This window comes from Cupressus sempervirens, chromosome 1 (assembly GCF_028749045.1).
Source record: "Cupressus sempervirens isolate cs-2001-9-10 chromosome 1, ASM2874904v1, whole genome shotgun sequence".
Classification (NCBI taxonomy): domain Eukaryota; kingdom Viridiplantae; phylum Streptophyta; class Pinopsida; order Cupressales; family Cupressaceae; genus Cupressus; species Cupressus sempervirens.
In genome coordinates, this window is record NC_143118.1 from 311,698,173 (window position 1) to 311,770,261 (window position 72,089).

A 72,089-nucleotide genomic window follows, 5' to 3' on the forward strand; every position below is an offset into this window, starting at 1 on the left:
GATAACGAAAGACCAACAATCAAGGCTATAATTATACCAAACATTAAACACTAATACATTTGTTTTCGTTTTGAATCATTAAAGAATATCACATAAGAGGCATATTTGACTTACTATTTGGTGAAAATATGGTATTATTAGATAAGAAATGTTTTAGACATAAGTGCATAGACTCTCAAATTTTGATTTAAGTCAGAGGTATATTGGTGTCTGATAGAAAATTGTTAGATATAAGAAAGATAATTTACATTATTACTATCTAAATAATACCATTAATTTTAATGATTTTGAATTATAGAATGAATTAGAGTAATGTTAAATTCTTATATAGAATATTCACAAAATGATTTGAATTAATTATATTCAAAAAAAATTAAATTCAAATAAAATAATATCTTCTTACAATACTAGATGTCAACTTTTAATTATTAATTGTATATAGAATTATCTTTTACATTCTTTTTACTTGAATGTTTCAAAAGACACTCAAGCTCTTCTTAAATATTTAGTTATCCATAACAATGTAAATGTGCCCTGGACAGGAACTAAAATTGAAAATAGAGATATCATCAAATTTAACATTGTCTGAAGTCTTGGGCATATATAACGATGATTCTTTAAACTGGGTAGCAAAATAAACTAAAGCTAAAGGGAGACAAAAATGCCTGTACCCGTTCGGAAGTTTAAAACAGTATGCCGACGGAATGAATAAATAGTAATGGCATGTTCCTTGCAAAAGACAAGGAAATCGATGTCTTCGAAGTGGAGAGAATGTAACTTTACCAGATTCGAAATCCATTCTAAATAAAAGAAACAAAAAGAACGAAGCAAATGTAAGCAAATGTTACTATCAATATGTAACTATCTCTAACAAATATCTATGGTTGGCTTTTAGTTATTCGAAGTGCAAGAGCCTAAATATGAGGAACTAATAATCATTCATGGTCTTCAATTACTCTTACAAGAGTCTAAAGCAAAAGGATGTGGTTATCCTTCCTACAAAATTGAAGAAATTTTAAAAAATAAAAAAACATTATGAATTTTTCTAAAAATGTAAGCATTGATCTTCATGATCTACATAACTTGTTGTCAAAAACAACGAAAAATTTGAAAATAAATCACTATGCTAAAAAAATTGACTTTGTTTTGTCTATAGTACTCTCTCTCTCTCTCTCTCTCTCTCTCTCTTTCTCTCTCTCTCTCTCTCTCTCGGGCAAAATGAGGCATCCATGTGTTGGCACTAGTAACATAACATTTTCATCATTGTGATCTTCAAAACATTTGGCAAGCAATTTGTGTGGCAAGTGTCATCATAGATATTAGAATTTGCTAATAATTTTAAAAATGTCCTCTTAAATAATATTTTTATATAATTTTTTAATTTTTATAAGGAAATAATTAAAATGGGGATAATAAGTGTGTAGTTTCCTGATTTTTTTCCTCAATAAGGGCTATACTTATGTTTAGTCCCTACTTTATTTTAAATCTCTTTAAAAATAGAGTAGAACTCAATTCATCCTTTACCTTAATTAAAAATTTACGTAGGAATATATCAATGTGTAAATTTATTAAGAAATTGTATACAAGATTAATTGATATAGTAAATGAAAGGTTAAACATTGATATATAATAGGCATAATTTGTGAGCCTCTCATGTGGAAGGTCTTGAAATCGAGTTGGCTTAACACAAAAATAATTAATTATAACAAATAAAAAAAGAGGTCCTATAAGACCAAATTGTTTCATCCAATCATTATTAAGAAAAATAGTTTAAGTAATAACTTAAGATATAAACTAATTTGAAAAATAATTTAAGATATAAACTAATTTTCCAAACAATAGGCTACTAGCCTATTACAAGTAGAATAACATACTTTAGTTCTATTATATTACTATCCACAAAAAACTAACTCCCTAACATATACAATAAATTATTATTCACAACAAGAGCCACTAGTGGCTAAGTAATTGCCTTTATTAAAAGTAATAGATATAATTTAAGTTTATTTAATGTGTAAGAAAAATATCATTTTAGTTTTTATTTGAAAAAATTATTATAATTTTATGTTACTGCATTTCAATCAATATTGAATAAAACATAGTTATAATATGATTGGTTTAAGAGTAACATGTTAACAATCTCTATACAAATTAGTGAGTTGAAAATGATACTTTTAATTGTATTTCTAAAATAAGATCCAAATTCTTTAAATTATTAAAATTATAAAAATCTTAAAATTAACTGACACTCATTAATGTTAATTCTATTAATTAATTTTATATTTAATATTCATATTATGTGTGTGAGAGAGAGAGTGTAGAATTACTTTTAAAATTATCCATTTAAATATAAATTATAATTAATTTAATAAATAAAATTAAAGAGTAGTTAATAATTTTAATCTTTTAATTATTTTTTATTATTTATTTTGTTAATTTTAATAATAGTAATCATTTATGTATGATGGTTATATGAAATTGGATCAAATCTAAAATAATTTGTGAGAAGAATAAGAAAAATATATTTCAAATTGGGTATAAAAAAATTTAATAAATAAGTTGGAGAAAATAGTGGTTAAGCTAGACTTACATTTGATTTTATAAATAAAAACCATATCTCAACAATAAATCTATACAAGACCCCAATTTGTTTGAGTAATTCAAACATAGAGATTAATATGCAAAAATTGAAAACTTAAAAAATTGTCATATAGCTTTATAAAATAAAATAATTATTTTTAAAAATTAAATATAATGAACTAGAATTGGTAGATTAGAGGTCATTTAATAATTGATTAATGTCAAGAATTCATAAAAGTTCACAATAGTACTTAGCCTAAGACAACTACTAACAAGTGACACTTAGTGGCATGTACTTGCCTTATAATTTTAATAGTAATAGAAAATATAATATAAATAATAAATTTTATAGTTTTTTTATACTATATATAGTAACTCAAAATATATCTAATTTTATGAAGATCATATAAAAATAGCAGTATAGTAAATAGATATTAAAGTAAAAATAAGCATTTATAAGAATAAAGTGTGTGTTTGATTTCCTACAAAGTAATATTCTTATAGTTTTATATAGATAATTTTTTAATATATATACTTTTAAAAAAATTATCAAATATTTTTTTGTGTCATTAACCTCAGAAGATGGCTCTTAGTAAAATATTCATTTAATTTTATTGTTATGTAATTATTTTAGTAAGATTGTTTTAATGTGATTATTTTATTAAGGTTTCTTTTTTCCCTCAAATATATGATATACTGTAATTATTGCAAAAGTATTACGACATGATGAAGCCTTCGAGAAAAGCACTCCTATAACACAAATCAATTTGAACCAATCATAGAATAAATAAATATTTATTTCTATTAAAAAATTAATAATTATGAATTTAAACTTTATGAAAACTATTACTATTTTTGAAACTAGAAAAATAAACGACTGTCATTGTTAGAAATTAATTGCTCAAGTGAAAATGCAAACTGAATGCAATACTACATTACCTACGAAAAGTACAATAAGACCAAAGTAGGTGTTAAAAAATGCACTTATTGATGCCCATCTTCCATTAGAACAAAAAATACCAAATGTCTTAACATTCATAAACCTAGTTTTAATTGTTGAATTAAAAATGTATAGACAATAGATATGATAAAAGGACAAACAAATGAAAAGCAAATAACTAATATCTCATTTCAAACTAGTTTCTTGTTGAATTTTGATTTTCCATTTCATTATTTTTAAAATAATAATTATGACAAAGTGTCATTTATTTTATTCAACAATTTTTTTATTTTTAAAAAATATTATCAATTTTTTAAGTAATACACACTTAAGATTGAAAGAGAGCACCTATACAAATTTACCTACAATATATAGTTTTCCATTTATATTTTATAAAACTAAGGAGGATTGTAAAAATGTATCAATGTAAAATTATAAAGGATTTTTCCTTTAATTTAAGTAGTCAACAAAATCATTAATGTTTAAAAATTTGAATTTAAACAAAATATGTTTCTATGTGATGAATTAATTTTTATTATTATGATACACTATTATCCTCATTAATAATAGGAAACTAATAAAACTAATAATATAAAATTATTAAAAACAACACCTCTAATTCATAAATATACTCATAAAATACATTATTATTCACAACAAGGGCCACTAGTGGCTAAGTACTTGTCTTTATTAAAAGTAATAAATATAATTTAAGTTTATTTAATGTGTAAGAAAAATATCATTTTTATTTTTATTTGAAAATTTTATTATAATTTTGTGTTACTGCATTTCAATCAATATTGAATAAAGCATAGTTATAATATGATTGGTTTAAGAGTAACATGTTAACAATCTCTATACAAATTAGTGAGTTCAAAATGATAATTTTAATTATATTTCTAAAATAAGATTCAAATTCTTTAAATTATTAACATTAAAAAAACTTTAAAATTAAATGACACTCAGTAATGTTAATTCTATTAATTAATTTTTATATTTAATATTAATATTATGTGTGTGTGAGAAAGAGAGTGTAGAATTACTTTTAAAATTATCCATTTGAATATAAATTATAATTAATTTAATAAATAAAACTAAAGAGTAGTTAATAGTTTTAATCTTTAAATTAGTTGTTTATTATTCATTTTGTCAATTTTAATAATAGTAATCATTTATATGTGATGGTTATATGGAATTGGATTTTTATTGGGGAGTTCCAAATCTAAAATAATTTGTGAGAAGAATAAGAAAAATATTAAAAAAAATTTTAAAATAAGTTGGAGAAAATAGTGGTTAAGCTAGACTTAAAATTATATTTTATAAATAAAAATCATATCTCAACAGTAAATCTATATAAGATCCCAATTTGTTTGAGCAATTAAAACATAGTGATTAATATGCAAAAATTGAAAACTTAAAAAATTGTCATATAGCTTTATAATATATAATAATTATTAAAAAATTAAATATAATAAACTATAATTGGTAGATTAGAGGTCATTTAATAATTGATTAATGTCAAGAATTCATTAATGTCCTAAAATTTGAATTTAAACAAAATATGTTTCTATGTGATGAACTATTTTTTTAATTATGATATGCTATTATCCTCACTAACAATACAAAATTATTTTAGAAAACCTCTCTATTCATAAATATACTCATTAAATTTTAAACATGTTAATAGATCATTTATTAATATAATATAAAATTATTTTACTTTTAATATCACTAATAAAACTAAGAATATAAGATTTTTATAAAAAAATTAATTCATTTATCTATTTCCTAGATAGTAGTAAAATATTAAACTATATGTTAATAGATTTTCTTAGTGTTTATTAAAATAATATCAAAATTATTATTCTTTTAAGATCACTACTAAAATTATGAATATATATATAAATCATCATTTCATATCTCTATTTTCTTAAATATTACAATTAAATATTAAATTATATGTTAATAGTTACCTTCCTTACATTTATTTTACTATGATATTTAAATTTTATACTTTTAAAATCAATAATAAAATGAAGAATATAAAATTATTAAAAGAAAATTGATTCATTTATCTTCTATGTTATAACATTTTTTTTGAAAATAATGGAAATATAGATATTAGTTTCAAATATCATAAATATTTACTTATTTTGCATGATTAGAATATGTATTGGATTTTTAAATCCAATTTTCTACCATCTCCTCAGTATATTTCTAGACATGTCTATTTGAATTATGAAACTAAGTAGTATAATATCATTTTTGAAGTCACTTTTTGTATTTTATAATATTTCACAAACATTCTTTTAATGTAATCATTTATGGTTTATTGGTAGATAGATAATTGACATAGTGAGCATAAAAGTACTAGCATAGGTTATACAATTTGAACTAGGTTCTAACAATAATTATATATGTATGATAGTATGACTTTATAGTTATTAATGAATGCCTATAGAAACACAAGAAATGTTCTTAAAATGCTTTGAACATCTTTAAGAGGTTGATTTGTCATTTGTACAACTATGAGACTGGTTAAATTGTTTATATTTTTGAAATGTGGATGTTTTAATTTATTTATTAGGAATAAAAACATTAATGTTGTATTGTTAGACTGAGAATTATAATTTTCTATATTTGGATTATTTTAATTGATATTAAGGCTTGGACTAAATGAGACAGGAACAATAGATTCTTTCACCATAAAACTTTACAAAACATGAGTAAAAACATAGTCAAATCTCTTAAACTGGATTATGATAAGGTGGTTACAGATGAAGCTAATATCAATATTGAAGCCATTAACTACTTTCATCAGATGGGTGGTCTTGATGATGGTGTTGAAGACCCCCATGATCTGTTGGATCATATTCTTGATTTTTTTCTCTAGAGGACAATAAGGCTTTGACAAAAAAGGTTGATAGTGGACAAGTGAAAAGTGCTTCTTTCTTCTTCCAAAGCTTCAAATCTCTAGGCCCTGATTGGTTCCCTTTAGCCCTTTTTCAAGAATTCTAGGACATTTTGGGTGATGATATTTTCAAAGACCCAATGGGAGGCATATAGTTACCGCACTATACTAGATCCCCTTCTTTTCTATCAAAATCATCAATCCTAGCACCCTCCTCTTTAGGGTCTTTGGTAACCTAAACAGAATCCCCATACTTATAACTAGTGATATTTTCATTTTTTTCTTAAGCTCTTAAAGGAGGTTGTGTTAATGGGCTTGCTATGACATTCTATAAATGTGTAGGAGTTAGTTTTTCCTTTACCATTTCATCATTAAGAGGGATCTTTCCTTCTTCTGGACCACCCTCTTCACAAACATCCTTCTAAGATGATGAAATAAGGTTTTCCATACTATCCACAAAAGAATATCCCTCTAAGTGAAGGTTATTCTCTTGAGGCTATTGGGGACCTTTGGGAGGAGCCATTTTTGAGCTTTCCCAAGATGAACTACCCATCTCAATAATACCTATTGAATCAACCTTATGTTTATCCTTTTCCTCCTTCTAGTGATTGGAAGCACAATCTAAGATGGAATGTCCATACTAAGATTATTTTAGGAACCATAGAGTAGCATTCTCATATTTGATAGCCTATGTCCATGATCACCATTTGGATTTCAAGACAACCACTTTAGGGAGAGCCTTGATAATAAGAACATTGACACAAATTTAGTGAACACTAATCTAGATCTATTCAAAGTACTATTTTTTGGTCTTATACAATGTCCAAAGGAGTGCCCAATCCTCTTAAAGATTTTCTCATCCTAGAACTACAACAGTAGCCCAAGGAGTCTAAACGGGACTAGAGCCATAAGGAGAAAGTTTGTAGTAGATTCAATCCCCATTTTTCACCTACCAAGAGCTAAGGAATTTTTCCCATAACTCCAAGAACCCATAAATTTTCTCATAACTCTAAGAACCCAACAAGATCGAGCACCTATATTCTTTTATCACAAATTTTAACAGGAAAAGAGAACCCAACATTTCCAAGAAAATAACCAAACCTTTGATCTTCTATCTTGCATCACAAGTCACTTCTTGAGCATCTGAACCATAGGCTTGAAAGAAAGGAGTAGCCTACCAAGATCAAAGTTGGACCCAAGGATATATTATGTACCAAAAAGTCTAGCAATAGATCTTTAGAAATAAGTTCAATTACAATTTGCTCACAAATAAAAAGTATGGTTACATCAGTTTCTATTTTTTCTACATTATTTGATAATAAATCAAATTAATTATATTTCATATTATCCAAGTTTTAATAAATCTGATTTATAAAAAATATTTACATTCTAATTGATTTCTTTGAAACTATAAAACTCTATATTAATCATGATATTTATTTTTCAAATATGTATTAAAATAAATATTTTCTATTTATCCCATGAATTATTACACCTCTCAACAATGTTTAATCTATAGCGTAACACTAATTATAAATTTAAAGTCAATCTAAGTTTAATTTTTAAAGTAAACAAGCTATGTGTGTGTGTGTGTGTGTGTGTGTGTGTGTGTGTGTGTGTGTGTGTGTGTGTGTGTGTGTGTGTGTGTGTTGAATCCTATTTATACAATGTATTATATCTATATCCTAAATCAAATTTGTTTGTAAGCAAGACATAACACCAAATTGAACATTTTTTTTTTGTTAGTCTAACTAAAAATCTAAGCCTAAAACTAGAGCTCATTAAAATCTAAATTTGAAGCCTAATTAAATACAAGACCAAATTAAACTAGAATCAAATATTAAACCACATCAAACCCTATTTGGAACATTAACTAAAATTAAGCTTGCTAAAATATCAATTGAGGATTATCCCAAAATGAACACTAAAAAAAATACAAGAACCACAAACCTAAATAGAATTTAACTATGAACAAAATCAACAATTACGTAAAATTGAACCATATTCCTAGCTTATAGAGATTAAATCGATATGTTATACTAGATGGAACTCCAACAATAAACTAAATTTAATTTAATTTATTACCAACAATATTAAATCAAGTTGACCCCTTTAATCATACTAGCCATATCTCAAATTCTAAACAAACTTGAAGACTATGTAGAACATCAAACCAAATTGAACCTTAATCCATTAACCAATAGAAAACTATAATTTTATCATATACAATTATCATAATTTAATTATTTTTATTTCACAGATCCTTATTCTAAATTAAAAATATCTACAAATGTAAAACATCTTGCAACTTTTGGTATTCGCCTAGGTAACTCTATATCATAATGACTTAGTATTTTTTAGATTTTTAAAATCCCTTCTCAAGGTTACAATTTCAATCTTGTAGAAAAATATATATTTCCGTTTTTTATATTTCTATATTATAAGTGTTTTATGTTAGAGAAGGAGATTAATCTAATTTCATTAATCAAATTACCTTTTCTCCTTTCCTAAGAATTCAATTTATGCACTTTTTGCATTCACATTTACTAATTATTAAATAGAATTTAGCTTTTAGGTTACCCTTTGTACCTTTTAGGTTAACCTTTTTGGATTTCAATCTTCTACTATAAGGATAGATCGTTCGCAAGTATCTTGTATCTTACTTTTCTTCTAAGAATTCATTTGCATAATTTTCAAAGCAAACCCATGCCTCTTCTTGTCTTTTTGTTCTCTATGAAAACTATTTACATATAGGTATTCAAGGGCTTTGTGGATTTGTTTTGCATTTGCTCAAATCCTTCATGATATCAAAGCTAGATCTATTGTAGCTGGTTTGGTATTTGGAGGAAAGGAGAGAACAAGTGTTTGATAGATTAGATATAAAGTTTTTCAAGTATTTTTTGTGAAAATAGGGGGTCTTTGAAATTTAAAGTACTTTGAGGACAAATCGACCTCACGGTTAGATTCAAAAGGCATCAAAACTCCCATTTTTATATAAAGTTCATCCATTTTGGACAACATTGATCTAGGAGGTAAATTTTTTTTGCATAGCACAATCGTACGACCATTGCACACAATTTGGAAAGTAGAAAAAATAGAAAAATTTAAAAAGAAAGCGATTTTGGGCCACTGTAGTTAGAAAAAATTGCTAGTAGTCACCAAATTTGCTAGTGGTTGTAGTAGCCACTAACAGTGACTACTACTAGTGTTGTAGACTGTTGTAGCTCAGTGACTACTGTAGCTCCTCCACCACCTCCTGCAAGTAGCTCTATCATTGTCCACTTGCGCTCTGTCATTGCCTCCGCTTAGCTACACCATAGCCCTATTGGTGCTGGTGGCTCTGCTCTAGAGCCACCACTGCTTCTCCACCAGTGGCTTCATCGCCCTCCTACCACCGAGTGACCACCACTGCTCAGCTCGGAGGGGGGTTGAGATTTTTTTATTACTTTAAAATTTTTAAAAAAATTCTTTTTATTGCTCAAATGCGGGGCCCTCTCATTTTTTCGTGATATCTTGAGCATAGACATGTCTTGTTTCGTTTCAAAAAAAGTGTTGAAAAGATGGTTCTGAGACGAAGAAAATGGCACATGCTTTTTTTTGGGTTTTGATGTAGTTTAGTTTCCTATTTGGGTAGTTAAGGATGGGTGTTCTTTTTCACTCTAGAGGGTATATCTTGAGTATCCCAACTCCATTTTTTAAAAGCACTATATTTATGGAAAGTACATTCAGTGATCTTTCGAAAAATGCTAGTTTCTCTTTCAAATTGTTCTCTAAGCTCTTTCTAGTATTTTTTTTTCTTTATTATACTATGGTGGATATCTTGGGTGTTTCAGATTTGGGGATCATTTTTGTGGCATGGGATTTCTTCTTTTGTCTTGTACTATCTATTGTAATAGCTCTTTGCCCTTTTTTAATATTGCTAATACCATTTGTAGGCACATTTATGTCAACGCATTGCGATAAAATGTCACTCCTTGCATTTTTGGGATCTTGCTCATCATTGTGACTTATTATACTCACACTACATCTAAAATGGCATGGAGGGGATAGTTGTTTTTCTTTTAGTGTCATCTTCCTTTGTTGAGTGAGTGTCCCTTCCATGACATTAGCCCCATGATGTGTCGATGACATGTATCTTTATATGTGTCTGTACTTCTTCCTCACTCTCGATGTTCTTTGTTCTTTTTTTTTTGCAGGAGTTATTGGCCCACTTTCTTAGTTGCCTATCACCTCACCCTTGTCTACATTAGGGAGGGTTCTTTTGCTATTTCTCATGCTTCCTTCGTTCAATTGATCAAGTGTTCAGGATTTGGTATTTCATACCATCTATATGTTCAAGCTTAGTTGTTTGCCTTTGTGCACCTCATGATTTCATGTAGATTATATAGTCTTCCCTATCTGGTTAGGTTTTATTTTAGAGGAGATCCTATAGATTAGAAGTTTCTTTTTGATAGAGTTGCAACTTCTTCATGCTTCACTAATGTTTCTTCATGATCGTTGTTTGTTCGTATTTTCTAGAACATTCCTTTAGTTGGAGGCTTATGCATTCCTTCACTAGGTTTTCAACTATTTCTTTTTGGAGTAGAGTTTTTCCACTGGGTTCTCTCCATTTCTCTGTTTCATAGAGATTTGGTTGTGATTGGGTACTTCTTAAGACCTTGTTGCTAGAACCCAAGTTTTCTTTCAGCATTGCATTTTAGTTTCCTTGCTCTTTCTACATTGTTTGTGACTGCATTGTTCCTCATCTTAAGAGAGGGTGTTGGAGAAAAAAGGTTAATTTAATTTTATTAATTGAATTACTTTTTCCTCCCTTCTTAACATTTTTTTTAATGCACATTTTACATTCACATCTAATAATTATTTAGTAATTATTAAATAGAATTTACCTTTTAGGTTACCCTTTGTACCTTTTAGGTTACCCTTTTCGGGTTTCAATCTCTTACTATAAGGATAGATTGTTTGTAAGTATTTTGTATCTTTTCTTTTTCTTAGAATAAATTTGCATAATTTTCAAAGCAAACATTTGCCTCTTCTTGTCTTTTTCTTCTCTATGATAGTTTTTTACATGCAAGTATTCAAGGGCTTCTTGGATATGTTTTGCATATTTCTCAAATTCATCATTTTATATGTAAATCTATGAGGTGAATAAAAAGTTCAGATTCCATTGTTTCCCATCAAAATGAGTTTAAAAAAAAAAAATTAATTAACATGAAAATTAACCAACTCTTCATTGTCTGGGATAATTTAGATTTTTGAGGTACTTGATTTACTATACAATGAGTCAATAACTATTCTATTAAATCTACTATTGTCACTTGGGTATATATGTTTGCCAATAAGATTCCAAAAAAAAAAAACTGTAATACATCTTAATGTTTGGCTTAAATTTGGTGAAAATAAGATATTATTAGATTGCAAATGTTTTAGACATAGGTGTATAGGCTCTCAAATTTTGATTTAAGTTAGAGGTATATTGATGTCTAACAGAAGATTGTTAGATATAAGAAAGATAATTTACATTATTAATATCTAAATCATACCATTAATTTTAATGATTCTCAATTATAGAATGAATTAGAGTAATGTTAAATTCTTTTATAGAATATTAACAAAATGATTTGAATCAATTATATTTGAAAAAATTAAATTTAAATAAAATAATATCTACTTACAATACTAGATGTCAACTTTTAATTATTAATGGTATATACAATTATCTTTTACATTCTTTTTACTTGAATGTTTCGAAAGGCACTCAAGCTCTTCTTAAATATTTAATTATCGATAGCAAATTAAATGTGGTCCTGGACAGGAACTAAAATAAAAAATAGAGATATCATCAAATTTAGCTATATATTGCTTTGTGTTCTGGATGGACAGTCTCTAAAGTCTTGGGCAGATATACCGATGATTCTTTAAACTGGGTAGCATGATAAACTAAAGCTAAAGGGAGACAAAAATGCTTCTACCCATTCAGAAGTTTAAAACAGTATGACGAAATTATACATATTTTCTCATAATAAAAGTTGATGTGTGGACAGTATTTTTCCGTGTGCCAACAGAATGAATAAATAGTAATGACATGTTCCTTGCAAAAGAAAAGGAAAAGCAATGTCTTCGAAGTGGAGAGAATGTAACTTTACCAGATTCGCATTCTAAATAAAAGAAACAAAAAGAACGAAGCAAATGAAAGCAAATGTTACTGTTACCACATTTTGTTTGCCTCGCCAAATTTCAAAATTTCAATGTTACCCCGCCCAACGGTCACCTCCTCCATTACTAATATTTTAATACCCATGGAGTTATTAAAATTACCTAAGTTCTGAACCTTATGATATTTTTTGCGCCTCACAAGTTCTCTGCCGTCAGATCAAGGCCGATCGATGGTTGTCGTCATGTTGCCATGGTGAAGTTGCACGATCTTTACGATGGCGACATAGTGTCTGGTCAACTCATGTCCGATGGGTCCAGCTTGCGGGGCAGAGGATGGCGCGGGTTGGAAACATTTTATCGCGGGCCAGAAAGTGGGAAAAAGTGGCAAGGCGCCATGGTGCCAACAGAAAACTCACGAGTTTTTCGTTGGTGACATAGCGCCCAAACAAAAAGTCCATCAACGGCGAGTACTTCAGGCAAGCGGTTGGGTCACATCAGGTACCTCGTCTACATAGTTGGCAAAATTCGGTGTCACGGCAGCAAATCAGAGGGAGCCACGTGCAAGAGAAGAATATGTTGTCAGTTGGGCGCTATGGTGCTATGGGAATTTGATGTCAATTTTCCCATAGCGACATGGCGCCAAGTCGACACATGGCCACTCTGTGCGGTCAGGTTTGGAGTCTGCCAGGTGGTGCTTCGTCAGGCCAATAGGTAACCACCATGTGCGCTAGGTCAGAATACAGTTAGCACAGCCAACACAGTCAAGGGTTAGGATCTCCACCGTTGGATCTATAGAGATCAACGACAGGCGCCATCGCGCTATGGATAAGTTGCGTGAGTTTTATGTTGATCACACAGCGCTTATGGGGCACATGTCCAGTGGGTCCAGGTTAGAGGCGCAGGAAATGTAGGCAGCGATATGTGGCCAACCTCTATTGATCGATGCCCTAGGGAGTAGTATCTATTTCTTGTTGTCAGATCAATGTAGATCGGCGGATGTCGCCATGGTGAAGTTGTGCGATCTTTACCATAGCGACATGGCACCCTTTCACCATGTGTCAATAGGGCCAGGTCTTGCCAAGGTGCGGTCGCTGAGGTGTCACCAGGTGTCGTTTGGGCATAGGGCGATTGCCAAGGTGGTGCTAGATATGATGGGCCCGGGGTAAGGACAGCACAGAGTAGTACAAGGTGGTTTTGATCGTCAGATCGAGACAGATCAAAGGTGGGTGCCATCGCGCTATGAAGAACTGCTCAGGAAATAGTGTTAGCAACAACACACCTGGATGACACGTGTCTCACTGGCCCGGTCAAGATGGACGATCGGTGGCTAGTAGTTAGTGTAACCGTCACAGTTAGTGATAACAGTTCAAAGGTGGTGCTGTTAGTTTGATGATGGAAGGTCAACCACGGAAGACTTTGGAGAGATAGCGAGATAAAGAAAGGCGATTGGCCTGCGTGGCCCAGTTGGCTGTAAGACTAGTTTGACTCGGCTGACTCATGAAATAAAAAATGAAGATAATCAATTTTGTCGAGCGATCTAATCTTCATGATCAATCCTGACCTACCAGAGATAAATACGAAACATAAAGGAAACACTCCACCATCTCAGTCAATTCGTCTACCGAGTCAGAGCGCAGTTATGGTGTCGTCTTCAGTCTTCTCAGGACATTATTGGCAAAAGAGATCAGATTTTCTTGAGATTTTTTCCATGATTGTCTTCCACAGGACTTAATGGCAGGTAGTTGCAGGGTCATTTCAGCAGCAAAAGATATCAGTTATGCCAGAACTATAAAGACAATTTTTGTAAAGTTTTAAAGGGGGGACCTTCTCTCTGATTTTCCTCTGCTTTTGCTCTGCAATTCTAGTGTGAATTCCCCTGTGCCTCCAAACTATCTGATTCTATACTTATCTCCTTCAGCCATTGGTATTAAAGTGCAAGAATTCCTTGCCTGTGCCATTGTTTTGTGGAAATCTGTGATTCGCATGACTGTATCTTTGCTAGCTTGTGAGTGATATATAAGTGAACTTCTTCCTTGTGTCATTCATCTTGGTTTTCTGATCTGTATGTGGTTATTTGATTAAAGAAAGTCTGGATGCGTAATATCCTTAGTTTCATTCTGGTTCAGTAGCGCATATATGGGCAGAGAATTGGTTCGAACACTCTATTTTGGTGCATCACCTCCATAGTTTAGGTAGGGTAGAGTTGTTTTCTGCATCTCCTTCTTCCCCTTTTCCTTTTGAGAGTACATAGGTGCACCCTAATAGTAAGAGGAAGCTGGCCTTCTTCGGAGACTCAACCTCATAGTTCAAGTCTGACAGCTTGGAGGTTGTTTCCATGTTTCACTAGGTTGTCCTCGCGCATAGGCCTTGGACAAGGGTGCAAACCTAAGTGACAACAATTTTTGGCACGCTCGATGGGACTCGAACCCAAACAAAATTTTAAGTCTACTGGTGTCAAGAAAAAAAAAAGAGTTCAGAGATTAATGCTGAAGAGGTAGTGCTGGCTTCAGTATTCAAGCCTTCAAGAGGCTGATTCTTCAAAGTACTTGGCGACTCTGAACATTAACAAATCTGGTTCCAGGCCAAAGTTGTGGTGATTCATGCCCAGAGCTGAAACAAGGGAATCTTCTAGAGGTAAATTTGAATATCAAGAGCTTTCCCTTTCAAATCCTAGAAGAAGTAGGACTAGAATTTAATTATCAGCAGTTAGGGGTGGAATAACAGTTAATATACCTGTAAGGTCCGTCTCTACTCCTCCTACTGCTTGAACTCAGCCTAGATTACCATCAACACTCATCAATAGAACACTTGTTTACATGGCACAGCCAAGAGTTCATGCTTTTGCCACCTTTAATGGTGGAAGTCCTCCATTGTTAGCCCAAAGACATGATATACCAGTATCTGCACTAAAAGGTATACCTGATTTTATTGGTGAAACTTCTATCTCCCCTTTGGAGCATATCCAAGAGGTAGCAAATGTCTATAATGTTCATGGTATTATGGAGGATGATGTTGGTGTTAGACTTCTAGGCTCATCTTTAAAAGGAAAAGCATTACAATGGTATAGAGGCTTAGCTCATGGTTCTATAACTGATTGGGATGGGCTAGGAGCAGGATTATGCAAACATTTTGAGGATAAGAGTGACCATTTGTCACTTTTAGAGCAGCTGACTACTATAAAAAGAGCCCCCCACAAATATATGACTGATTTTAATTATAGATTTCAGAAGACCTGGGATAGAATACCTACTTCGGTGAAACCTACCCCTCGTAATGCCTTATTGCATTACCTTAGAGATTTTAACAGTGATATTGCCACTACAATCCAAACTATGGGAGGAGATACCTTGCCTAATTCTTACGGGACAGCCATAAGGGCTGAGAACATCTTGATACAAGGAGGAAAGTTGGCTCCAAGGAACCTTATGCCTTTCTTTCCTGATGTTCCCAACCACCAACAAGCAATGGCCCCTCTTCCTACAACTTCTACATCACAAGCCCTTACTCCAGTTCCTCAAGCTTCCACATCCTCAAATGGGATAGATGAACTCAAAGAGATGCTCCATGGTCTAGTGTTGAATACAGATAAAAGAGAGAAGACCCTGGATAAAAAAATTGCAAGAGCAGGGGAGGGAGTTGAAGGACCAAGGGAAGAGATTAGAGGATAGTTTTTCTATGATACAAAAAATGAGTAACAAGGTGGTGGCGATAGAAAGGCAACAAGCTCAAGGTGGCAAGCCTCCCCAGTTACAATATCAAGCTCCAAATGGTGGTAGGCCTCCTAATCAGTGGAATAGTTCTTTTGATCAAGGTAGGCAAAATAGTCATGCTTCTGCTTCAAGCTCAAATTAGAACAGAGCTATAGTTCCTCAAAAAAACTTGGCCCAAGATCAAGATTTCTATCCTTCCTGCAACTACTCTTATACCTATTGCATGTGCCAGAAGGCAGAATCTTATTTGGCCCTGATTGACCAAGAACCTGCAGCAAGGCAATCATACAAGGAGGATCATCCCAAGGAGGCCTCATATATTCATGGACGTGATGATTACTCTTTCATGAATCATCAAATTGGGGAGCATTGTAATGTAAACCAGGATTTCATTGCTCATAACACTAGAAGTAAGAAGAGAGCTATGGAACATGCTGCCCCTCCTTCTCTTAAGCATGCCTCAACTTCAAGTGCTACACCTCATATACAAGCAAAAAATGAACAAACAAGTACTTCACAGCAGAAAAGGCAAGATTCTAGAAAGAAAGATGCAAGTGATCCTTATGTTGCCCCATCTCAACCTCTTATAAGTGCAACTCCCAAAGCTTCTATGCGCAATGCTGTTGCTACCATACCAGTGCAGAAGAGGATGCTGTAACAAGAATTAGAGAAGATTGAACCCAAGGATCAGCCATCTACCATGGAGAGTGCCACAAATCTAGTACAACCAGTAGGAGATGTGGAGACAAATAAAAAGGTTAGACCTCCTCCATTCTATGTTTCTCTGATTATAGGAGGCAAATTAGTCCACAATTGCATGATAGATTCAGGGGCTAGTAGCTCAATAATGCCTAGGTGTGTTGTTGATGCTTTAGGAATGAAATATGAACCCATTGTTAGGGATGTGTTACAATTAGATGGTAGCACCATCAAAACTGTAGGTATCCTTAAGAATGTGGAGATGGCCCTACATGCATGCCCTGGTTGCACTGTGATTCAAGACATATCTGTTGCTAAAGTCAAGCCCTGCTTTGCTATCTGTCTTTCAAGAGACTTCACTGCCCAAATTGGTGGATTCATATCTGTTGATTGGTCATATATGTCATTTAAGACCAGATATGGAGCCAATGCCTCAATTAGAGCAGAGCCTCAAGCCCTTCATCACACTGAACCTTACATCGTCAATTCCATCAACACGAATTGCCCTATTCTAGAGAAGGATCAAAATGACATAGTAAATGAGCCTGCCACTTCCATAGTAGAAATTCCTGATTTCTTCTTAGACGAATGGGCCAGTACATATCAGTTTGAGACTATGTCAGAAACTCTTGAGACAAGCCTTAGTACATATTGCATAATAGAGAAAGATGTTAAAGTCCCTGATCTAATTGGGACTAATGATGATATAAGTGGAATGTGGAGTATGTACTTTGATGGATCAAGAAATAGAAATGGATCAGGGGTTGGTGTTATGTTGATCTCTCCTGCACAAATAAGATACTACTTCTCCTTTAGGCTCCAATTCAGTTGTACCAATAGTGTGGCCGAGTATGAATCTTTGATTCAAGGACTCTTACTTGCCCAAAAGAAAGGAATTCAAGCCTTGAAAGTATATGGAGACAGTGAGTTAGTAGTGAACCAAGTAAGAAATCAGAAAATCACCAAAAATGGCCTGCTCAAGTCTTACAAACACAGAGTCTGGGATTTTCTTGAGGGCTTCAATGCATTCAATATTCAGAGCATTCCTAGGAAAGAAAATAGACATGCTGATAGACTTGCGGCAGTGGGTGCAGCTTATGATATACCAGGGAATCTTGAGGAGAAGAAGAAGCAACAAATAAGGTTGGTAGTGAGGCCTGCCATCCTTGACAACAACACTCATTGGCATGTGTTTGATTCTGATGAGCAGATTGTGAGCTTCTTGCAGAATGAGGCAGAGTTTTCAGAGAGAAATCAATCAAGGTTGCAAGATCAGTATGGTGACCAGATTATTCATCTCAGTTCTAACAAGTTTCCCAAGGGTCTCATTACCTTGGAGAGTGTCTTTAATCCTGATGATTAGACAAGAGGCAAAGGAATGAATCTAGCTACAGAAAAGGATGATTACGCCCCTGTTACAATTGCTGATGAAATTTTTTTGAATATGGGGAAGGTATGTTCTGAAACTGAGCAAGAAAACTTCATTCATCAATGTCAAGAATTTAATGACGTATTTTATTAGACATATGATGACTTAAAAGGGTTTGACCCTAGTTTGTTTTAGCATACCATAGATTTAATTGATAAGGCCAAACCAGTAAGGCAAAAGTAGAGGCCAGTGAATCCTAAGATTGAGCCCCTAATGAGAAAAGAACTATCCAAGTTAATAGAGGCTAATATAATATTTCCTATTAAGCACTCATCATGGGTAGCCAACCTTGTCCCTGTAAGGAAGAAGAATGGAGAAATCAGATTGTGTGTGGACTTTAGAGACCTTAATCAAGCTTCTCTTAAAAATCACCATCCTCTCCCTTCCATGGAGCAAATTCTATCCAAGGTCAGTGGTTCGAGGAGATTATCTTTTCTTGATGGATTCTCACTACTAAATGGGGTACCTATGCTTATTGCAAGATGCCATTTGGATTAACAAATGCAGGTGCCACATTCTAGAAGGCAATGGAGATGGCCTTTAAAAAATTAATCGACAAGTTTGTCTTAGTATACCTTGATGATATAATTGTGTATTCAAAAAATGTAGAAGATCATTTTGATCACCTAAGACAGGTATTTCTAAGATGTAGAGAGTTTGGGGTTTCCCTTAACCCAGCCAAGTGTGTCTTTGCTACAAGCCAAGGGAAATTATTGGGACACATTCTATCTAGGGATGGGTTGACCATTGATCTAGAAAGAACAAAGGAAATACTTGCCCTTCCTCTTCCTAAACACAAGAAGGGGCTAGAAAGTTTCCTTAGTAGAATAAATTTTGTAAGAAGGTTTATTCCTAATCTTGCTACCATGGTGAAACCTCTTACAGCTATGCTTAAGAAAGGTATGGTCTTCTCATGGACCAAGGAAGGGAAGGACAGTTTTGAAGAGATCAAGGCAGCCATAGCCTCAGCCCCTACTCTCATGAATCCAAATTTTGAGAAAGATTTCATCCTCTACACTTTAGGTGGTGAGTCAAGTATCTCTGCTGTCTTGACTCAAAAAAATGACAAAGATGAGGAGCAGCCCATAGCCTTCTTTAGTGAAGGGCTTAAGGAATATGAAGATAAATACAGCTGTGTTGAGAAGCAGGCCCTTGCAGTCATCAGAGCCTTGAAGAAATTCAAGCACCTCGTATCCCGCAATAAGATCCATTTATTGGTGCCCCATGCTAGTGTAAAAGACTTCTTGTTAAGCAAAGATATTAGTGAGAAGAGAGCTGGATGGATCACTAGGGTAATGGAATATGATGTTGATATTCAGATTACCAAGCTGGTAAGAGGGAGAGGATTATGCAAAGAAATGTTATCAGACCAGGATTCAAACGAGGAGGCTGCTATGGTAATAGCAGAGCAACAGGAGGAAAGAAATGTTAATGGTCCAAGGAGCTAGATAAATGACATGAAGAATTTCTTATCAGGGAATGGATACCCTCAGGGATTGGACAGAACCAAAAGGAGACAATATAGGCTGTAGTCCATTCCCTATGTTGTGATTGATGGTATCCTATTCAAGAGGGATTTTAATGGGACCCTGTTGAGATGCATTGAAGAGGAGCAGGCTGAGAGGATGATTAAGGAACTTCATGATGGCCCTGATGGTGGCCATTTCTCTGCAAGAACAACTGCCATGAAGATCATGAGGGTTGGTTATTATTGGCCATCTCTGTTCCATGATTTTTATAGATATGTGAGAAAATGTGAGAAATGTGCTTTCTTTTCAGGCAAACAAAGGCTTGCAGCTCTCCCCCTTCATCCTATTTAGGTGGATCAACCCTTCACCCAGTGGGGGTTGGATTTTATAGGCCCTATGAATCCTCCATCTAGTGCAGGTCATAAATGGATTTTGGCTGCTACTGATTATTTCACTAGATGGATAGAGGCAGTTGCCTTGAAGGATGCCACTGAACCATCAGTTGTTGAATTCCTTGATGGGATTATGTCTCGATTTGGTGCTCCTTCTACCATCATCTCGGCCAATGCCAAGTCTTTTGTTGGAACCTAGATTTGTGTGTGGGCAATGGATCACAACATCTACCTGAGCACGTCATCAAATTACTAGATCCTTAGGGTAATGGTTTGGCTGAGTCTTCCAACAAGAATTTGATCAGAATCATGAAGAGGACAGTAGAAGACAATCAGAAGTTCTGGCATTAGAAATTAAGAACTGCTCTGTGGGCTGGTAGGATAACACCCAAGAGATCTATTGGGAATTAACCTTTTGTGCTGGTATTTGGTAGGAAGGCTAGACTCCCAATTTCATTGGAGTTCCCATCCTTGGAGTTGGCTCATCAGCTAGAATTGATTGAAGATAGTGCCATGTCAGTAAGGATGGCAAAGCTAATGGAGGTAGAAGAAAAAAGAGACAAAGCTATGAAGACCCTAGAGTTACATCAGTAACAGGTGAAAAGAAACTTTGATAAGAGGGCCAGGATCAGGACTTACAAAGAAGGGGATCTAGTTTGAAATGGGATGCTGATAGGGCGAAACCAGGAAGACATTCTAAGTTTGATGCATTGTGGAGTGGCCCTTATCTAATCTCCAGTTGCAAGCAGGCCAATGCGTTCCAACTGAGCAGGCCAAATGGTGAGATATTGCTCATTCCAATCAATGGGATCTATCTAAAGCCCTGTTTCTAAAGTTTTGTGAAACCATGTACATATCGATTTAGGTTCCTTTCTATTTTTTTCTGCTTTCAATAAGTGCACAGGCACATGGTTATCTCTGGGAGTTGCCAACCTTTCGAAGTTTTGGCAGTTTTGAGTCTTTTGTTTCTAGGTTTTAGACACTAGGGTTTCATTTTCTAGCCTTTCATGGTAGGGTTAGGGTTACATAACGCCCAGATTTTGTCTTATTTTTTGACTCTGTAGCCCAATGAATTTTACAAGCACTGGTCATGCATTGAGCAGGTGCATGTCCCTTGTGAGTTGCCAAAATGTTACCACATTTTGTTTGCCTTGCCAAATTTCAAAATTTGAATGTTACCCCGCCCAACGGTCACCTCCCCGATTACTAATATTTTAATACCCACAGAGTTATTAAAATTACCTAAGTTTCGAACCTTATGATATTTTTTGCGCCTTGCAAGTTCTCTACCGTCAGATGAAGGTCGATCGACAGTTGCCACCATGTCGCCATGGTGAAGTTGCGCAATCTTTACGATGGCAACATAGCATCCGGTCGACGCATGTCCAGTGGGTCCAGCTTGCGGGGCAGAGGATGGCACGGGTCAAAAAAAATTTATCACTGGCCAGAAAGTGGGAAAAAGCGGCAAGGCACCATGGCGCCAACAAAAAACTCGCGAGTTTTTCGTTGGTGACATAACGCCCAAACGGAAAGTCCATCAATGGTGAGAGCTTTAGGCAAGCAGTTGGGTCACATCAGGTACCTCATTTGCATAGTTGGCAAAATATGGTGTCACGAAAACAAATCAAAGGGAGCCACGTGCAAGAGAAGAACACGTCGTCAGTTGGGCACTATGGCGCTATGGGAATTTGACCTTGATTTTCCCATAGTGACATGGTGCCTAGTTGACACATGGCCAATCTGTGGGGTCAGGTCTGGAGTCTGCCAGGTGGTGCTTCGTCAGGCCAATGAGGAACCACCATGTGCGCTAGGTCAGAATATAGTCAGTGCGGCCAACATAGTCAAGGGTTAGGATCTCCACCGTCAGATCTACAGAGATCAACGACAGGTGCCATCGCGCTATGGATAACCTGCGCGAGTTTTATGTTGATGACATAGCACTTGAGGGGCACGTGTCTGGTGGGTCTAGGTCAGAGGTGCAGGAAATGCAGGTAGTGATACTTGGCCAGCCTCTACTGATCGATGCCCTAGGGAGCAGTATCTATTGCTTGCCATCAGATCAAGGCAGATCGGCGGATGTCGCCATGTTGCCATGGTGAAGTTACGTGATCTTTACCATAGCGACATGGCCCCCTTTCGCCACGTGTCAGTAGGGCCAAGTCTCACCAGGGTGCGGTTGATGAGGTGTTGCCAGGTGTCATTTGGGTGTAGGGTGGTTGCCAAGGTGGCACCAGATATGATGGGCTCGGGGTAAGGACAACACGGAGAAGTATGAGGCAGTTTTGTTCGTTGGATCGAGACAGATCAAAGGTGGGCACCATCACGCTATGAAGAACTACTCAAGAAATAGTGTTAGCGACAACGCGCCCGGATGACACGTGTCTCACTAGCCCAGTCAGGATGGATGGTCAGCAGTTGGCGGTTAGTGTAACCGTCACAGTTAGTGATAATAGTTTAAAGGTGGCGCGGTTAGTTCGATGATGGAAGGTCAACCACGGAAGACTTTGAAGAGGTGGCAAAATAAAGAAAGGTGATTAGCCCACGTGGCCCAGTTGGCTGTAAGACTAGTTTGACCCGGCTGACTCATGAACCAAAAAATGAAGATAATTGATTTTGGCGAGCGATCTGATCTTCATGATCAATCTCGACCTACCAGAGATGAATGTGAAACATAAACAAAACACTCCACCATCTCAGTCGATTCCTCTACTGGGTCAGAGAATAGTCATGGCGCTGTCTTCAATCTTCTTAGGGCATTATTGGTGAAAGAGATCAGATTTTCTTGATATTTTTTCCAGGATTGTCTTCCATAGGACTTAATGGCAGGTAGTTGTAGGGTCATTTCAGCAGCAAAAGATCTCAGTTATGCCAGAACTGTAAAGGTAGTTTTTGTAAAGTTTTAAAGGGGGGACCTTCTCTCTGATTTTCCTCTGCTTTTCCTCTGCAATTCTAGTGTGAATTCCCCTGTGCCTCCAAACTGTCTGTTTCTATACTTATCTCCTTCAGACATTGGTATTAAAGTGCAAGAATTCCTTGCCTGTGCCATTATTTTGTGGAAATCTATGATTCGCATGATTGTATCTTTTCTGGCCTATGAGTGATATATAAGTGAACTTCTTCCTTGTGTCATTCATCTTGGTTTTCTAATCTTCATGTAGTTATTTGATTAAAGCAAGTCTGGATGCGTAATATCCTTAGTTTCATTCTGGTTCAGTAGCGCATATATGGGCAGAGAATTGGTCCGAACACTCTATTTTGGTGCATCACCTCCATAGTTTAGGTAGGGTAGAGTTGTTTTATGCATCTCCTTCTTCCCCTTTTCCTTCCGAGAGTAGATAGGTGCGCCCTGATAGTAAGAGGAAGCCGGCTTTCTCTAGAGACTCAACCTCGCAGTTCAAATCCCACAGCTTGGAGGTTGTTTCTATGTTTCACTAGGTTGTCCTCGTGCATAGGCCTTGGACAAAGGTGCAAACCTAAGTGACAACAGTTGCTATCAATATGTAACTATCTCTAACAAATATCTATAGTTGGCTTTTAGTTATTCGAAGTGCAAGGGCCTAAATATGAGTAACTAATAATCATTCATGGTTTTCAATTATTCTGGGGAAGTACAAGAGTCTAAAGTAAAAGGATGTGGTTATTCTTTCTATACAGTTGACCAATTTTCAAAAAATCAAAAATAGCATGGCTTATTCTGAAAATGTTAGCATTGATCTTCATGATCTGCATAATTTGTTGTCAAAAACAACAAAAAATTTTGAAAAAAATCACTATGTTAAAAATTTTGACTTTGTTTTGTCTATGGTACATTTTCACAAGAGATTAGCCTATCCCAAAGGAAAAGGCTTCCATCATAATTATAAGATACATGGCAAAATGGGGCATCGATGTGTTGGCACTAGTAACATAACATTTTCATCATTGTGATCTTCAAAACATTTGGCAAGCAATTTGTGTCACAAGTGTCATAATAGATATTAGAATTTGCTAATAATTTTAAAATGTCCTCTAAAATAGTATTTTTATATAAATTTTTAAATTTTGGTAACAAGCTTTAAGCAAATACAAGGAAATAATTAAAATTGTAATAATAAGTGTGTAGTTTCCTCATTTTTTTCTCAATAAGAGCTATACTTATGTTTAGTCCCTACTTTATTTTAAATTTCTTTAAAAATAGACAAGAACTCAATTTATCCTTTACCTTAATTAAAAATTTACATAGGAACATCTCAATGTGTAAATTTATTAAGAAATTGTATACAAGATTAATTGATATAGTAAATGAAAGGTTAAACATAGATATATAATAGGCATAATTTGTGAGCCTCTTATGTGGAAGGTCTTGAGATTGAGTTGGCTTAACACATAAAAATAATTAATTATAACAAATTAAAAAAGAGGTCCTATAAGATCAAATCATTTCATCCAATCATTATTAAGAGAAATAATTTAAATAATAACTTAAGATATAAACAAATTTAAAAAATAATTTAAGATATAAACTAATTTGCCAAACAATAGGCTAGCCTATTGCAAGTACAATAACGTACTTTAGTTATATTATATTACTATCCACAATAAACTAACTCCCTAACATAAACAACCCAACAATAGTATCCCACTTAAAATTACATCATCTGTTATAAAACCACAATACTGTAATCTGCGTATCACAATATACCATTGCCAAAATTTCTATAGGTCCTTAGAAGGGGATAGCAGCAGCACATGGAGGAACTGAGCAGTGAAGGTTGGTTGTAAGGCGATAGCTAAACATGGTTGAAGCAGCACGAGGTCGATGAGTGGGAGTTTCTGGAGCTATCATTGCCTTTATTTGCTTTGAACAGCTTGCAGCGTCCACTAAAAATACCCTGGCAAAAGTCATCAACTGAACGATAAAGCTTGAGAAGCCCACAAAGTTCTGCTCTATACCATACATTTACAACAAAACGATCGAATGCAACAGATATGCCGCACAGGCGGTTGAATCTTGTGCGCTTCACTACAAAGTGTATGAATTGAAGGAGAAATGCGACAACACCGTACAAAGTAATGAATATGGGACTTCCCAATACTAAAGAAGAAATTAAGCCTGAAAGAGTAATAGGAATCAAGTCTTAGTGTGTGATGTTTAAGCCGTTCACCGAAGACTACCCAAGAGAAGGTCTTAACCTTAAGCACCAGCATCGCGTAGACAGCACACATAAACCCACTAGCGCTCAAGCCGAAGCTAACGCAAACCATTAAACTGATGGTACTCATGAATTCCATCTTGTCCATAATGGTAAGCTCTGAGCTCATCTCCCACATTATGCAAACGGAGAGGGATATAAAGAAGTCTATGCAGTCAAAAATAATGAAAAGCTTGAATGGAACAAGAGATATAAGGAGGAGGCTCCCTTGATCATCGTGTAGATGACTGGGGCTCCCTCCGTGTTTTCCTTGCTCAGGACTCTCCGAAACGAAACCGCCTGAAACGGTGAAGAGAGCGGCACATGTCATGGCGGCCAACAGCACTGCCACAACTAGTTCTGCTTCACGTCTCTCTTCATAGGCCTTGTTTATTGTTTCCAACGCTCTCTTGTACTTCTGATGGCTCGCCTGCGGTGAACAGTACATGAATCGCTTGGGCTCCCTTCTGGAATCTCGCAGCCTTCTTATAGTCCTGAAAGAGTCTTTGTACTCAGTGACTTCTCTTGCAATGTCAAATGCTGTCTTGTCCTCGCTGTTCACAGCATGCTTCTTCACCCCATCTACTTTCACTAACAAACTCACCATCTACACCACCAAACAAAAAAAAAGAGAACATTTCAAAATGAAAAAATATTTATGTAATAGAAAGAATAGTAAGCATAAACGTCCCAATATTCTTACGTTATGAAATTTGTTCCTCGCTGCAATGTGCAAAGGCGTGTCTCCAATCACAACAATTGGGAGGTCTTGCTGGGCATCCGTATCGGACTGCTGGACAATGTGTAAAGCCGTGTCTCCAATCACTTGCTGGGCATCCGTATCCGGAGGATTTGGTGTGGGCCGCTGGACTGCCTCATTGATATGTTTCGGAAGCACTCTATCTCTCTTCTGCTTAAGTTTATCTTTCTTTATCAAATATTCAACAAGTTCGACTTGGCTAAGCTCCACAATGCAGTGCAGAGCGTATGAAGTGTGAGAAAATAATAACTCTACGGCTTCATCGAAGCCAAAACTCACAGCCAATTTTAGTGGAGTTTCTCGTTTATTATTTGCACAGTTACACAAACTGGCATCCAAATCCACCAATATTTTCACCAAATCCAGGAGATCTTCCCTTACAGCTAAATGCAAAGCCGTGTCTCCTTTTGCATCCCTGTTTTGTATTCGGTTGATCAAATCTGTATGAATCGCCTGGTTAAGCAAGACAATCAAATAAAGCTCAGCCTTTCAATTTATTAAAATGAGTTTAAGTGGAGAATGACCCGAGTCGCGTAGCTTTGCTGCTAGCTCTCCCGAAAAATCTGCATTTTAGTAAACGAGACGTTAGTGGAAAGAGAAACAAGTGAGGAATAGGTCAGAAGTAAAAGAAGCGTGTGAAAATAATGAACCTGGGTGTCCTGATATTAAGCTTGACAGATCAAGCTGTCCAAGGCGATCTGTGGCCTTTTCTATTTGACGACTTTGAAAATCTTGAAAGAAAGCAACCATATTATCCATATCTGAAGGAATTGGAGTTAAAGCTGAATGGAGCAAAACACAGCCTTCTTAGGACTTTGCTTGACAGTGTGGAATTACATTATATCTCTGTTGGTTATTTATTTCCTAGTGCCTACTGTCCCATAAGTTCCATCTATTACTTTACTCTTACAGACTGACGTTATTTGACGTGGCTGGGAGTGACATCACCGTAGTTTCATCAAGGCATAAGTTCACGGCTATTATCTACTAAAAATTTCATATTTATTTTCACCGTGTATGTAATAATCAAAGAGCCACAGACATATCGGTCATAATCGTTGAACACGCATGTGGACATGCATAGTTTACAATGCACTCCGTACATAATACCATATAATACTGTGATGGAGGCCACCTATTTCCCAGCAAGTGATATACCTATTAAGAATATTTGAAAATGTATGTACTCGTATCACTGTTTTGAACTTTATTGTTTATGGGCAAAAATTTATAATTCTTCATTATTTCAAGTTTGTCCTCAGGTCTATTTCATCTTGTGTCAGTCTAAAGTTCCGTCCAATCAAATTGTCAAATTTCTATTTTCAAATGAGATGAAAATTTTAATAAACCCAAGAAAAGTTAGTTATTGTAAAACCCATCCAAATTGAGAAAATTCCTGAATGCTCATAGCAACATCAAATTTACAAATTTTACAGCTAGAATTGTTTTGGACAGCAAGAATTCCATTATTTGCAAAGAGTTCATATTTATGGGAAAAGAAATCGATTGCAAGTTGTTTTAGATAACCAGTCTAATAAAATGAGAAGGCATGTCAACTATAAAGACATGTATAATCCTGCATTCTGTGAATGTCCTTTAGCCACTTGATAGATTTTGTATCTTGCCACATATTTGGTGATGTCCCTCTTTATCTTGGGTCAATAATATTTATCTTTAACCAAGTGTATTGTTTTGTCCTTTCCAAAGTGTCTAGCTAGTCCACCACTGTGAAATTCCTTGTTAATATTTTCCCACATGGATCCACCCGATATACATAGTTGTTTACCCTTAAAAAGGTAGCCATCCTACATAAAATAGTCACCTTTCACATGATCCAACTTACTAGAGGATGATGCCTTTAGCTATTCTACAATTTCTTAGAGATCATCATCAATTTCATACAAGGTCTTAATAGCATCAAAACTAGCGACCTCAATTTCCATTGTGATTAATAGTGTAACACGCATAGTCAAGGCATCAACAACCTGATTCTATTTTCCAGATTTATGCTTCAAGACAAAAGTGTATCCCTATAAGAATGACACCCACTTGGCATGTTGACTATTCCACTTCTTTTGTGTGTTGAGATATTTCAGAGCAATATGATCAATAAAGAACACAAACTCATGTGGGACTAGATAATGCCACCAATGTCTTAATGCTTGAACAATTGCATAAAACTCAAAATCATGAGTAAAATAATTCTTTCTTACTTCAACCAATTTCTTGCTAGAGAATGTCATAGGCTTACCTACTTTGCTAAGAAAAACACGTATCCCAACATGTGAAGCATCACACTCTACTTCGAAAACTTTATCAAAATTTGGAAGTGCCAATAAAGGTGCTTCAATTACCTTTTTTTTCAAGAACTCAAAAACTCTCTTTAGCATTTGGTGTCCATGTGAACTCCCTTCCATTGGTAGAAACTATTATGGTTGCTAGAATAATACTAAAATTTTGGATAAACTTTCTGTAGAATGTTGCCAATCCATGAAAACTTTGTACTCCTATTATATCGGAAGGATTGGGTCATTTTCGAACTGCTCTTCCCTTTTTTGGATCCATCTCAACACCAGCTTCAGAAATGACAAAGCCTAGAAAGGTCAACCTAGTTTGCATGAACCTACACTTCTTCAAGTTCATAAAGAGCTTCTCCTTTCTTAAGACACTCAAGATGATCCTTAGATGTTGTAAGTGGTCTGCTTTGCTTCTACTATAGATTATAATATCATCAAACTAAACTACAACAAACTTACCAATGTAAAATCGCAACTCTGTATTCATCAACTGCATAAATGTGCTAGGTGCGTTCAAAAGCCCAAAATGCATAACCATCCATTTGTACAAATCATCTCTAGTCTTAAATGTTGTATTCCATTCATCTCCCTCTCGAATTCAGATCTGGTGGTAGCCGCTTTGAAGATCAATCTTGCTAAATTACTTAGCCTCCACTAACTCATGCATCATGTCCTCTATCTAAGGAATAGGAAACTAGGATTAGAAATAGATAATACTAAGAGGTGGGGGTGGGGGGGTGTGAATCAGTATTTTCAATCTTTATGCCTACAACTAGATATTACTAATTACTTTACCACATGCATAAGAATGTAAACCAATAATGTTGAATAGTATAAACAACCATGCACAAAGAGAGATCATAACACCATATTTTGGTGGGGATGAAACCCACTAGATGACTCACTATATAAAGAATCCAGTTAAGGATAGTAACCCTATTAGGAGTCTATGAAGAATGTATAGTGTCTCAAGTCCCTATTAGAGGACTAGACCTTATTAGAAGCCTCAACCTTGTTAGGAGTTGGTGGATCATGTACAAATGTGTGCAAGAAGAGCCCACTGCCCTAACATGCAACTATACAACAAGATCTTCAAGAAATAAGTATACATACAATTCTAAGATACTTATTATACTTTGCAAATCTTCTGATTGACAATTCTTCATATAAGAGTGACTGTTCATATCTTAATCTACATCATATCTAGCATAAAAATTCTTTGCATCATATATCATAAAGTCGTATTCACTTGTTACTCACATTTCACAAGATCATATCAACTTTGCAATCACTGATCACGCATCATTATCATCATCTACTCATCTCTTACTCACTTCGCAAATTAAGTTCTTTACTTATACCAAGCATATTGGTAAATTCTTCCTTAGTCGACTCATTTAACATCATTAGTGTCGGCTTATTAAGAAATAATAATTAAAACAATAAATCAAGTTGTTTAACACAATATTTTAACATGCTTTGTTCTATGTTGAATCATCACTACGTTACTAATTTCTTCATAACTTAAAATTTTTTTAATCATACAGACATGTGCACTGGTATACATCATCAGTATGATGTCTTGCATCTCTAGTTAACTGTGCAAGAGAATATTGTGTTATCATCAAAACTATTATGTTGTTGTAACACTGTCTGACACTTAGACAATTTTCTTTACAGAAGAGCAAGACTGATCTGAAAAACAAATAATTTTTCATAAATGACAACCATAACTTACCTTATTTGATTGATTGGATATATTTCCAACAATCTCCCCCTTTGGCATTGATGGGAACATTTTGGTAAAATTGGCTAAGTCCCAAACATGTTGTCATACCAATAAAAACAAATAACCATAACATAATTAAAAACATTTGTATTCATGTTATTTGATGTGGCTAGGAGTGACATCACTGTAGATTCATCAAGGCATATCAATTAAGTTCACAGCTATTATCTACTAAAAAATTCATATTTATTTTCACCATGTATGTACTAATCAAAGAGCAGACAGACCTATCAGACATATTCATTGAACACACATGTAGACATGCATATTTTATAATGGACTCCGTATATAATACCATATAATACTGTGATGGAGGCCACCTATTTCCCAGCAAGTGGTATACCTATTAAGAATATTTGAAAATGTATATATTGGTACCATTGTTTTGAACTATGTTGGTTATGGGAAAAAATTTATAATTTTTCATTATTTCAAGTTTGTCCTCAAGTCTATTTCATCTTGTGTCATTCTAAAGTTTGCTCCAATCAAATTGTTAAATTCCTATCTTCAAATGAGATGAAAACTTTAATAAATGATGCAGGAGCATCCAGAGGTATAAGGGCAATCCTGTGTCACCCAAAAAAATGTACTTAGAATTAGTTTCTATTTTATGTCTTTGCATTTTTGGATACCCATTTGGCTCAAATAAAGGTTCCAACTCTCATAGTTCAACTATCAGTGCATTTAAAAATCCCGAAAAAATAGGAGCATGCAATTTGACCATCATTTTGGTGACCTAGAAGGTGTGACTTGGCCAGATGAATGTAATCAAGATTTAGAGCATTCCAGAAAAAGAATCAGGTCAAAAGGCCCCACGGTTTGAAAGTTATTGCAATTTTTCGGGTTTTGGAGACCCCCTAAGAATGCTTCAGAGTCAGATTTGGGGCATTAAATGACCTCGAAAAGGGTCGAAAAATGGGGGACGAGCAAAGCTCGTCCATAGGGCTATAGAGCGCTTCGAGAGCTTTCCGAAAATGTAAACGGTTCGTCAATCGGAGTTACGGTTCAAAAGTTATGCCTCCCGGAAGTTCGGCTACCATTTCTGGATTCTTCTAGAATTGCACCGACTTCTAACGCAGCTTCCGGAACCTTCTATTTTGTCGGTGGACGCCTACTAGCACTTTCTAGAATGTACTCCTAGTCCTTAACCCTCCAGGGTCTATTTAAGGAGATTTCTGGCATTGTAAAAGGCAGTTCGGATTGGAGCTTGAGAGGAGGTGCTAAAAGGAGAAATATTCTCCAGATTTATGCTATTGTAAGCCCGCAGGGCATGTTTTGAGTTTATTTTGTCTGCACTATTTGTACCAACTTATTTTCTCAGTTAATATAATTTCCCCCTTCTATTGTGTCTATTCTGGTTGTTGGGTTGTGTCCCCATCAAGTGGTATCAGAGCGGGTTTTCCTGAGTGTGTAGACAGAGCGCCGACTGTGAGGCAGTTTGCACCAGGACTGTGTGGTTGTGGGTTCGAGTTAGAAGATGCCTCCACGAAGAGAGCGTGGTGGAAGGGCCAGAGCTGTTGATCCTGAGGAGGTTAGAGCCCTCCAGAGACAGGTACAAGCATTGCAAGAGGAGCTTCGTAGAGGAGCAAATATTGCTGCAGATGACAATAGTGAGGATGACAATGAAGAGGAAGTAATGGAAGTTCACGGGGAAGTTCTGAATCCTGTAGAGGAAAGGCTTTTTAGGGCCATTTCTAGGTTTGGGAAAAGGCCTACAATTGAAGTGGGTATATTTTCGGGAAATTTGAAACCAGATGAGTTGATCGATTGGATCAATGAACTGGACGAATACTTTGAATATGAGGATATAAGGGACCCAGATAGGGTTAAGTTTGCAAAGGCCAAACTAAAAGGCCATGCTAAAATCTGGTGGCAAGAGATTCAACTGGAAAGACTTAGAAGAGGAAAGGAGAAGATCACAAGATGGGATCGCATGGTGGACAAATTGAAGAAGCAGTTCATTCCTGTGGACTACGAGCTAGATCTGTTTAAGAAGATGCATGGGTTAAAGCAAGCAGGAAGATCAGTCCAAGAATATACAGAGGAGTTTTACCGACTCCTGATTAGAGCGGGGCATGCAGAAGCAAATAAGGAGAAGGTTGCTCGTTATATTAGTGGGTTACGACCTAGCATCCAGGAGGAATTAAGTCTGGTAAGAATGACCAGCGTTGAAGAAGCATACCAGTTTGCCCTACGAGTTGAAGAGAAGCTGAGTAAAAGGTTTGAAGGAAGACAAAGAGGGCGCGGTCAAGGAGGAAGGGGAAGCGGTAGATCATCTGGAGGCCGCAATGAAACTCAAAAGAAAAATGAAGATGAGGGTACTAGCAGGAACCAGAGGAATGAGGGTTTCAACCGCTCCCGTGATCAAGACTTTGGAAATCAAAGAGGAAGAGGTAGAGGACGTGGGCAAGGAAGAGGAGGCTTCCGTGGTACCTGTTTCCATTGCAATGAAGAAGGTCATCGTGCCTTTGAATGCCCACAGCGACAAGGAAGGACAGATAGGAGAACTGAGGGCCAAGCTAGGGTTGCTCATGTGGATGAGGATGCAGAAAGAGGAGAGACCTTGGTAAATGAAAGAGTCCTACTAAGTGGTGAAAATGAACCAGGACAACGGAGGAACTTGTTCCGTACCAGATGCAAGTGTGAGGATAAATGTTGTGATGTGATCATTGATGGTGGTAGCACTGATAACTTGGTATCCGAAGAGATGGTCTCTAAGCTGAAGCTCAAGAGGGAGAAACATCCCCAGCCCTATCGAATTTCTTGGGTAAAAGATGATCATAAGGTCCTGGTAAGTGAACAATGTTTAGTAAAATTCAAAATTGGTAGTTACCATGATGAAGTCCTCTGTGATGTTATTTCGATGGATGTTTGCCATCTATTGTTGGGTAGACCATGGCAGTTTGATAGACATGCAATACATGATGGACATGCAAACACATACTCTCTGACAAAGGATGGAGTTCGCCACAAATTGAAGCCCATGAAAAAGGAAGGTGAAAAGGTATGTAGCAGTGCTAGGATTTGTCTTGTTGATGGAAGGAAGTTTTTAGATGGCATGAAACATCAGCGCATGTGCTATGCTTTGATTCCTAGAAAAGATAAAGAAGGTAGTAGTGAAATACCATTTGAAGTTTCAGATTTACTAGGAGAATTTGGAGATATTATCTCTGATAATGTTCCAGATGGATTGCCACCAGTAAGGCAAATCAGTCATCAAATAGATCTGATTCCAGGAGCTAGTTTGCCTAACAAGGCTGCTCACAGGATGACTCCTAATGAAACAGAGGAGCTGAATAGACAGGTTCAGGAGCTATTGAGGAAGGGCTTGATTCGAGAGAGCGTGAGTCCATGTGCAGTACCTGCAGTACTTGCACCAAAGAAGGATGGAGAGTGGAGGATGTGTACAGATTCTCGAGCTATAAATAGGATAACCATCAAGTACCGATTTCCTTTACCAAGGATGGATGATCTTATGGACTGCTTGAGTGGAGCTCAGTACTTCACAAAGATAGATCTGAAGAGTGGCTATCATCAGATACGGATTCGAGAAGGAGATGAGTGGAAAACAGCCTTCAAGACCAAGGAGGGTCTTTATGAGTGGTTAGTCATGCCCTTTGGATTGACAAACGCCCCAAGCACCTTCATGCGGCTCATGAATGAGGTACTTAAGAAGTTCTTGGGAAAAATTTGTTATTGTCTATTTGGATGATATTTTAATTTTCAGCAAGACTTTGGAAGAACATTTACTGCATATTCGTAGTGTCTTTGAAAGGCTAAGGGAAGAGAAACTGTTAATTAATCTAAAGAAGTGTGTCTTTGCAAAAAGGGAGTTAGTCTATTTGGGATTTGTTATATCACCTGAAGGTCTCAAAATGGATCCAGAGAAGGTAAAAGCCATCTTGGAATGGCCTACTCCAAGGTCTGCTACTGAGGTAAGATCATTTCATGGTCTGGTTAGTTTTTACAGGAAGTTTATTAAGAATTTCAGTGGCATATGTGCACCTCTAACTGATACAATAAGAGGGGATAGAAAAGAGTTCAAATGGACTGCAGCAGCTGCGAGAAGTTTTGAATTGCTGAAGAAGAAGGTGACTGAACAGCCTGTGTTGGCACTTCCAGATTTCAGAAAAGTATTCCAGGTGGACTGTGATGCTAGTGGTAGCGCTATTGGGGCTGTATTAAGCCAAGAAGGTAAGCCTATTGCATATTTTAGTGAAAAATTGAATGATGCAAAGAAGAAGTATTCTGTTTATGATCAAGAGTTCTATGCAATAGTTCAGGCCTTAAAGAAATGGAGGCATTATTTGTTGCCAAAGGAATTTGTTTTGTATACTGATCATCAGGCATTACAGTACCTAAATAGCCAAGGTAAATTGAATCAGAGGCATATGAAGTGGGTAGAATTCTTGCAGAGTTATACATTTGTGTTAAAGCATAGAAGTGGAAAATCTAATAGGGTTGCAGATGCATTAAGTAGGAGACAGTTGTTGCTTACAACAATGCAGGTTGAAGTAGTTGGGTTTGATGAACTCAAGAATTTGTACCCCGAGGATCCTGATTTTGCTGAAGCATGGAAATCTTGTAAAGAACCTGTTGCTGTAGATAGAACCAAGTGGTTAGACTATTTGATTCAGGATGGCATGTTGTTCAAAGGTAGTCAATTGTGCATTCCAAGGAGTTCCATGAGGGAAAATCTGATTAAGGAGAAACACAGTGGAGGGATGGCAGGACATTTTGGTCGGGACAAGACCATTGCCATTCTTAGAGAACATTATTTTTGGCCTCAAATTACACAGGATGTGAAGAAGTTTGTACAAAGTTGCCAGGTTTGTCAAGTTGCCAAGGGGTTTAGTCAAAATACTGGCCTATATCAGCCATTGCCTGTTCCATCAAGGCCATGGGAGGACATAAGTATGGATTTTGTTCTTGGATTGCCAAGGACACAAAGGGGTAATGACTCAGTATTCGTGGTGGTTGATAGGTTCTCCAAAATGGCACATTTCATTCCATGCCATAAAACTCATGATGCTGTCCATATTGCAGACTTGTTTTTCAAGGAGGTGGTAAGACTACATGGTCTTCCAAGAAGTATAGTTTCTGACCAAGATACTAAATTTGTGGGGTATTTCTGGAGGACATTGTGGAAGAAGTTGAGAACAGACTTGAAATTCAGTTCCACGCATCACCCACAGACTGATGGCCAAACAGAAGTGGTAAATAGAAGTTTGGGCAATTTGCTGAGATGTTTAGTTGGAGATAAGCCCAAGGGATGGGATTTGATTCTACCACAGGCAGAGTTTGCTTATAATAACTCTGTAAATAGGAGTACTGGAAAATCACCATTTCAAATTGTATATGGGAATAGCCCAAGGACTGCACCAGAATTGAGGAAGATAGAACAAGGGGAGAGAACAAGTGCTGAAGCTGAGGATTTTGCTGAACACATCAAGCGTCTACATGAGGAGGTCCAAGCACACATTATCAAGATGAATCAAGAATATAAAGCTAGGGCTGATCAAAGGAGAAGACATAAGGAATTCCAAGTAGGGGATCTAGTCATGGTGCACTTACGAAAAGAAAGATTTCCAGTTGGTACTTACAACAAGCTGAAAATGAAGAAATTTGGCCCCTGCAAAATTTTGAAGAAACATAACTCAGGAAATGCATATGAGGTGGAGCTGCCAGATGGTATTCACATTTCTCCCATTTTCAACATTGCAGATTTGACAGAGTATCATGATGATGGTGCAGATGAGGAGCTGGTTTTAGAGCCGTGTCCAATTCCTGCTTCTAAGAAGGAGGAGATAGAAGACATTCTAGATCATCGTGTGGGTAGGAGTACCAGAAATAGGCAGTATGAAGAGTATTTGGTCAAATGGAAAGGACGGCCAATCGAAGACTCAACTTGGATTTCAGCAGCTGAGGTTTCCCATTTGGGATTTCCTCTACCATCCATAAAGTGACAGGGTCACTTTTCAATCTACCCTGGGTGTCTGATGCAGGAGCATCCAGAGGTATAAGGGCAATCCTGTGTCACCCAAAAAAATGTACTTCGAATTAGTTTCTATTTTATGTCTTTGCATTTTTGGATACCCATTTGGCTCAAATAAAGGTTCCAACTCTCATAGTTCAACTATCAGTGCATTTAAAAATCCCGAAAAAATAGGAGCATGCAATTTGACCATCATTTTGGTGACCTAGAAGGTGTGACTTGGCCAGATGAATGTAATCAAGATTTAGAGCATTCCAAAAAAAGAATCAGGTCAAAAGGCCCCACGGTTTGAAAGTTATTGCAGTTTTTCGAGTTTTGGAGACCCCCTAAGAATGCTTCAGAGTCAGATTTGGGGCATTAAATGACCTCGAAAAGGGTCAAAAAATGGGGGACGAGCGAAGCTTATCCATAGGGCTATAGAGCGCTTCGAGAGCTTTCTGAAAATGTAAACGGTTCGTCAATTGAAGTTACGGTTCAAAAGTTATGCCTCCCGGAAGTTCGGCTACCATTTCTGGATTCTTCTAGAATTGCACCGACTTCTAACGCAGCTTCCGGAACCTTCTATTTTGTCGGTGGACGCCTACTAGCACTTTCTAGAATGTACTCCTAGTCCTTAACCCTCTAGGGTCTATTTAAGGAGATTTCTGGCATTGTAAAAGGCAGTTCGGATTGGAGCTTGAGAGGAGGTGCTAAAAGGAGAAATATTCTCCAGATTTATGCTATTGTAAGCCCGCAGGGCATGTTTTGAGTTTATTTTCTCTGCACTGTTTGTACCAACTTATTTTCTCAGTTAATATAATTTCCCCCTTCTATTGTGTCTATTCTGGTTGTTGGGTTGTGTCCCCATCAATAAACCTAAATAAAAGTTAGTTTTTTGAAAACCCATCCAAATTGAGAAAATTCTTGAATGCCCATAGCAACACCAAATTTACAAATTTTATAGCTAGAATTGTTTTGGATGACAAGAATTCCATTATTTGAAAAGGGTTCATATTTATAGGAAAACAAATTGATTACAAGTTGTTTTAGATAACCAATCTAATAAAATGATAAGGCATGTGAATTGTTTGCCAAGATGCCTCCAAGCATGAGGTTTGATGGAACAAAAGTAAATAATAACAATGTGGCATGGACATTATCATCAATTGGATTCATGTAGAATCTGAAAATAGGGGAAGAACAATGATGTAGTCCAAACCCCTTTCAAAATAATACTCAGAAAATAATAACACAACACAGATTTACAAAACACCAAATTCTTCATTCAAGTTCTTTAACTCTATTCTACCTTACAATGAAAGAAAATGCCTGCTTATTACAATTCTAAAAATTACCATATTTGGCAGATTTTCTGAAAAAACAATTTTTTTAGTTTTTGCTAATTTCCAAAATCCATCCTACAAATCTTGATTTTTTCCAAGAAAAGTCCCCAAATAAGGCTAGATGAATTGCCAACTAAATTATGAAATCAAGAATATGATTTCGGATTTATTTAAAAAACAACTTTCTAAATAACTATAAAAAAACATAAGAACTCAATTTCAAAGGTCAAGATGAAATTTCAGGCTCCCAAAAAAAAGTCAAAATGGCCACCTATCGAGTTGGGCTCACCTAGCAGTCCTAATAACTCCTCATATGACTGCCTAGAAAATTTCAGCCAAAATCAATATTTGAGACAAAAGTTATGACTCCTCGAAGTTGATACACATTCTCCCCTTCCTGAAAGAAATGCAACTCTTGCAAGTGACTGTCTATGAATTATTGCAATTTTATTGGATCTAATTACATTACTTCCAACTTAGATAACCATGTACTATCTATTTCAAGTAACCCATCCAACTGTATGAGGTATCTATTATGATGACCATGCCTTGTAGAGGTAGTCTTCTTGTCAAGAATTTTGGCAATCTTTTCCTTCTTCTTATTGGGGAGGTGATGCTGCCAATCCACTCCTTGGCCCTCATCTATATTGGAAACATCTCCATGGAATATGTATAAATCAAAAACATTAAAAATAGGAAAAATGCCAAGATTTTTTGGTAAGCTAACCTCATAAGCATTATCATTAATTTTTTTGATAATTTTGCAAAGCCCAATCTTTTTATACTTCAATTTATGATAGGAGCCTATCAGAAACCATTCATTCCTTAAGTAAGCTATCACCAAGTCACCAAAATCAAATATTTGTTGTCTCCAAGTAGCATTTGCAACAGTCTTGTAATTCACATTACTATGCTATAACTTTTTTCTGACATCTTGTTGGAGTTGGTGAAGGTGTTCAACAAAAGCAACTCCATCATCACTAATTTTTGTCTCCTAGAGAAGTGACACAAGATCTAGAACACCTTGAGCGTTTTGACCATAGACAATTTGAAGTGGAGATTTTTTGGTGGATCTATTAACAAAATTTTATAGGAAAATTTTTCATAGGGCAATGCCAAGTCCCACCGTTTATGTTTCTCCCCTACAATGCAGTGTAATAGATTTTCCAAACTCTGATTGACTATCTCTATTTGTCCATCCATTCAAGGATGATAAACAGTACTAAATTATAATTGTGTTCCTAATTTCCTCTAGAGATTCCTCCAAAAATGGCTAAACAAATTAGTGTCTCTATTAGAGGTAATGGTCTTTGGAGGGCCATTTAAATGAATAACTTCTGAGAAGAAAAGTTCTACTACTCTAGTTGCATCATTGGTTTTTCAACAAGCAATAAAGTGGACCATTTAAAAAAATTGATCAGAAACCATAGAAATAGAATCATTACCTCATTGAGTGTGTGGAAGACCCAATACAAAATCCATAATTACTTCAGTCCATGGTTTTGTGGGTATTGGTAAAGGCATGCATAATCCTATATTCTATGAATGTCCTTTAGCCACTCGACAGATTTTGCACCTCACTACCTATTTGGTGATGTCCCTCTTTATCTTGGACCAATAATATTTACCTGTAACCAAGTGTATTGTTTTTTCCTTTCCAAAGTGTCCAGCTAGTCCACCATTGTGAAATTCCCTCATTATATTTTCCCACATGTATCCACCCAGTATACATGATTGTTTACCCTTAGTGAGGTAGAAATAGTCATCTTTCACATGATCCAACTTACTACGAGATGAAGCCTTTAGCTATTCTACAATTTTTCAGAAATCATCATTAGTTTCATACAAGGTCTTAATGGCATCAAAACTAGTGACCTTAGTTTCTATTGTGATTAATAGTGTAGTGCACCTACTCAAGGCATTATCAACCTAATTTTGAATTCCATATTTATGCTTCAAGAAAAAAGTGTATCCCTGTGAGAAAGATACCCACTTGGCATGTTGAATATCAAATTTCTTTTGTGTGTTGAGATATTTTAGAGCAATATGATCAGTAAATAGTACAAAATCATATGGGACTAGATAGTGCATCCAATGTGTTAATGCTTGAACAATTTCATAAAACTTGAAAACATAAGTAGAATAATTCTTTCTTACTTCATTCAATTCCTCGCTAAAGAAGGCCACATGCTTACTTGCTTGGCTAAGAAAAATACCCATCTCAACATATGAAGCATCGCACTATACTTCAAAAACTTTGTCACAATTTGGAAGTGTCAGTACAGGAGCTTCAGTTACCTTTCTTCTCAAGAACTTAAAACTCTCTTCAGCATCTAGTGTCCATGTGAACTCCCTTCCATTGGTAAAGTCTGTTATGGGTGCTAGAATAATGCTAAAATTTTGGATAAACTTTTTGTAGAATTTTTCCAATCCATGAAAACTTTTTACTCCTATTATACTGGAAGGATTGTCCATACTAGGATTGCTCTTACCTTTTCTAGATCCATCTAAAAACCATCTTGAGAAATGACAAAGCCCGAATGGGTCAAACTAGTTTGCATAAACCTACACTTCTTCAAGCTCAGAAAGAGCTCCTCCTTCCTTAAGAGACTCAAGATGATCCTCATATATTGTAAGTTTTCTTCCTCGCTTCTACTATAGATTAGAATATTATCAAAGTAAACTACAACAACATTACCAATATAAGGTCGCAGAACTATACTCATTAGTTGCATGAATGTGCTAGGTGCATTTGAAAGCCCAAAAGGCATAGCCATCCATTCATACAAACCATCTTCAGTCTTAAATGTTGTCTTCCATTCATCTCCCTCTTGAATGTGGATATGGTGGTAGCCACTTTAGAGATCAATCTTGTTGAATTACTTAGCCCCCCACTGACTAATCCATCATGTCTTTTATCTGAGGAATAGGAAACTGGTACTTAATGGTAATCTTATTTATTTCTCTACTATCATTTCACATCCTCCATGTGCCATCCTTCTTTGGAGTCAATAATGGAGGTATTGCACACAGACTCATGCTTTCCCTAACCAAACCCTTTTGCATCAGTTATGTCACTTATTTATTCAACTCTTCATGTTGTGTTGGATTCAACTAATAGGCTACTTGATTAGACAAAGTTTCTCCAAGAATAAGATCAAGATGGAACTGGATATCTCTTTTGGGTGGGAGACCATCAGGTAGCTCCTCATGAGCAACATCAACAAACTCCTCTAGCACCTTCATTGCCTTAGTTGGCACTACATTTTCTTGTTCTTCTCCTCTTTTTAGTACTAGTGAATAACAAAAGCCTATTACTATCATTTCTTTGACAACTTCACATGCAGACAACATGGTTTCATTCTTGTTTTCATCCTTATGAGGCAACAAACCTACTTTAGAGTCATTCTTCCAAAATGTGTAAGTATTTTTCTCCCCATCATGCATGACCATCCTATCATATTGGCATGGTCTTCCCACCAACATATGGCAAACATCCATAGGGTTGACATCAAACCATATCTCATCCTTATGAATTTTTCCTATGGTAAATCTGAGTAAACATCTTTTATCATCTATTACTTCATTTCATTTCTTAAGGCATGCAATACGATAAGGGTGAGGGTGCTTTTCACATTGTAAATTTAATTTCTCTACCATTTCTCTAGACACCATATTCTCTCAACTACCCCCATCAATGATAACTTGACATACCTTTTCACTAGAAGTGTAGTTAGTTCTAAAAATGTCAGTCTGGAGCCCCAAATCATCACTATTTTTTGTAAGAACTTTATCTTTTTCTAGGATGATCATTAATCTCCTCATCATAAGGGTTTCTCCTGCATCTAATGAGACTTCTTGCTCCTCCTCTTCTAGCTGAGATAGGTTCAGCCTAGGCTGTCTTCCTTGATTTATTTTTGGCATATAATAATTTGAGCATTCAAAGGCTTAATGTCCTTCTTCTCAACATATGAAATAGGTAAAGGGCCTCCATTGGGTTTCCCATCCTCTTCCACTACCATAAACTCATCCTCATCCTCTTCTATATTTATTTCAAATCCTTGGGAGGAGTCTCCTCTTTTGTAGTTACAACCTTCTTGAAATGGTGTTGAGGAACCGATTCTTCCTCTTCTATTCCTCTAATTGTATTGTCAAATTTTCTTTTCTTCAGCCTTTAGAGCTAATTTGTAGGCTTCCTCCATACTGTTACCATGGTGCACGCTTAGTTCATATTGGATAGAAAATTTAAGGCCATTCATATATCTAGCAGCCACCTGCTCATCATCTTCTTGATGCTCTATTCTCATGGATAACTTATAGAATTCATTTGTGTACTCCTGTACAAAAGACATATTTTTCTTCAAGTTCTAGAACTTATGTAACATGGTCTATGAGTAGTCTAATAGTAAGAACTTTTCTCGAAGGTTTTTCTCCATCTTGCTTCAAATTTTGATCTTTTCCTTTTATTTTCTAAATTTTTCCTTCTGGAGGTGATCCCACCATACCATTGCATGTCCCTTTAATTTTGTATAGGAAAGCTTCATCTTCTTTCCCTCTGGTATAGGCTTCCATTCAAAAAATTTACCCATCTCATTTAACTAGTCTATCAATTCTTCTAGCTTAAGACTACCAGCAGAGTCTGAGACTTCGATATTGATTCTTTCATTTTTCCCTTCTAAAGCTCGCATGACTCTTTCTTCATAGCTCAACTCTTCCAAGGGTTTTTCTTTATTTTATTCATTTTGATTAATGCCTCTTTGATTTCCCTCTTCATCTAATCCATCCTCTCCTTGTGCTACTAGTATTCCTTGATTATCCATTCTCTCATTTAGTTATTCAAACTTTCTCTACATATCCAACATAAATCTTTGCATTGGATTGTCACCTCCTCTTCATCTTCCTCTTCCTCTCCTAGGCATCTTCCTACTATGATAACAAATGATGTAGCCCAAATCCATTTCAAAATAATACTCAAGAAATAATAATGCAACAAAAAATTTCAAAACTCCAAATTCTTCATTCTACTCATCCAACTCTATTCTACCTTACAATGAAAGAAAATTCCTACTTATTATAATTCTAAAAATTACCATAGTTGGCAGATTTTTGGAATAAAAAATAAGAATTTTCCATTTTTGGTAATTTCAAAAATCCATCCTATGAATCCTAGTTTTTACCAAGAGAAGTTCCCAACTAAAGCAAGATGAATTTCCAACTAATCTATGAAATCAAGAATATGAATTTGAATTTATTAAAAAAACATCTTTCTAAAATACTAGAAAAAAATATGAGAACTCAATTTCAGAGGTCACAATGAAATTTCAAACTCCCAAAAAATGTTAAAATGGCCACCTACCAAGCTAAGCTCACTTGACAATCCTGTTAACTCCTCCTCATGCAATTGCTTGTAAAATTTCAGCTAAAACCAATATCTAAGTCAAAGGTTATGACCCCTGAAAGTTGATACATCATTCTCCCCTTCTCAAAAGAAATGCAACTCTTGTAAGTGATTGTTTGTGAATTGCTACAATTTATTGGATCCAACTACATTACTACCCACTCAAATAACCATGTACTCTCTATTTTAGGTAACCCATCCCATTGTATGAGGTATTTGTTATGATGACCATCCCTTGTGTAGGTAGTCTACTTGTCAAACAAATTGGCAAACTTTTCCTTCTCCTTATTGGGGAGGTAATTCTACCAATCCACTCCCTTGCCCTCATTTGTATTAGAAAAATCTCCATAGAATGTGTATAAATCAAAAATGTTAAAAATAGGGAAAATTTCAAGATTTTTTTACTAAGCTGACCTCATAAGCATTATCATTAATCTATTTTATGATTTTGTAGGGCCAAATCTTTCTATACTTAAATTTATGATAGATGCCTGTAGGAAACCATTCATGCATCAAGTAAACCATCATCAAGTCACCAACATCAAATATTTGTTATCTTTGAGTAGCATCTATAGCAATATTGTAATTTGCATTACTATCTTGTAACTTTTGTCTAACATCTTGTTGGAGTTGGTGAAGGTTTTAAAAAAAAGCAACCCCATCATCACTAATTCTGTCTCCTAAGGGAAGTGACACAAGATCTAGAGCACCTTGAGGTTTTCAACCATAGACAATTTGAAATGGATATTTTATGGTGGATCTATTAACATAATTGTTATAGGAAAATTTTGCATGGAGCAATGCCAAGTCCCATTGTTTAGGCTTCTCCCCCACAATGTAGTGTAACAAATTTCCCAAACTTTGATTGGCTATCTCTATTTGTCCATTTGTTTGAGGATGATATGCACTACTAAACTATAACTATGTTCCTAATTTCCTCCAAAGAGTCCTCCAAAAATGGCTCAAGAACTTAGTGTTTCTATTAGAGGTAATGGTCTTTGGAAGGCCATGTAAATAAACAACTTCTAAGGAGAAAATTTTTGCTACTCTAGTTGCATTATTGGTCTTTTTATAAGTGATAAAGTGGATCATTTTTGAAAATTGATCAACTACCACAAAAATAGAATCATTGCCTCGCTAATTGTTTTTAGGAATAAGGTGTCTCAACCTTGGATAATTCCTATTCTTATTATTTATTTTGTAAAATGTATTTCTTGCAAATAATGTTGATGTGTTGGCATCTTAAATTGTGTATAAGGAGATCATCGTTAAAATGGTTATGACGAATTCCTATGATAGGTAAGAGCTATGTTAGGAAGATTCAATGACATGTGAAGACATGTGGCAATTGATAAATTTGAGTACTGTACACTCTACCCCAACAGTGGGGTTGGGGGCATCGCCCCAAATTTTTTTTTGGGGTTCCTATTTTCTCAGAGAATGGTAAAACCCTAATATGATTACCTCTAGGAGTAGCCCTAAAGTGAAGTGCATGTTATAAGCATTTTTAGGGTTGCGAAGAGAAGTGATGTGAGAAAGTGTACATTGTTCGTACTATGAGTTGCTACTAGAGTCTTCTGTTGTTGCTGTTGAACTTGCATTGCAAGTTTATTGTAACCTTGTGTTGAAGATAATACATTGTGCAGGTTTTGGAGGGGTGGGGTTGTTTTACCAAAAGGTTTTTCCCCAGCAAAATATCTTTGTCTTATGTGTTTCTTTCTCTATCTATTTTCTTTATGCTTGGTTGGCTGAAAGATTGTTGTTTACATGATATTGAATCTGTAAGTGTAAAAAGATTTTAATAGGATTTGCACCATAATTCTCTTAAGAGATTAGTGTAGGAAGTTGTTTCCGCACCTGAGTTTCCTTAAAAGTGGTATTAGATCTTGATCAACTTCTGATCCTAGTTGTTGGATAGGTTTTTTTGAGCTAATCTCAAGTTGAGTGGTAGTCTTGTGCAGAGCATCCTGAATCTTATTTGCAGATTGAGATGGCGAGTTCATCATATGGAAGAATGGAGGGGGAGAAATTTAATGGCACTAATTTTGAGTTGTGGAAAATCAAGATGGAAAACATGTTGGAAGATCATGACCTATGGGAAGTGACTTCAAGTGCTACAAGACCAGCAATTGTAGCTCAAGCAAATTGGGATATCAAAGACTGTAAAGCTAAGGGTCTCATAAGACTCTATTTAACCGATGCAGTTCTTATAAATGTTGTAGATGAGAAAACCGCATATAGTTTGTGGGAAAGACTTGGGGTTGTGTATCAGGCCAAATCTCTAGTGAACAAGTTGTTCTTGAGGAAGAAGTTGTACAACATACTCTGCGAATGGAGGAAGGTTGATCCTTAACAGATCATTTAAATGCATTTAATCTACTAGCTGCACAGTTGACATTAGTTGGTGTCAAGTTAGAGGAGGAGGATCGTTGCTACACACTTTTGTGTTCTTTATTGGATTCATGGGATGATCTTGTGATGTCCCTCAGAATCACGTTAGTCACCTTCAAAATGGATGATGTGTTGTCTTCACTGCTATTAGAGGAGATGCGGAGAAAGGCTTCTATTTCAAAAAAAGAAGCCCTTGCTGTTTGTGGGAGATCCATTGAAAGAGGGAAGAAAAATGACAATAAGTCTAACAATAAGGGTAGATCCAAAACCCATGGGAAGTCAAAGACTTCCAATAAGTCCAAGGAAAAATGTTGGAACTATGATAAACCTAGGCACTTTCGTAAAGACTACAAAGAGCCAAAGAAGAAGAAGAAAGGTTCAGATTTAGCTTCAGAAAAATCTCAAGAAGATGGTGATGCATTCATCACAGCTTTGGCAGCCCATGCATCTAATGATGTGTGGTTGGTTGACTCAGATGCATCTTTTCACATGACCTCTCATCGAAACTAGTTCTCACAATATGAAGAGTTTGATGGTGGAAAGGTGTACTTGGGTGATGATTCTTACCTAAAGATAGTTGGATGCAGAAGGGTCACTATCAAATTTCTTGATGGACGAGTAAAGGGAATCAATGGAGTTATGAACATTCCATGTTTGGCATGAAACCTATTATCTGTAAGTATGCTAAATGATGTAGGTGTGCAAGTTTTTTTTCGAAAGAAGGATGCAAGATTATGAGAGGATCGATAGTGCTTGCAAGGGGTACTAGGAGAGGTACCTTATTTCAGCTAGATGCATGTATTCCTCTATGTAATAGTTCTTCATCCTCACCATCTAAATGCGCTATGAAGAATTCTGTGGTTATTGGTTCTGATGGAAATGCAAACACTTTGGAAGGTAAGCTTCCTGCAAAAAAGACAATGTTGTGGCATATGAGATTTGGTCACATTGGTGAAAAGGGTCTCAGAACCCTGAAAAATAAAAATCTTGTTGAGGGGTTAAATGATTGCAATCTCAAGTTTGACTTCTATGAACACTATGTCTATGGTAAACAAAATCATGTTCAGTTTTACTCTAGTTATCACAAATCTTATGATGTTTTGGATCTTATTCATTCTGATGTATTTGGTCCTGTAAAAGTTTCTTCAATCTCCAAGTCTGTATTTTTTGTATCTTTTATAGATGATTATAGTAGAAGGACATGGATTTATTTCCTTAAAAGTAAGACACAAGTCTTTAGTTGATTCAAGGAATTTAAAGCCCTTGGAGAGAATCAAACTAGTAAAAAGATTAATTGTGTGAGAACTGACAATGGTGGTGAGTTTTGCTCTGTAGAGTTTGAATAATTCTATAAAGAACAAGGTACCCAGAGGCATAAGAAAACTCCTTATACACCACAAAAAAAAGGAGTTTTAGAGAGAATGAACAGGACACTGATGGAGAAGGCTAGGAGTATGTTTAGTGGAGCTAGTTTAGAACAAAGATTTTTGGCCGAAGCTATGCCCACTTCTTGCTATCTGGTTAATAGATATCCTACATCAGCCCTTGTTGGTAAGACACCCATGTAGGTATGGTCTAGTAAGAAGCCTTCAATTAGAGGTCTTCATGTTTTTGGTTGTGAAGCTTATGCACATGTTCCAAAAGAGAAAAGATCTAAGTTGGAAAATAAAGTTGTTACATGTATTTTCATTGGATATAGTGCTGGTGTGAAAGGATACAAGCTTTGAGATCCTATGACTAGTAAGGTGTTGTATAGTAGAAATGTTATTTTTAGAGAGCTAACATCTTCTCCTATTGTGCTACAACTAGATGAAAAAGAAAAGGAAAAAGATGTTGTCTAGTTGCCTCCTACCCCTGAGAAGATTGAACAGAGAGACCATGTTGGGTCTAATGACGAGGAGAGCTCTACCAGCTCTAATAGTTTAGAAGAAGAGGAAGAAAAACCTCAACCACAACCCTTGAGGAGATCCACAAGAGAAAGAAAGCAACCAAAAAGGTTTGGTTATTCTTTGTTAGATTCTAGTTGTGCTTTTTCTTTGATTACTAACACTGATGAGCCTAGATCTGCGAAAGAGGCTTTGGGCATGGAAGATGTAGGTTCTTGGATTGAGGCTATGGATGATGAAATGGCTTCATTAGAGAAAAAAAATGGGGGACATTGTACCTTTTCCTAAAGGGAGAAAATCTGTTGGCTATAAATGGGTGTTCAAGAAGAAATTTTGTGCAGATGGCAGTGTTGAAAGCTATGAAGCTAGATTGGTTGCAAAGGGGTATTCACAGGTAGAGGGAATAGATTATGGTGAAATATTCTCTCCTATTGCAAAGTTGACATCCATTTGATTTCCGTTATCTCTTCCTACATCATACGATTTAGAGATAGAACAGATGGATGTGAAGACAACTTTCCTTCATGGTTATTTGGAGGAAGAGATTTATATGTCACAACCTAAGCAGTACATTGTTAAAGGTAAAGAATCCCTAGTTTGCAAATTAAAGAAATCTCTATATGGTTTGAAGCAATCTCCTAGGATGTTGTACCTTAAGTTTGATGCCTTTGTGTTGTCAATTGGATTTGTAAGATTGAAATTAGATCATTGTGTTTATTTTAGAGTTGAAAATTATCGCCTTCTTATTGTTGCATTATATGTTGATGATATGTTGCTATTTGGGAAGGGTATGATTTCTAATTTTAAATCTTAGTTGTCAGCACAATTTGAGATGAAAGATCTTGGGGCAGCTAGGTACATCTTGGGTATGGAAATCAGTAGAGATAGGTCTAATAGAAAACTTTGGTTGAGTTAGAGTAAGTATGTGAAGTCTGTGTTGGACAGGTTCAACATGGAAAATTGTAGACTACTATGTGTTCCTATTTTTGTAGGAACAAAGTTATCTGTAGATGATTGTCCAAAATCTCCTAGTGTGGTGGAGGACATGAGAAGAGTACCTTATGCTAGTGCAGTTGGCAATCTTATGTATGCTATGATCTATACTAGACCAAAAATTTCCTGAGCAGTGGGAGTCCTAAGTCAGTTTATGGCTAATCCTAGATAGGTACATTGGGATGTAGTTAAGCGAGTATTCAAATATTTGAGGGGTACATTAGATTACTCCATATGTTATCATGGTAACTCTTCTAGATCTCCACATTCATTTTGTATTCATGGGTTTGTGGTTTTAGATTGAGCAGCTAATATTAATCGTAGGAGATCCACTAGTGCTTATGTGTTCACTATGTTTGGTGGTGCCATTAGTTGGATGAGCAAGTGACAACCTGTGGTTGCTTTGTCCACTACAAAAGCTAAGTACATGGCTGCTACCCATGCTTTTAAGGAAGCCATTTGGCTTAAGAGATTGTGTGTAGATGGTGTTGATGCATAATAGATTACTATTTGGTGTGATAGTCAGAGCACTATTTGCCTTGCGAAGAATCCAACTTTCCATACCAGAATGAAGCACATTGATGTTCAGTTTCACTTTGTGAGAGCTATGGTGGAAGATGGAGGGATGGAGTTGTTTTACCAAAAGGTTTTTCCCCACCAACAAATCTTTGTATTATGTTTTTCTTTCTCTATCTATTTTCTTTATGCTTGGTTGGCTGAAATATTATTGTTTACATGATATTTAATTTGTAAGTGTAAAAAGATTTTAATAGGATTTGCACCATACTTCTCTTAATAGATTAGTGTAGGAAATTATTTCCACACCTGAGTTTCCTTACAATTGTGTGGGAGGTCCAATACAAAATCCATACACATGTTAGTCCATGGTTTGGTGGGTATTGGTAAAGGCATGTATAGTCATGTAAAGCCACTTGATAGATTCAACACCTTGCTACATACTTGGTGATGTCCCTCTTTATCTTGGGCCAATAATATTTGTCTTCAAGTGTATTGTTTCTTCCTTTCCAAAGTGTCCAACTCATCCACCACTATGAAATTCCCTAATAATGTTTTCCTGCATGGAGCCGCCTAGCATACATAGTTGTTTACCATTAAAGAGGTAGTCTTCCTACATAAAATAGTCACCTTTCACGTGATCCAACTTACTAGAAGATGAAGTCTTTAGTTATTCTATAATTTCTTAGTAACCATCATCAATTTCATACAAGGTCTTAATAGCATCAAAACCATTGGTTGCAGTTTCCATTATGATTAAGAGTGTAGCACGTCTGCTCAAGGAATCAAAAACCTAATTTTTTTTTCTAGATTTATGCTTCATGAGAAAAGTGTATCGTTGGGAAGATTCTCCTCGGTCATAGTTAGAACCTCCTCAAAATGGTGTTGAGGAACCCCTTCTTCCTCCTCTATTCCTCTAATTGTACTATTGATTCTACTTTTTTTCAGCCTTTAGAGCTAATTGGTAGGCTTTCTCCATACTATTAACATGATGCATACTTAGTTCATCTTGGATAGAAAATTTAAGGCCATTCATATTTCTGGCAGCTACCTACTCATCATCTTCTTGATAAACTATTCTCATGGATAACTTATAGAAAAAATTTGTGTACTCTTGTACAAAAGACATATTTTGCTTCAAATTTTGGAACTTACAAAATAGGGTCTGTGACTATTTTAATGGTAAGAGCTTTTCTTGAAGCTTTTTCTCCATCTTCCTCCACATTTTGATCTTTTCCTTTTATTTTCTAGTTAATTCCTTCTAGAGGTGATCCAACCATATCATTGCATGTCCCTTTAATTTTGTGCAAGAAAACATCATCTTCTTTCCCTCTATTGTAGGCTTCCATTCAAAAAATTTACCCATCTCATTTAATCAGTCTATTAACTCTTTTGGTTTAAGACTACCAACATAGTATGAGATTTTGATCTTTATCCCTTCATTTTTCCCTTCTAAAGCCTAAAGCACTCTATCTTCATAGCTCAACTCTTCCAAGGGTTCTTCTTCATTTCTATTAACACCTCTTTTATTTCCCTCTTCATCTGATCCATCCTCTCCTTTTGATACTAGTACTCCTTGATTATCCATTCTCTCATTTACTCATTCAAGCTGCCTCTGCATATCCAACATAAATCTTTGCATTCAAGTGGCATCTCCTCTTCCTCTTCCTCTCCCAACCATCTTCCTTCTCTGATACCAAATGATGTAGCCCAAACCCCTTTCAAAATAATTCTCAAAAAATAATACACTAGATTCTTCATTCAACTTCTCCAACTCTATTCTACTTTACAAAAGAAGAAAATGACTATTTATTACAATTCTGAAAATTACCATATTTGGTAGAATTTTTGGAAAAAATAGAATTTTTCATTTTTGGTAGTTTCCAAAATCCATCCTATGAATCCTAATTTTTTCCAAGAAAAGCCCCCAACTAAGGCAAGATGAATTTCCAACTAATCTATGAAATCAAGAGTATGATTTTAGATTTATTAAAAAAACAACTTTCTAAAAAATTGGAAAAAAGCATCAGAACTCAATTTTGGAGGTCACAATGAAATTTCAAGCTCCCAAAAAAATGTCAAAATGGCCACTTACCAAGCTAAGCTCAATCAAAAATCCAAATAACTCCTCCTCACTTGACTACCTATAAAGTTTTGAGAAAAACCCATATCGAAGTCAAAAGTTATGACTCCAAGAAGTTGATACATCATTCTCTCCTTCTTGAAAGAAATGCAACTCCTGCAAGTGACTGTCTGTGAATTTTTGCAATTTTATTGGATCCAACTACATTACTTCCCACTCAGCTAACCATGTACTCTCTCTTTCACATAACCCATCCCATTGTATGAGGTATCTATTATAATGACCATGCCTTGTTGAGGTGGTCTGCTTGTCAAGAATTTTGCTAATCTTTTCCTTCTTCTTATTGGGGAGGTGATGTTGCCAATCCACTCCCTGACCTTCATCTATATTGGGAACATCTCCATGGAATGTGTATAAATCAGAAACATTAAAAATAGGGGAAATGTCAAGATTTTTTGGTAAGCTGACCTCATAAGCAGTATCGTTAATCTTTTTGATTATTTTGCAATGCCCAATCTTTTTATACCTCAATTTATGATAGGTGCCTATAAGAAACCATTCATGCCTCAAATAAACCATCACCAAGTCACTGACATCAAATATATGTTGTCTCGGAGTAGCATCTACAAAAATCTTGTAATTTGCATTACTACACTGCAACTTTTGTCTAACATCTTATTGGAGCTAGTGAAAGTGTTTAGCAAAAGCAACTCCATCATCACAAATTCTATCTCCTAAGGGATGTGACACAAGATCTAGAACACCTTGTGCGTTTTGACCATAGATAATTTGAAATGGAGATTTTCTAGTGGATCTATTAACAAAACTATTATAAGAAAATTTTGCCTGAGGCAATGCCAAGTCCCACTGTTTAGGCTTCTCCCCTACAATGTAGCATAACATATTTCCTAAAATTTGATTGAATACCTATGTTTGTCTATCTATTTAAGGATTATAAGCACTACTAAATTGTAACTATGTTCCTAATTTCCTCTAGAGATTCCTCAAAAAATGGCATGGGGAGTTATTGTCTCCATTAGAAGTAATGGTCTTTGGCAGGCAATGTAAATGAACAACTTCTGAGAAAAAAAGTTCTACTAATCTAGTTGCATGATTAGAATTTTTACAAGTAATAAAGTGGACCATTTTTGAAAGTAAATCAAAAACCATAAAAATAAAATCATTACCTTGCTGAGTGTGTGGGAGACCCAATACAAAATCCATTCTCACATCAGTCCATGGTTCGGTAGGTACTGGTAAAGGCATGTATAATCTTGTATTCTGTGAATGTCCTTTAGCCACTTGAGATATTCTACACCTTGCCATATATTTGGCGATGTCCCTCTTTATCTTCAACCAAGTGTATTGTTTTGTGCTTTCCAAAGTGTCTAGCTAGACTGTTAGTCCACCACTGTGAAATTTTTTGACAATATTTTCTTGCATCGATCTGCCTAGTATACATAGTTGTTTACCCTTAAAGAGGTAGTCATCTTACATAAAATAGTCAGCTTTCACAGGATCCAACTTACTAGAAGATGAAGTCTTTAGTTGTTCTACAATTTCTTAAAAATCATCATCAGTTTCATACAAGGTATTAATAGTATCAAAACCAATGACCTTAGCTTCCATTGTGATTAATACTGTAGCACATTTTCTCAAGGCATCAGCAACCTAATTTTTTTTTCTAGATTTATGCTTCCAAACAAAAGTGTATCCCTATATGAAAGATAACCAATTGGTATGTTGACTATTCACCTTGTTTCGTGTGTTGAGATATTTTAGAGCAATATGATTAGCAAACATCACAAACTCATGTAGGACTAGATAGTGATGCCAATATCTTAATTCTTGAACAATTGCATAAAACTTGAAATCATAAGTAGAATAATTCTTTCTTACTTCATTCAATTTCTCGCTAAAGTAGGCCATGGAATTACCTGTTTGGCTAAGAACAACACCTATCCCAACATGTGAAGCATGATACTCTACAACATAAACTTTGTCAAAATTTGGAAGTGTTAATATAGGAGCTTTAGTAACCTTTTTTTTCAAGAACTTAAAACTCTTTTCAGTATCTCATGTCCATGTGAACTCCCTTCCATTGATATAGTCTATTATGTGTGCTAGAATACTGCTAAAATTTTGGATAAACTTTTGGTAGAATGTTGCCAATCCATGAAAATTTTTTACTCCTATTATACTGGAAGGACTAGGCCATTCTAGCATTTCTCTTACCTTTTTTGGATCCATCTCAACACCAGCTTGAGAAATGAAAAGGCCCAAAAAGGTCAAAATAGTATGCATGACCCTACACTTCTTCAAGTTCACAAAGATCTTCTCCTTCCTTAAGACACTCAAGATTATCCTTTGATGTTGTAAGTGCTCTTCCTTTCTTCTAGTATAGATCAAAATATCATCAAAGTAAACTACAACAAACTTACCAATGTAAGGTCATAGTATTGTATTCATCAGTCGCAAGAATGTGCTAGGTGCATTTGAAAGCCTAAAAGGCATAAACATCCATTCACACAAACCATCTTTGGTATTAAATTTTGTCTTCCATTCATCTCCCTTGACTCAAATGTAGATCTACTAGTAGCTATTTTGAAGATCAATCTTGTTGAATTACTTTAAAACCCTTACTAACTCATGCATCATGTCCTTTATCTGAGGAATAGGAAATCAGTATTTAATGGTAATCTTATTGATTTCTTCGGTATCAAGGAACATCCTCCATGTGCCATCCATTTTTGGAGTTGACAATGTAGGTACTACACATGGACTTATGGTTTCCTTGACTAGACCCTTTTGCATTAGTTCTATCACTTATTTATTTAACTCTACATGTTGTGTTGGATTCAATTGATAGGCTGATTGATTAGGCAAAGTTGCTCCAAGAATAAGATCAAGATGTTGCTAGATATCTCTTTTGGTTGGGAGACCATCATGTAGTTCCTTAGGAGTAACATCAACAAACTCCTCTAGCATCTTCATTCCCTCAGGTGGCACTACATTTTGTTGTTCTTCTCCATTTTTTAGTACAAGTGCATAACAAGAACCTGTTACTTTCATTTCTTTGACAACTTCTTGTGCAGACAACATGGTTTCATTCTTCTTTTCATCCTTAATAGGCAAAAAAACCACTTTAGAGCCATCCTTCCAAAATGTGTAAGTATTTTTCTCCCTATCATGCATGACCTTCCTATCATACTGTTATGGTGTTTGCAACAACATATGGTAAGCATCCATAGGGATAACATCACAATATATCTCATCCTTATAAGATTTTCCTATGGTAAATCTAACTAAACATATTTTATCAACTGTTACTTCATTTCCTTTCTTAAACCATGCAATATGATAAGGGCAAGGGTGCTTCTCACATTGTAAATTTAATTTCTCTACCATTTTTGTACACAACATATTCTCACAATTACCCCCATCAACAATAACTTGATATACCTTTCCACCAGAAGTGCATCTAATTTTGAAAATGTTGGTCTAGAGCCACAAATCATTAGAGTTCTTTGCAAGAACTTCATCTTTTTTCTGGGATGATCATTGATCTCCTCAATGTAAGGGTTTCTCCCACATCTAGTGAGACTTCTTGCTCCTTCTCTTCTAGCTAAGCTAGGTTCACTCTAGGCTATCTTCCTTCATTTATTTATGGCATGTTATAATTTGAGCATTCAAAGGCTCTATGTCTTTCTTCTCCACATCTAAAATAGGTAAAGGGCCTCCTTTGGGTTTCCCATCCTCTGCCACTACCATAACCTCATCCTCGCTGAAATTCTCTTCCTCTTTCTTATTTTGTGGGACCTTTTTTGGAGTCTGTATTTCTTTCTAATCCTTGGGAGGATTATCCTTAGCCATAGTTAGGACCTCCTTTAAATGGTGTTGAGGAATCCCTTCTTCCTCCTCTATTCCTTTAATTGTATTGTCGATTATGGTTTTCTTTAGCCTTTAGAGCTAATTGGTAGGCTTCCTCCATACTGTTAACACGATGCATGCTCAATTTGTTGTGGATAAAAAATTTAAGGTCATTCATATATCTAGTAGCCACCCGCTTATCATCTTCTTGATTCTCTATTCTCATGGATAAATTATAGGATTCATTTGTGTACTCTTGTACAGAAGAAAAATTTTGCTTCAAATTCTGGAACTTACGAAATAAGGTCAATGAGTAGTATAATGGTAAGAACTTTTTCCAAAGCATTTTCTCCATCTTGCTCCACATTTTTATCTTTTCCTTTTCTTTTCTAGTTCATTCATTCAGGAGGTGATCCCACCATATCATTGCATTCCCCTTCAATTTTGTGCAGAAAAACTTCATATTCTTCCCCTTTGTCATAGGCTTCCATTCAAAATGTTTACCCACCTCTTTTAACTAGTCTAGCAACTCTTATGGCTTAGGTCTACAAGCATACTCTAAGAATTTGATCTTGATCTGTTTACTTTTCCCTTCTAAATCCCAAAGCACTCTATTTCATAGCTCAACTCTTCCAAGGGTTCTTCATTTTCTTCATTTTGATTAACACCTCCTCCATTCGTCTTCATCTGTTCCATCCTCTCCTTGTGCTACTGGTATTCCTTGATTATCTATTCTCTCATTTAGCCATTCAATATGCCTTTGCATATCCAACATAAATCTTTGCATTGGAGTGTCACCTCCTCTTTCTCTTCCTCTTCCTTTCCCAACCATCTTCTTGCTCTGATACCAAATGATGTAGCCCAAACCCCTTTCAAAATAATACTCAGAAAATAATAACACAAATAGATTTTCAAAATAGTAGATTCTTCATTCAACCTCTCCAACTCTATTCTACCTTAAAATGAAAGAAAATGCCTACTTATTACAATTCTAAAAATTACCATATTTGTCAGATTTTTGAAAAAAATAGAATTTTCCATTTTTGGTAATTTCTAAAATCCATCTTGTGAATCCCAATCTTTTCCAAGAAAAGTCCTAGGCAAGATAAATTTCAAACTAATTTGTGAAATCAAGAGTATGATTTGGATTTATAAAAAAAAAAAAAAACTTTCTAAAAAATTGGAAAAAAATAGAACTCAATTTCATAGGTAAAGATGAAATTTTAGGCTCCCAAAAAAATGTTGAAATGGCCACCTACCAAGCTGAGCTCACTCAAAAATCCAAATAACTCCTCCTCATGTGATTGCCTATAAAATTTTAGCCAAAACCCATATCTGAGTGGAAAGTTATGACTCCCTGAATTTGATACATCATTCTCCCCTTCTTGAAAGAAACATAGCTCCTACAAGTTGATACCTTGCATCTACTAATGGTTCATGCCTATAATGCCCAATTCCTATAGGAAAAATAATCTTATCTACTCTATAGTTTTTATAGACCATGTTAATTTGATTATTCTTCTTGGATATTTTAATAAGGACTAGTTTGTCACCAACAAACCTAGGTAGCATGAGGGGGTATCCATCATAAGCTATCAATCGAATATAAGTGAAATTTGTGAATTGAATAAAATAACGCCCATATTTTTGAATTTCCACTATTGCCTCTAGTGATATTCCGATTCTTGTATTTCCTTTAAGCCTTCTCACTATCAAAATTGTAAATGCATTGTTTACCCTCCTAAAATGATGTAAGTTGTTCTCATACTACAACTAGGGATGATAATTATAAATAAGAGTTGCATCATCATAGATATTTTGTTGGTTAAGGCCAGACTAAATTTTCATACCCACTATGGCATAGAAGTTGTATGAAATTATTCAAAAACATTGTTAGATACATGATCCAAGAGCTAGTTATGAAGGATATTGCTGATTAACTATGTCCAATCAATGAACTATTTCCCTTCAAGGATGGTAGTAATCACCTCCAAGGTGTGCTTGCACAATCACTGTCTATGCTATACTAGTCCTAGCTTTCTCAAGATCCTAAGCTCACTTCTAGGACCTTGCAAGCCTTGGCAATCCTAGTGTAAGACTACTCTAACTCAAATCTTTGAGTGAACTACCTTGTGCTTCACCTAGAGGGATAACTATCATTAAGGGTGCTTCAAACCTTCACTTTTTTTTATTGTTTCCATGATAGTTTTAACATAATGTCATCACAAGTGTTGTAGGGGGTGTATTTATCACTAAAAAATTCACTTGACTTCCAACTAATTCCATTTTAATAGGACATCTAGGGTTTTCCTATCGAGTTCAAGATTGACTATGGTTTTGGCCTAATACGCCTAAATAACAATTTAGTCGTAGATAGTGGGTTTTTCCCAATTATTTCTCCAAACTTTTAAATAACCCCAAAAAATAGCATGATATTTAAATACCCTTTTTTGAGAACTTGAATTATTTTTAGGTCTTATTCCTAGGTCATCCATATGGTGAATTCCTAAAATGTAGGGCTAATAAGGCTAAAATGGATAGTTTTGTGTTGTCCTCTAAATTCTACTTGAAAATCTACCTAAATGGATCTACCAATGCATAATCTCACTACAAGGTGTCTTTAGGACTTTTATTCTCTCAAAACCATGCTTGGTTCCATGCTCTTCCTCTTTCTCCTACAATTACACAACAAATTTCCATTATCATACACCTAGTCAGGCACACTGATCTTGCCTAGGGCATGATGCCAAAATTAGGTGACTTGCTTTATAGAGCTCCTCCTTTCACACAAATAACCTCTAATGGCTTCCCTACCATATTTCTCTAGGACATCATGATTTGTATGGTGGATAGCTAGTCTATTTAGAAAATAATTTTAAAACGTAATCTAATGAAATCAAAAAAATCAAGTGTTGAACTAGAGAATTCTTAAGACTAACTACTTTACAAACATCCAACACTAACTCATACTATTCAATCCATGAAAACACACTTCCACTCAATGCAAACTGACTGTCACTGAAAAACAAAGTTTTGAGCTCTATTGCACTTCAAAAATTCAACTACAACATACTCTACCTTAGCATAAGGGATCTTAGAAGTTTAAATATCTCCTACCCTTGATTTTAGGCCACTATTGAAACTACCTATAGTTATTTTCTTAAGGAATCCAATAATTTAATATTTGTCATGCAACATTCAAAAATTGCAAAATGTTGTCAAGCAACATTGTGACAACTTTTACATCTTTTTGCTAAATTCATGCTAAGGGTATCTAATCAATCTAGAATGATGTAGAAACATCCTAGGAACTATTCTAGGCATATATCTACCTTTTCCCAAGCCTTAAAAACTTTAAGACCTACCTTTCCCATTTTAGGCCTAATCTAGCATTAACATCTATTAAAGCATTAAATAGCTAGGTTGGATTGATCTTAGTGTAATCCACATAGGAACACACAAGAAAGACCTTTTAAGGTAAAACAACAACACTACTTACATGGCTAAGGTCATTACAAGAAAAAATTGTAACAAGTTTGAGGGATGAGCCAATGTGCCAATGCACCATCCTTCCTAAATGAAGATACTTCAATCCACCCTTGGATTGAGTAAGTTGGTATCCTCTTCCAAATTTTTGAATTCAGTCTCCTTGATCTAGGTGACCTCTGCATCTTCTTTTCCATGCCATTTTACTAGATGGTCATAGTAAGTTCTCTTCCTGGTCTTTTTGTAGGCCCTAGAGTCAAGTATCTTCTTTGCCTTTCTAGGTGCTATAGGAGTTAAATTCATGTCTACTACCTCTTTTATGACCTTTGTAAGACTCTGTTATGGATCTAGAGTAGGACCCTTGTAAAGGTTAAGATTTGCAACATTGAAGATTGGGGGCAAACCCATATCTTCAGGGAGCTCAATCGTGTATGCATCATTGCCATATTTGGCTAGAATGGTATATGGTCCTAACCTTCTCATCTACAACTAGTGTGGTACTACCTTTTTTAGTATAGCCTTCTTTATATAAAGCATGACCATATCTCCTACCTAAAATTGAACATCTTTATTCCTTTCATCCACCTTCTTCTTTATCTTTGTTATGTCTTTTTGCAAAGTTCTTCTCACTGTTCCATGCACCTCTTTTGTGGAGTGGGAAAAATCTTCAGCATATCCACTACCCTTGGTTCCATCCTTTAGTTCTCTAAGATAAAATATGCCTCTAGGATATTTCAAAGGGACTCTTTCCAATATTTCTAAAAAAAGTAGTTTTCTACATCCCCCTTTAGTGATAATTTATGAATTCAATTTGTCAACTGAGATTTACCTCTTCTTGGTTGTCTGAACCATTATCTAGCAATGGTATTGAAACATTTGGGGCATTGTGCTGATATGGTATTACCTCTATGTCGAGCTAATATTGTTTCCAATATCTTTATAGCTAAGGTGGTCCTGTCACCACTTTCTAGAGATGACCAAAAAATTTGCAAGCTAACATTTCTTGTGATAGTATAATCGATATCTGCTAAAGTGATTTTTAGGATTGGAAGAAAATTGAGCCTTTCATATTTTTATTTCATTATTCTCATTTCAATTTCCTCTTAAAATAGTTTCAATGTATCTCTCTTTTTCATTCTTCTATGCTTATTTCGCCAGTTGAACCTACATATGAGGGATTTTATCTATACCCAATTGAATGAGGAATTTCCAAAATGATTAACATGCTCTATACAAATTGGCATGTCTGCTGCTAGAGGTACAATTTGTCAAACCATTCTTATGCTTGGATTTTTCATTCCAACTATCTCTATTGTGTAGCACATGCTCACTTTATTTAATTGACCTTATTATCATTGTTGTGCATGCTTTCCTTCTAACGGTCCTATCTTTTGAGTTCACAGTGTGGCTCCTCTGTAATTCAACCACACAAACACTGTAAGACATTCTTCCACACATAATTAAATTTGGACATTTTTTAACAATTGAACATCAAAGATCAAGAACTGAATGGAGTCATTATGTTAAACACATCATGCAAAAGTGTATGCTTTTGCACGATACATCTTGTATTTCACATTCCATAACACTAAGACATTATCTTCTTGTCATATTCATCAAATAGTTGGCACCCCTATATGAACTTCAAAATTTTGATAAAGGTTTTTAGGATACTTTTTAAAGGAATTATATCAAACTGGTTGAATGTCATGACTTTGGAGAGGTTTTGTAATATACTCTTCTTGGACAAATCTGTCAAAAATTTATTGCATTTGGTCTATTGTCCCTAGAGCCAAATGCCCACCTACCCACCTGACAACATTTAACTTGGTACGTGAGTTTGAGTTTGAAATGAGAGGGAAAATTTTTTACTATAAGCCAAACGGAATGAAGCTAATTCACTCAGTTGGAAAAGCTAAAGAGATCGGAGAAGAGAAGCGTACATCATAGAGAAAAGAAGAAGGTCAGCAGATCAAAGTAGAGGAAGAATATTCAAAATAAAGATAAGAAGATAGGAAGAAGGTTCACTTTCAGTGTTTCAAGTAGCACATGTTGAATCACCTTGCCACTCTATAAGTTCATATCGATTTATCCTATGAAGTAGTGATTTCTCCAAGCGTTATTGTATGCAACCCTTAGTGTTGTAAGTTTAAGATTTATTAGTTTAAGTTTTAGTGTTTTCTAGTTGAAGCCAAATACTCCCAAATTTTTTAATAGTTTAATCTAGTTGAAAAGAAAGAAATCAAGCAAGAAAGAAAAACATACTTGGCGTATTGTTGTCTCCCTTCTATTTGATATGACATGTTTTGAACATGAGATATTCATACTTGCAAGTTTTGAAGTTATCCACTATGTATTTTAATGATGAAAATGCTTAGACTATAAGTCTATTAAAATAGCTCACTTCGTTTACTCTTTAATCAAGATCTCTCATTTTTTGTTCCTATTGAGTTCACTCAATATCCTTGTTGACTGAGATCTCTCAGTCTAAGTGTTGGTTGGGTGTCGAGCTTACCAAGCTCCACTTTCTTTTGGAGACTGAGTTCACTCACCAACTTCTGTACTAAGCTTTGCCTTCCCTTTGGTGATCGAGCTCACTTGACATCCTGTTGTGTTGAGTTTCCCTTAGTACAAAGATTACTCAACTTCTTTGTTTATTAAGTCACTCGACACCACCTTCTTGTCACTTTGCATCCAATGTGTGGCAAGAAAACTGTCACTCATCACCTTATGGTGCTAAACAAAATTTTATGTTATGAAGTTGAATTCTTTACATGGTATGAAATATTTGAGGCTCCACATCCATACTAAGTTAGGGCATTTATTTTCTAGTAAATTAACATGACAGGAGATGCAGGAAAGATATGGAAGTAGCCACTATCCTTTAATGGATAGAATTATGATACATGGGCATAGAAGATGAAAACCATAATATTAGCCTATCATTTGTGGGATTTCCTCATCAATGGGTTTAATGATTTATAGTCCCAAAACTGTAGGCTACCCTCAAAAACCCATAAAAAACTCAGTTGAAAGATTCAAGGAGAAAGGATGTGAAACCATTAAGTTTGATTGAGGTAGCAATGACAGAGACAGTCTTCCCCAAGATTGCAGTAGCAAATTATGCAAAGGAAGCATGGGATATCCTTGAGACAAAATTCAAGGGGACTAATAAGGTCATATTAGTGAAGCTATAGATGATCAAAAGGGAATTTGAGAACTTTCAAATGAAGAAAAATGAACCTATTGCAGAGTTCAACTCACAAAACTCCACTTTGATAAACCAGTTCAAATCAAATGGAGAAGATTATGAAGATTAGAGGATTGTGGAAAAGATATTGATGAGTTTACCTTAAAAATATGACAACCTTGTGACCACCTTTGAGGAAGTAAAGGACATTACCACATTGACCATGGATGAGTTGATGGGAACTCTTCAAATATATGAGCACTGGATTAACTGATCAACACCAACTTCCTAAGAGAAATCTTTCAAGGCTCAAGAGAATTCAAGAGGTAGGGGAGGGGGAAGAAATGGCTCTAATAGAGACTCAAGAAGTAGAGGTCATGGAAGAAACAGTCAAATGAGAGCTAGTGTAGAAAGCTCAGGATGAGCAGGAAACCAAGAGGGAGCAAGCACCTCTCAAAATAGCTCTAGAAGAGGTAAGAAGAATTATAACTCCAGTAAGAGAAATTTTGAATGCTACTACTATCATAAGTATGGGCATTCTGCTAGTGTAATGCTGGAAGAATTAGGGTGCTCAATCAAAGAAGAATACAAGTGTGGTTAATATGAACATGGAAAATTCAAACAATCCCATAGCCTTCATCATGTATAACATCGATGAAGAAGGTAGCCCTAGGATATGGTACCTAGATAATAGTTGTATTAACCATATGAATGGTAATAAGCATTTGTTTTCTTTTATTGATAAGAGTTTTAAGTCTAAAATTAAGATGGGAAATAATGGAACCATTCCCATAGTGGGCAAAGGATCTATTATGGTCCACACCAAGCAAGATGAGAAGAAGGAGATATAGAATGTGTATTTTTTCCCTAGTATGAAGCACAATTTGAGGAGTGTTGGACAAATCATTCAAAATGGATACACAGTGGTGATAGAAAATGACAAGTGTGACATTCATGAGAAGGATGGAAACAATAGATTACTTGCAGCAGTCCAAATGACAAAGAACTAGATATTCTCTTTGAGGATAGCTCAGACATGCTTCTCTTCTCAAATTAATGTTGCACCTCCCAAGCATGCTTGTATAATAGTACATCAGCAATTAGCTCATAGGAGCATGATTGAAGATCCTTCTAAGATTTGACATCTCAGGTATGGACATCTTGGCCTTGCTGGTTTAAATTTGTTGTCCAAGAAAAGAATGGGAGATGGTTTGCCAAGCTTTGTAGATTCATATGACAAGTGTGAGGATTTTATTTTGGGTAAGCAACATAAGTTTCCCTTTAATTCTAGAAATTCTAGAAGCACTAGAGCACCTTTAGAATTGGTGCATTATGATTTAGTAAACCCTAAGAAAACTACTTCTATTGGGGGAAGTACTTATTTTATGAGATTCATAGATGCTTTCAGTTGTAGGACATGCATGTTTTTTTTGAAGAGCAAATGTAAAGCATTTGATAAATTTGTTTGAGTTTGAATTTGAAATGCAAGGAGAAACTTTTTACTAGAAGAAAAAGGAATGAATCTAATTCATTCGGTTAGTTTGATAAGTTGAAGAGATTAGAGAAGAGTAGAGGGGCACATAGAAAAGAAGAAGATTAGCATATCAAAGAAAAGGAACAATATTCAAAACAAAGATCACATGATAGGAAGAAGGTTCACTTTCAGTATTCGCAGTAGAAAATGTTGAATCACCTTGTCACTTTGTAAGTTCATGTTGATTTATTCTATGAAGCACTAATTTCTCTACGCATTATTGTATGCAACCCTTCATACTATAATTTTTAGTATTTTTTGGTTGAATGCGATTGCTCCTAGATTTTGTAATAGTTTAACCTAGTTGAATAGAAAGAAAGAAAGAAAAAATACTTGGCATATTATTTTCTGCCTTCTATTTGATATTATATCTTTTAAACTTGAAATATTCATACTTGCAAGTATTGAAGTTATCCATTCTATATTTTAATGGAAAAAATGCTCAGACTATAAGTCTATTAAAACAACTCACTCGGTTTACTATTTAATCGAGTTCACTCAATATCTTTATTGACTAAGATCTCTTGGCCTAAGTGTTGGTTGGGTTTCCAAATTTCTAAGATCCACCTTCTCTTTGAGATTGAGCTCACTTGGAAACCATTGTACCAAGCTTCAACTTCCCTTCAGTGACTGAGCTCACTTGGCATCCTCTTGTGTTGAGTTGTCCTTAGTACCAAGGTTACTTGGCTTCTTCATGTGTTGAGTCACTTGGCATGAACTTCCTATCACTCCACATCCACTACATACCAAGAAAATTATTGCTCGACACTTTCTTATGTCAAGAAAAACTTTTAGTTGTGAAGTTGAATTCTTTACAAAATCCCTAGATACTCTTGTGAATTTATGATGATGTGCATGTTTGATGACCCTCGATTCAATATACCTTTAAGAAATTGTAGGCTTTATCAATATGAATACATTGATCAGAGTTCTTTGATTGATCATGTGATTGGAGGACATGACTGTCAGTTTCATTTTATGTGCATCCTACCATGATGGAAGCCCATCAGATATCTACTCAAGGCACTATGTCAAATAGTTCCTAACATTGTTTATGATTACACGTTTTGCATGCATATTTTTAGAGATCTCTAAAGTTGTTTTTACCACCCTTAAGCATTGCTATGCAAGTTTTTCACTCTATAATTCCATTTGTATGGGCATTCTATCAAACAATTGTCTTAATCTTGCATTCATTGCACTTTTCCTTCATGTGCATTCCTAACAGGAAGATGTGAAATTTAAACATGTAATGGTTGCTTCATACCTTATGTCTCCTGCAAATCAGTAAATACTCTTAGAAACTGATCTTTTGGGTGCATTTGTTAAGCTTATCACAGTTAAGAAGCTCTCATGAATCTATGGGCTTTAATTTCTAACATTTTATGAGGCTCACCACCTTTGTTCCTCCATTCTCCATATTCACATTGGAAACAAACTTTGTACTTTCCTTGCCATTGTGTCTCTAGTTTGAGACATGTTGTGACACATTAAATGAAGTGGCTATCCTCTATCCAAATTGTAGAGTTGACCAGTTCTCAAAAAAATAAAAACATCACGATTTGTTTTGAAAATTTCAGCATTTGATCTTCGTGATCCACATAGTGTGTAGTCGAAAACAACAAAAAAATTGGAAAAAAATCACTTTGTTTTTCATGAATCTAAAAAATAAAATTTTTGACTATATTTTGTCTTTAGTTCATTTTGGATGGAGATTAGCCTATCCCCATTTTATTTTCCCTTTGGCATATTCACTTGAATATACTAAACACAGGCTTGGTGTTTTGTTATGCAATTTGAAATCAACTCCCTCAACCAGTAATTGCCATAATTGCTACCTTAGAAAATCAAAGGTGTATTGTATGGTATAAGGTTTGTCATTTTTCTCCAAGACTAGATAGGTATCCCTTTTAAAATCTAAACACTTTGCATATACTGTAAGGGTTCTTTTGTTGTTGGAATTTGGGATTGATCATTGGAAGTTGTTATGATGCATTTGTTATAATGGATTTTTATCATTTTGAATTTGTTATCTCTGATTTGTTTGATTTGATAATGTTAATTCTGAATTTGTTGTTCTAAATTTGTTTCATTTGAGAAAACTAATTCTCGATTTATTATTCATAGTTGAGGGTGTGCAACAATGAGCTCACAAAAATCTCTTCAAAACCTCTAAATTTTGTTGATTTGAATCTATCTATATTGCATGAGTCAAACATGACAATGTTTAGAATGGCTAAGCTTGAGATCTTGGCTTGGGATATTGCCAATTTGAATGTGTTTAGTTGATTTCATCACCTAATATTAGGATATTTATGTTTTCAACGAGAAAAGAACTGTTGAGTAGCACAAGGTTAGGGATCAATTGTCCCTACTTGGATCAAGAAGACAAATGAAATGCCCATCTTGAAGAGTGATGAGCCCATGTTTGAGTCACCTTAATGTGCATTGAAACCCTTAAATGTTAGTTCAATACATTGGTGGAGGCATATGCAAAAGATTCATTATGTGGATGACTATCGATCGGCATATGGGGGAGGTAGTGGGGTATACACCTTGTAGCGCATACCTTTTTCTTCTAAATATTGCAATATGCATATGTTTAGTGATGGTAAGTCACTAATTAGATATGTGCTATGATGATCTATATATTATATTAGATATGAGAAATTTTATAAAGCTCTCTTCGGTACCAGTGATTTCTCCATGCCATATCGTTCTCTTAGAATCCCAGACTAAAAATTCAAAACTTTTATAATTTACATATACCTATTCTAGTGTAATTACTACTAGTACCAAAGGGACCCTAATTTCTATAGTTATGATTTTTTTTGAATGTTTTGAATTGCTAATTTGACAACCCCATTTTCTCCAAAGTATGAGACCATCTCTAATAATTAATCTTGAGTCACCACCAAATGAGTAATAAAAATAATTTCCTTTGAGTCAGTATAGATTTGCATGATTCTAGTTTAGAAAGTTTGAGTTTCATTTGGGTCTAGGTGAGTGAAAGAAATAATTCAACCATAAATTCCTTCCATGCCATCATAAATTTGGGGTAGTTCATATGTAGTTTAAACTACTATTACAAATAATGAATTGTACCTCCATTTCATTTTAGGATGTTAAAATAAATATATATTTTTATATGTAATGAATTAGGATGCTACACAATAGAAAGCAATTGTAGTTTGTATTTATTGAGTAAGACCTTGTAATAGAGGCAATATGTAATAGATGGAAATGAATAAAAGATTCATTATTTTAGCATAAATTATCGGTATTAAAATTATGCATGTGTTTTGTTCTATTTTTTCCTATTCTTCCCCTATTTTCATATTTTGCACTTGGTATTAGAGTAGATGAAGATCATGGGGTGTGAAGAGTGTTTGTGAGACTTTTTTGGGGCTGAATTTTTTTTGAAGAAGATGAGAGAATGGAATAAAATAAATTAGTCTCTAATGTAGTAGAGTTCATGTCTAAAATCTCTCTTCTTATATTTATGTGTTAGTGCTTTTCTTTTATTTATTTTTTCGTCTATTTAGAGATTCTACAATTGTTATGAGAGTTGTAACAAAAGAATCTAGGTGTGAGAGAAAAATCATAAGCATGACCGAGAATGTGAATAAAGAGAACAAAGGAAAGAAGAACTAGAAGATTGTAAGATTATGTAAAGAGTTTGCTGCCTTTGATCCATAATTGTGAAAAAAGTTGTTAAATAAGACAAAATGTGAAAATACACATTCTATGAGATCAAGATAAGTGAAAGAAAAGATTAGGTAGTTTATTTGTGTTACAAAATTATTTTTAAATGGAGAAGACAACAAAAAGTGTCTAAAAAGAAAATTTGAATCCGATTTGTGGAAAAGATATTTTGAATGATGATTTGATAAAATTGGAGAAGTATACTTCATAATTAGTGGAGAATTATAATTTTTTTGAAAAGAAGAGATATGAATATTGTAGGAATTTGGTATAGCTGTAATACCATGTAAGAATTTGGTATACCTATGATACCAAATAAGACTTTGCCTTTGGAAAAAATAACCTAAGATCAAGGAACTCAAGCACAAGCACAACAATAGACCAATAAGGTATGATTTGAATAACAATATCCAAAATTTATTTATTGCTATTCAATGTTTTATATACATACACACTAGGAGTTCTTGTATATAAAGGCCTATAAGATGCATCAAGAATGTCTCTAAAAGGTGCTAGGAGATAAGATAAGCATGATGACAAAGCACACGTCTTATTCTTGATTGTAGATGAGAGGATAAGTATGATAAGGTGTATCTCATGTAGAGATGTTGTAGACACCATGTGCCGAAATAAAGTGTTGACTCCTATGTTGTAGACACCATGTGCATAAAAGAGGTGTGAACTCCTATGTTGTCAACATGAAAACTCACAAGAGTACGCATACTCTTAGGTGACTAACTAAATAATAATAAAATAATGTGTTAACCTAAGTAAATTTAAGTAAGTGTAAATAGTGAGTACTTATTTACACCAACACCCCCACCCAAGTGAAACTTAGGGGAATGCACTTAAGATCATAAAAACTAGGATAAAATGCATAATAGGTCCCAGCTACTAGGCCATGTTAGGTACCCATATAAAAAAGCAATGCAATCTCTCATAAAGCACAAAAAGAGGGAAAACCTCATGGGAAAAACCCTCCCCCAAAAAGATAGATGGAAAAACAAGATGCATGGATAGATGGAGTAATCAAGACCCCCCCATTATGACATACATCAAGTATATACAATAGGAAAAAAGGAGAAGGAAAAAACCCCATAAGAGGAAAAAGTCATCCCCCATAAAAGAGAAGAAGAAGGAGACAAGGTAGTCCCCCCCAAAATGTAGAGTGTCAATCAGTGATAGTTGCTCCAATGTAGAAGTTGATCCATGACTGTTGAATTGTGTTCCTCCCCTTTGGAAGAAAAAATGGTAGAGGTATGGGTGATATGCTTTCCCTATGTGTAGAAAGAATCCTATAGATGAATGACATCCCTCAAAACATGCTTAACTATCTCTGTGTCAGTACTGATGGTCACTCCTTCCAACACTACTGAAAAGAACAAGTGCAGTTCTAGCAAGGATAGAACTTGCCCCAAAGAACCAATTGTCTCCTCAAAATATAAAGAGACCTTCTATATCTATTGTACACAAGGATCCACAATCATGTCAACTTTTGAAGACTGGTCATGTAGAGAATGGTCAGGAGGGTCAGGGTGAACTCTCACAACAAATGAAGAATGGTCTTCTTCATCAAAGAGAAGATATATGTTATCAATGATATCTCCCAAATCTACTATTTCTGACTTTATGAAAAAACTTGGAATATCTATCAAGAAGTCATCCACTAATGCTAGAGCTAGAAGACTAGCTGTACCCTATTGTGCTAAAGTACATGAAGTGATCATAGTGGTAATGGATGAAGTATTCACCTCAACAAAGAGAAGACAAATGTCATCGATGATGTCTCCCACATATTCAATGCGAGACTCCATGAATAGACCTGTAATGTCTATAAGGAAGTCATCCCATGAAGCTAAAGTAGGAAGACATGGAGGTTCTTGCTACACTGAATTAGAAGCATTTATGGCTAGAACTAGATCAGTAGTAGTAACAAGAGCATTAGGAGGTTTGATCTCATCTGGAGAGGATGTAGCTACAACTAGAGGTAAAGAATCTTTGGGGAATTGAGGAATGTGTGGATCTCCATACATCTCCCAAAGATAGATCCAAATATCATATAAATCAGTTGACTTCATTTCATCAAGTGAATCCATAACCTCCATATCCATATATAGAAAGGGTGCATGAAAAATCATGGAACCAGTGTCACCATTGTATAAAAGTCCTTTTGCATATGGCAATGCATTATGCTAACTAAGATAAGTGAGAACCAATTGACTCCACTACTTATAGTTTTGTGTTGTCAAGGAAATTAAATCTTCCTCTAATTAATGTACCCCCAAAATGCAGAAAAACCAATCAACCCCCCTTAATGCATGATTTGGCACTTTATAGGTAGTGTAATTACCATGGGTCGCTTGCCAATTTAGGGCCTATTTCTAAAAGTAGTATTTCTATCTACAAAACCTTGTAATCTAATTGCAAATTTGGAAAGTAGACAAAAAAAATGCACTTTCAAAAAAAACGGAACCTAATTATGTGTCCAGATGAGCTAGTACTAAGGCTTTGAAATGGAAAAAATAGAGATTTGCAATTTACAGAAAAATCCAAGACTAGAGACCTCAGACAACCTAAACCAATATGTAGATCATGAAATTCTACCCCAAAACCAAAAAAAAAAATCTTGAAAAAAGAAGTCTATATGAGGGAGATATCATTGTTTGAAAATCACCACTATAATTATTTATCTTGAACCACCACTGTTGCACCTTTGAAAATCAAATGACTCTAGATTTCACCTCAAATGTCCAATTTTGGTGAAACAAAAGTTGATTTGGGGGTTTTTTGACATTTCAATGTGATACAAATATCTAATTTGCACCAACAAGCTCCAATCTTTACTTGCAAAAAATTTCTCTTATTGGCCCGATGACCAATTTTATTTTGAAAAACAATGTAGATCCAAATTTTTTTTTAGAGATGTAGATGGAAAAAATTTCAAATCTAAAAATTAAATGTATAGATTTGAAATGATCATACTAATTCTGCAAATTGGGCCTTTGGTTTCTAGTTTGCAAATAATATTTACCTCAGATTTGACTATGGCCTAGAGTAGTCAAATTTATAGTCAAATTTCACTAAATCGATGCTCTGGACACAATGGTGAAATCCACTTTGGCTCTAGACACTCCCAATGACTATGATACTCTAGATCTAAGTTGAGATCCTCTTAGAGGTGAAGCAAGAATGGTCTCCAATGGCTATGTGAAGAGAAATTCCCCAATCTCTAATACCATGTAAAAATTTGGTATAGCTATGACACCAAATAAGAACTTGCTTTAGGGAAAAATCACCCAAGACCAAAGAACTCAAACACAAGCACAAGAGTAGACCTACAAGGTATGATTAGAATAACAATATCTAAAATTGATTTATTGTTATTAAATTTTCTATATAAATACACATTAGGAGTGCCTATATTTAAAGGCCCCTAAGATGCATCTAGAATGTCTCTTTAAGGTGCTAGGAGATAAAATAAGCATGATGACTAGGCACATGTCTTATCCTTAATTGTAGATGAGAGGATAAGTATGACAAGGTGTATCTCATGTAGAGATGTTGTAGACACCATGTGCATAAAAGAGGTGCAAACTCCTATGTTGTCAACATGACAACTCAGAAGAGTACACATACTCATAGGTGACTAACTAAAAAATAATAAAATAATGCATTAACCTAAGTAAAATTAATTATGTGTAAATAGTGAATACTTATTTACACCAAAAAACATTTATGTCAAGTTGAGAATCTAGAAAAAGAATAAGAAAAAGATTAAAATGGTAAATTTTGAAATTGAAGGAAAATTTAATGTTATTTGATGAAATCAAGAAAGAGAACAAAGATTTTGGTAAGAAGGTATAGATTTTGAAGAAAATTTATTGAGATCTTAAAAGTAAAGAAATCCATTTGTGATGATATATGTGGTACGAGTTATCTATGTGGATTGAATAAAAATGAATGTAAGAAGGTTCTTTCAGGTCTAGATCCAAAAAACATTATGATGATAACAATGGATTTTTAAAAATAATATTAGCTTAAAGATTATGTGGATAAGGGAATTCAAAAGAAGAAGATTAGGAAAGCATGGCCAAGACATGAAGGAGCCCATCGAACCCATTTGGAGGCCAAGATATGAAGGACTGGGATTTTGTAAGAGAGATAGAACCGATGTTGTTAATATGAAAATCTTAGAGAAATCAGTTGAAAGAGTGTATTTTTCACATTGTTACAGGGAAGGACATTACTATTGAGTTGTCGAATTGCACTATGCTTAATGGTAGGAATCCTTTCAAACTCCTCTCTTGAAAAGCTGATTTGTGATCAACACCAAAGTTCCATATGATCTCGTGACCTACTAGAATCCACTCGATAGAAGATAAATGCAAGTGTTCACAAGGAGGCCTTTTCTAGTTCTGAACAATTTCAGATAAAATGTTGAATCTACTTGCTATCTCAAAAGAGTAACCACAAAAAATGAAATATATTTTTATAGTTTCTATTTATAATGAATGCAATTTTAACTATTCAACTATAGGAATTCCTAAATTAACCAAGTGTTTGTAAAAGAAAATAATGAAGATATGGTAACAAGAAGTTTGAGCAAATGACTTGAAAAGTAAATCCCTAATGGACATAAGCCATGGAAACAACATGTCTATGAGTTAAGCCTTTGAAAAGATTAGTAGGTAAGCAATGAAAATAGGAGCAATGCTTCCTTAATTCCACTAATGCAATTTCCGATGTGAATTTAGAAACCATAAGATGTTTTACTTTCCATCAGATTACAAGGCCACAAAAAGTGCAATCATGCAAGATGAAAAGCTACGTAGGAACAATGGGGTGATCTCTTCTCTAACTAAGTATGTTAGCAAAATTTGCAAACATGTGACAAACACTAGAAATAAAAGATCTCTCAATCACAATAACATAATAAAATTATTGGCTCTATTACACTCCATGAACATAGATTCACAAAATATGACACACTCAGGAAAGAATAACTACACTCTAAATGAGAGCAACAATAGCATATATTATTTCATCAAAATAACAACCTGGAATACATATTACATTCCTAAATTTATAAGAAATTATCTCCTCAATTTGTTTTGAGAGTGATAGATCTCTTTATGCAAGTATATGCTTCTAAACTAATAACACAAATCTCTTTATGTACAAATTGACTCTATAACTGGTTCTAAGTAGGAGTCCACCCTTATGTATATCATTTACTAGATGGATGAGCCTTTACATGTCTTAAAAAAAGAAATCATGAGAAAATAAGAAGAAAAAAGCCATCAGACAATGTAGGAGTCTCTAGGGATGCCAAAAATAGAAGCTCAACCTTCTTTGGATGTTTGTAGGAGTTAAATTGTCATTAGAATGCTTTTTTGATGCATGAAAAGCTCTAAATTTGG

General features: G+C 35.1%; 1 protein-coding gene across 1 annotated transcript; it reads right to left on the reverse strand.

The window, feature by feature from the left end:
- Positions 1-25,052: 25,052 nt before the first annotated feature.
- Positions 25,053-26,973, reverse strand: LOC149577355 (uncharacterized). The gene is made up of 5 exons (XM_089796126.1): positions 26,865-26,973; positions 26,739-26,777; positions 26,158-26,654; positions 25,428-26,061; positions 25,053-25,357 (listed from the first exon to the last, which is right to left on the reverse strand). Exons 1-5 carry the CDS (start codon positions 26,971-26,973, stop codon positions 25,053-25,055), a joined length of 1,584 nt encoding a protein of 527 aa, XP_089652252.1.
- Between the last annotated feature and the right edge of the window lie 45,116 nt (positions 26,974-72,089).

Bases quoted from the DNA above. Each gene is read 5' to 3' on its own strand.
- LOC149577355 (XM_089796126.1), bottom strand. From the start codon at position 26,973: ATGGATAATATGGTTGCTTTCTTTCAAGATTTTCAAAGTCGTCAAATA. The intron at 26,778-26,864 runs GTTCATTATTTT...ACTAAAATGCAG, and splicing joins CTTAATATCAGGACACCCAG to ATTTTTCGGGAGAGCTAGCA. The intron at 26,655-26,738 runs GTCATTCTCCAC...CGATTCATACAG, and splicing joins AGCAAAGCTACGCGACTCGG to ATTTGATCAACCGAATACAA.